The sequence below is a fragment of the Dendropsophus ebraccatus genome, chromosome 8 (assembly GCF_027789765.1).
Source record: "Dendropsophus ebraccatus isolate aDenEbr1 chromosome 8, aDenEbr1.pat, whole genome shotgun sequence".
NCBI classification, from domain to species: Eukaryota; Metazoa; Chordata; class Amphibia; order Anura; family Hylidae; genus Dendropsophus; species Dendropsophus ebraccatus.
In genome coordinates this window covers 22,544,604-22,616,349 of record NC_091461.1, presented here as the reverse complement: position 1 = coordinate 22,616,349, position 71,746 = coordinate 22,544,604, and the positions used below count along the sequence as shown (strand labels likewise).

Here is a 71,746-nt window from a genome sequence, read left to right as displayed (position 1 = left end):
AAAATATGACTGCCGCCATGTGTATGAACGTGAGTGAACACTATCCTCAAGTAAGGCTATCCTACATGTGCTGTGACAGCCAAGTGCCCCCCCATAAATACTGCCAACAAGGGTGCCAAGAATACATGAAGATGGCAATCACACTATTCTTGTAATATCACATAAATTTTGACTGAGAAGGCTGAATAATTTTGCCATGGCGAGCCAGATATGTAGTATCACATGGCAATCTGTAATACCTGGATCACACAAATCTACCAGAGAAGGAACCCCCCAGATCAGACAACTCAGACTCCATACCTGACCTCTAATTCAGATCCCAGACCAGATCTCAAATCAGGCCTCGAACCAGACAAGATGTCTAAATCAGACCTTAATCAGAAAGGGGCACTCCTTTTCTTTTAAACCAACTGGTTTCATAAAGTTATATAGATTTGTAATTTACTTCTATTTAAAAAAATCTCCAGTCTTCCAGTACTTATCAGCTGCTGTATGTCCTGCAGGAAGTGGTGTATTCTTTCCAGTCTAACACAGTGCTGTCTGCTGCCACCTCTGTCCATGTCAGGAACGGTCCAGAGCCGTAGTAAATCCCCATAGAAAACTTCTCGTGACATGGACAGAGGTGGCAGCAGAGAGCAACGTGTCAGACTGGAAAGAATACATCACTTCCTACATGGCATACAGCAGCTGATGGGTACTGGAAGACTTAACATTTTTAAATAGAAGTAAATTACACAACTATACAAATTCTGAAATAAGTTGATTTGAAGAAAAAAAAACAAAGATTTTTGCTGGAGTACCCCTTTAATACCTCTAAATACAGACCCCAGACAAGACCTCAAGACACCAATCAAGACCTCTAAATAAAACCGTAGACAAATCTTCCAAAGCAGATCCAGACAAAAACTCCAAATCAGACCCCAATCAAGAGCTCAAATAAGGTCCCAGACCTGACCTCTAAATCAGACCCCAGACCGGACAAAGAACAACTAACCTTTACTTGCTCATGGCCTCTATTGTCTTCAGGCTGCTGCACAAAGGTCTTGACATGAGCAAGCATCAACAGGTGCAAGTGCAACAGCTTATCATGCTGGACAGCGATCCTTGGGCCCCCTGGGCAATGGGTCTTGGCCTAACACTTATAATTACGCCACTGCCCTCATACAGACAAAGGGCTCTATTACACGGGACCATTATCATGCAAAAAATCGTTATGTCGTTTCAATTTAAATGATAATCATTCTGTGTAATTGCAGGCAACGATCGAAAAATCGTTTGTGTGCCGTTAATTTTATTTAGATCTGAACCTAAAATCATCGTTAATAGTTCGCTGTAATGCCACATCTTGTTTGCAATCGTTTATCGTTAGTCGTTAAAAATCACTTTGTGTAATAGGACGAAAACTTTTTACTTTTGCTTATAAAGGTAAGGCGGGGGGGGGGTCCTCAAGCAGAGCAGGCGTATATCTTGACAACACATAAGACAACCCCTCTTTGAATAGTTTCAATCAGATGTATCAGACGTACAGTATATAACTCAGAAGTATATAGAGATGATGCGGTCTTGGTGTGATATCATGAAGCTATGAAGTAAGAGGTATCACAGCACTACGGCAGGTTTTGTTGACGCCTTGCATCAAAGTGAAGACACTGGAAGATGAAATTGGGGGATTGTCAGGGTTCATGACAGTTTTCTTCATGTTTTACATTGCTTGTAAAATGACTGAAAACCTGATTACATAATGGTAGATGAGGCGTCCGTCCTGCAGATCAAGAAATTCATGTCTCTCTTGTCTGGGATTAGAGAAAGTGATGACTTAATCCTCCCGCTAATTCAGACCCGTCCATACCCGTGAGCGACGCCTCGCCTCCCACATAGCTACAGTATAGCGAAGGGGTAATTGGATGTTGGCAGGGAATGGTTTGCTGTGGGGAGGGGCATGTCGAGATGTAGTAATGGGGCAGGGTCTGCATAAATATGTAATGTTGGAGCGTGCAGAGGGGTGAGTACAATTCTTTCTATCTGTGTCCCTGGGTTATATTATGAAAATGATGGAGGGGAAAAACACAATTGTGTAACTTTGTGGTGCATTTGTTTTTCCTCCTTGCTGTAAAAATAATGTAGGGGGCTCGATTCACACGTTGTAACAGTGCGGCTGTATTTGCGGCTGTAATTGTGCAGCGGTATTTTTGGTGGTTCGTGTGTATGCTTGGAAGTATAGGATATACGGCTGCACAGTGCACACTATGTATGAATCTACGGCCCTATCGTAAACGGACCCGTAAAAAATGAACAAGACCATTGTTTGCGGCTGAATATGCGGCCGTGGATTGACAGGCGGTCCGTACGGAGTACTTCAAAAATAGCCGGCAATGATGCCGAATGCCGATGCCTCTAATAGTTAATATATTAAATTAATCAAACACATTTTCTTTGTAATCAAGACACTTTCGTTGATCAATAATTTATTTCTAACGAATCCATCATTTTGCAATTAAATATACTGTAAAAAAAAATAGATATATAAATAAATGTATATTTATCTATATATTTATTTTTTGACAGTATATTGAATTGCACAATGATGGATTCGTTAGAAATAAATTATTGACCAACGAAACTGATTTTATTTCAACGAAAATGTGTTTTTTTAATTAAATATTAATTAGTACAGGAAGCTCTATAAGCCGTTAATTCATATGCCGGCAAAAGAGCATTCTGTACTAATCATCACTTTACTTTAATGAAAACATCAAATGTTTCTTATTATTAGAAGAAACATTTAGAATTATATGTGCGCTCAGCTGATTGGCTGTTCGGCTCAGCGCACATATAATGAGCCGGTCCGCAGCACAGTCACTTCATTGTGCTGCGGACCAGCGAAGAGGACACATCGGGGTGAGTATAGAGCTCTCCCCACCCCCTCCCCGGCACTGCACCCCTCCCAGCAAGGAAGGGGGGGTCACTTAACCCCTTCCTTGCTGGGATGGGTGCAGTCTGACATCAGTCTGGCCCCCAGGGGGTTAAGGGGGATGCAATACATCCTCCCTTAACCCCTTGGGGGTCAGACTGTAAGCAGCGATCTGTAAAGATGCTGCATACTGTAAGGTGCACAACACCGCTCACAATGATGGGTGTTGTGCTCCTGTTTGTGTGTTTTTTGTGTGTTTCTCCCTTTTTGTTTTTCAGATATCGGTATCCTGGGGATTACGTCGGATTCCGTGGACTACGTCGATGACCAGCGTTTTTTTTAATAAAATGGTCAATGAGGGGTGTGGGGGTGTTTTTATTTGAATAAAAAAATTTGTAAACTTGTGTCTTGTCTTTATTTCTTTACTTTATAGACTTAGTAGTGGAAGCCGTCTAATAGACGGAATCCATTACTAAGTTGGGGCCTAGTGTTAGCCGGTATAAAATGGCTAACACTAACCCCCTATTATTACCCCAGTACCCAATGCCACCAGGGGTACTGGGAAGAGCCGGGTGCCAGTGGTCCCGGAGCGTCAAAATTGGCGCTCCTGGACCGGGCGGCAGCAGGCTGGTAAGATTTAGGCTGGGGAGGGCCTAAACCAATGGCTCTTCCCACCCTGGTGTTACCAGGCTGCTGTCGTTTGGTTTTTAACCCGGCTGGTTATAAAAATAGGGGGGACCCTATGCGTTTTTTTTTAATTATTTATTTATTTAAAAAAAAAAACGCATAGGGTCCCCCCTATTTTTATAACCAGCCGGGTTAAAAACCAAACGACAGCAGCCTGGTAACACCAGGGTGGGAAGAGCCATTGGTTTAGGCCCTCCCCAGCCTAAATCTTACCAGCCTGCTGCCGCCCGGTCCAGGAGCGCCAATTTTGACGCTCCGGGACCACTGGCACCCGGCTCTTCCCAGTACCCCTGGTGGCATTGGGTACTGGGGTAATAATAGGGGGTTAGTGTTAGCCATTTTATACCGGCTAACACTAGGCCCCGACTTAGTAATGGATTCCGTCTATTAGACGGCTTCCACTACTAAGTCTATAAAGTAAAGAAATAAAGACAAGACACAAGTTTACAAATTTTTTTATTCAAATAAAAACACCCCCACACCCCTCATTGACCATTTTATTAAAAAAAACATTAAAAAAACGCTGGTCATCGACGTAGTCCACGGAATCCGACGTAATCCCCAGGATACCGATATCTGAAAAACAAAAAGGGAGAAACACACAAAAAACACACAAACAGGAGCACAACACCCATCATTGTGAGCGGTGTTGTGCTCCTTACAGTATGCAGCATCTTTACAGATCGCTGCTTACAGTCTGACCCCCAAGGGGTTAAGGGAGGATGTATTGCATCCCCCTTAACCCCCTGGGGGCCAGACTGATGTCAGACTGCACCCATCCCAGCAAGGAAGGGGTTAAGTGACCCCCCCTTCCTTGCTGGGAGGGGTGCAGTGCCGGGGAGGGGGTGGGGAGAGCTCTATACTCACCCCGATGTGTCCTCTTCGCTGGTCCGCAGCACAATGAAGTCACTGTGCTGCGGACCAGCTAATTATATGTGCGCTCAGCCGAACAGCCAATCAGCTGAGCGCACATATAATTCTAAATGTTTCTTCTAATAATGCTATTGTGATAACATAATTAGAAGAAACATTTGATGTTTTCATTAAAGTAAAGTGATGATTAGTACAGAATGCTCTATTGCCGGCAATATGAATTACCGGCTTATGGAGTTTCCTGTACTAATTAATATTTAATTAAGAAAACAAATTTTCGTTTAAATAAATTCAGTTTCGTTGGTCAATAATTTAATTCTAACGAATCCATCATTGTGCAATTAAATATACTGTCAAAAAATAAATATATATATAAATATACATTTATTTATATATATATTTATTTTAACAGTATATTTAATTGCAAAATGATGGAATCGTTTACATTTAATTATTGAACAATAAAAGGGACTTTATTAGACAGAAAATGTGTTTTATTAATTCAATATATTAACCATGAGAGACATCGGCTATAGTGCAGAGGATCGCAAACCCCGGTAATAGCGATTCATGTAAACTGTGTTCCCTGCTTTCCCAGATGCATCCAGAGGTGTTTCCATCACTTTCTTAACATTTTATTTGTTATTTTTAGTTGAACCAGATTTCCAAGTAAATGACCGTATGTTTTGAGCCGCATGTCTATTTTTTCCCACGGCCGGAGTTTCACCCGCACATTTACAGCCGCATAAAAAATACAGCCGCACAGTTACAGCGTGTGAATCCAGCCTAAGGGTGCGTTCACACCTACAGGATCTGCAGCAGATTTGATGGTGCAGATTTGATGCTGTGTTCAGTTATTTAAATGAAATCTGCTGCAGATCTGCTGCGGATCCGCAGCAGAAAATCAGCTGCAGATCCTGTAGGTGTGAACGCACCATTAAAAGGGGTATTCCACTCAAACGTAACTTTTCATATGTTGCTGCCCATGGTGAGACTAACAATTCCTTCCATACTTATTATATATTATCTATTCAGTCTTCTTCCCCCAGTTCTGAGCTGCTGCTTTCTGCTAAAGATACAATACTGTGAGCGAGCTTCTCTCGGTCCCTCCCCCCTCCTCTTTTATAATACAGCTGATGTAAACAAGTCCCTGGCAGGCTGTAACTGCAACATTATAGCATCTTTGTAATGCTGGGAGGGTTTATCACAGTGAGTTCATCAGCAACTTGACCTCAGAAGAAACAATAATGCAAATAAAGCCTGCCAGGGACTTGTTTACATCAGCCGTCTCAGAAGGGGGGTAGGGACAGAGTGAAAAGCTCACACACAGTTTTTTGTGTCTTCAGCAGGAAACAGCAGCTCAGAACTGGGGGAAGGAGACTGAATAGATAATAACAAGTATATAATGAATTGTTAGTGTCACCATGGGCAGCAACATATCAAAAGTTATGTTTAAGTGGCATACTCCTTCAACATACTATTTTGTTTTGTTTTACTACTTAACTTCTTTTTATCTGCACTGTTTTGTGGTAAATGGGACTTTTTGACAGCTTATTATGCCATTCGTTTTTTCTGGGATGGCAGATGACCAAAAAATTTTATTTACATTTTTATTTTATTTCTGCACCTGGTTATAACAAACCTGTCTAAATTTGTTACGCCTCTTAGTAAAGCCAGAAGAGGAAAAGGGGGTGGGGCTTTATTTAAGATTGGTGCACGAGTGTGGCAGTCTTGATAAATCTCCTACGATAAGTATAGCAGTGGCTGGAAGCAAAGAGTTAAGACGGCCGTGGTTTTACAAAAATATACAGTACGTTGTGTGAACATAGCCTGATACTGTACTGTATTGCAACTTTATTTTACAGTTACGTTATCCTTATATCCTCATAAATCCTCATGCTCCAGCCGACATGATAACATTGCACATTGTTCTATGGAATTTAGGCTTCTGGTATTCCATTGATGACATACATTAATAAGGGTATACATATATACAATCACACACCTGGAGAAAATCCCAGTAAAATTGTGAAACGACAGGAAGAAGAAAAGAGTGGCTAGTGAGTGGGTGCCTAGACTCAGTCAGCAGCCGTACAATTTCCTCAATGTGGCGGTTCTTTGGTTTTGTGACAGTGATGGCATTACAGTACTGCACCCTGCGGGCAACTTATTCCAGCTGCCGACAGAAGGTGTCAGGGGAAATGATACCCCATTTATCTTAAGCTGCCTTTTTGGTTGGGTATGCCTCATTTCCCATGCATATCAGGACTTGTAAGAGTGCATTCATACTTATTCTACTGTGGCTCTCATCTTTATCTAGTTTGTCCTCATGAGCCCAGCATGACTGCTACCCACAATAAAGGGCAAGGGGTAAAGCATTTCAGGTATGTTACAGGTAGCTGTATGTATCTTGGACTTAAATGGGCAGCTCTAGGCAGTTCTTAAAGGGGTTGTCCAGAAAATCTTTTTCTTTCAAATCAACTGATATCATAAAGTTATATAGATTTGTAATTTACTTCTATTAAAAAATCTCAAGTCTTCCCATACTTATCAGCTGCTTTATGTCATGCAAGAAATGTTTTATTTTCATTCTGACACAGTGCTCTCTGCTGACATCTCTGGCCGAGACAGGAACTGTCCAGAGCAGAAGAGGTTTTCTATGGGGATTCATATAAAACCGAGACAGAGTTCCTGTCTCGGCCAGAGATGACAGCAGAGTGCACTGTGCCAGACTGAAAATAAAACATTTCCAGCATGACATACAGCAGCTGATAAATATGGGAAGACTGGAGATTTTTTAATAGAAGCAAATTACAGATCTATATAACTTTCTGATATCAGTTGATTTGAAAGAAAAAGATTTTCGCTGGACAACCCCTTTAAAGGGACATCCCAATCCACAGCAGATGCCATAAGTGTTTGATAGATGTAGACCAATATATTGAGATTATATTGAGGGCTTCCCGGCCTGCTTGAGGAACAGATGGGCGATCAGGCTGTTTTTTACAGTTTGAATAATTCTATTGACTTTAATGGGAGATGCAAAAACAATGTAGCACCACAAGCTATTTCTGTACCTCCCATTAAATCTGCAGCTGTCAATTGCCATCAGTGGCCAACAGTGGATATAGCTCTGGTAGTTTAGCCCCGCTATGCGGTTACATGCAAGGTGCGATGCCTGGCCCCCATATGGCTCTGCTAATGGAAAAACAAAAACATTATGGACCTTAGCAGACGGGGAGAAAAAAGGCAAAGTGAAACAATGAAAATTGCAGCTGCAGGAAGGATTAAAGAAAGAGTAAGGCCCTATGCACACGTTCAGTATTTTTTTCTGGTCCTGAAACAACCCGTGAGAAATTGCGGATTGGACATCCGTATTCCATCCGTATTTCATCCGTATTCCATCCGTATTTCCGTAAATCCGTTTTTGCTGCTGACTGCTTTATGCAAGTGATTAAAGTTGAGTAGTTAAAAAAAAAAAAAAAAAAAAAAAAGTTGCCAAACCCCGAAAATAAGTCACATGATCGCTTGTTAGCCATTTTACTTTGCCATTTCTGGTTTGCTTTGCTGTGAGACAGTTCTGTTATTTACCTCTGCTTGTCTAGCTTTGGTTTTTGACTTTACTTATCACCGTGAAGATGACCGATCAAGTAGCTGATGAAGCACTCCTGACCTGGCTTGTTTCCCGGCGCTTTGGAGAGCAGGACACGCTTAAAGAAGAGCCGAGGAGCAAGCGTCGGAGATACTGGGTACACCCCATTGTCTCTGCGCGCCCGGAAAGGGGACAGTTTCATCAGCTGTACACCGACCTGCGAAGGTATCCTGACAAGTTCCAGAACTATTGCCGGATGACCATTGCGACCTTTGATCGCCTCCTTGCTGACCTGCGTCCAGGACTGCTATACCGGGATACAGTAATGCGAGAGGCAATTTCCCCAGAAGAAAGACTCCTTGTGACCCTCAGGTGCTTTATTTTAATGTTGTGTATTAAAATGCTACTATTGTTTCTTGGAAATTTTTAAATACTAATAATCTTTACTGTCTTTTATTGCAGATTTCTTGCCACTGGTAACTCATTTGCATGCCTGCATTATGAGTTTGCGTTGGGGATTTCCACAATATCCTCTATTGTTGGATTGACCTGCTCAGCCATCTGGGAGCGTCTGAGGGCCCAAGTAATGCCACCCCCCCAGCCTGAAGATTGGATCCGCATCGCTGGGGGCTTTGAAGCAACAGCGCAGTTTCCAAACTGCATCGGTGCCCTGGATGGAAAGCATATTCGTGTGAAGAAGCCATCTAATTCTGGGTCCCTGTATTTCAATTACAAACATTATTTCTCGATGGTCCTGTTAGCATTAGCTGACAGTGACTATCGATTTGTGGTTGTGGATATAGGGGCCTATGGAAGCGCAGCGGATGCTGGTGTTTTTAGGGCTTCCAGAATTGGAGAGATGCTGAAGTCCAACCACCTGGGCATCCCTGAATCAAGGCCTCTACCTGGATCATCTGGACCTCCAGCTCCATTTGTGATTGTGGCTGATGAAGGGTTTGGCTTACAGACCCACCTCTTGCGTCCTTTTCCAAGGCGAGGCTTGGATGACCGGAGGCGCATTTTCAATTATCGTCTCACTCGTGCGAGGCGGTATGTGGAGTGCGCCTTTGGAATTCTGAGCTCCAAGTGGCGGGTAATGCAGTCTGCCCTTCAGTTAACTCCTGACAAGGTTAAGAAGGTGATACAGGCTTGTGTTATCCTTCACAACTACGTCAGGATTCATGATGCCACAGTCATCACGGAGGAACAGATGTCAGCCATGCAGTCTGCCCCCATCCCGTTGGAAGGGAACCTGCAAGGAAGGCCTGGATCGTCAGGATTGGCTGTCCGGGACTTCTACGCAGACTACTTTCTATCACCAGCAGGAGCAGTACCATGGCAGAGGGATATCTGTTAAGAGACTTTGATTCTGGACTGGTGCTTCAAGTTCTATTAGTTAGTTTAGTTTTGGTTCCTGTGTTAGTTAGTTAGGGACTCGCAGTAGATGAGGCCCCTTGACGTGGGCTGCGAGCTTCCGATATTTGTGCCCACATTCTCATTTTGGTTTTCAAAATGAGTAATGTAGGCACAATTATCAACTAAGACCTCATCATCTGAGGACATATCTCAAAGTCCACGGGCCACCCTGAACTGTTTTGGAAAAGGAAAGGCTGATGTAGCACTATTGAGCCATTCAAATAACAAATGTTGTATGTGGTGTGAAATAAACGGACAAACCATGATCGCAAACTGTTTTTTTTAAATACTCCAGTAGAAAATCACACATTTTCTTTACATCACAAATGCTTACATCAAATACAAACTCCAAACTTTGTGAAAGCTATGGTAAATAAAAACTTCAAAAAAATACTGAGAAAATGGAGGGGTAGATGCCTGCTCCACCTGTCGTGTTGACATTTTCACCAGCATGCCTAATCCAGGCTGGTTGGTGGGGTATACCACTCGTGGGTGCAATATGTAACGGTGTACTATGGCTTTTGTAGATTCACTACAAAATAAACTTTTCTAAAACTTTGTAATGTGTGTTATATTAGTGATATAATAGGGTTCCCCTCAACCCTATGGCAGACCCAAAAGTGTCATGCACTATACTCACGAGAATCGTGTCAAACCCCTGGGCAACATCTGGTGATAATGAAGATGGTGCCCAGGGGTTTGCACGAATCAGGTGAGTGAAGTGTATCACACTGTCTGGTCTGGCCTGGGGGGGGGGGGGAACATTCACTAAAATAAAACACATTTTAAACTTCAAATGTGTTGAGTGAAAAAATTATAAACAACACACTACCCCTTTAAGACAACAGTTGAACAAACTCACAGATTCAACACCAATTATTAACTGAAAATCCACTCTTTAAAAAACTAATGTGAACTAACATTTACACTTCAAACAGATCCTGAGAGTAGGGAGTGGAAGACGCGTGCTCTGCCGGTTGTGGTGTATTTTGAGGGCTTCGGCATGCCCAATCCTGGCTGTTAGGAGGGGTATACCACTCATGGGAGTGTTGGGAAGTTGGACGAGGCGGGTATCGCTGTATGGGAGGGTGGTGATTGGGGGAAGGAGTGTATAAGGTTTGGGTAGGAGTGGCGATGGTTGGGGTGTCCCCATACTTAAACATATCAGCAATTTTGGAGAGTTTGTCTGGGTCAAAATGTTTGCTAAAAGTCTCAACCACAGCCAACAGAGTCCCATAGCATCTCTGGCGTTTCTCTTCAGGTACACTGTCCAGTGCAACTGCCAGGCTGTTGCAGAACAGCTGGTTTGGCTTCTGCTCTCCACGTTTCTTCAGTATTGCGAGGACCTATAAAAAGAAAAAATATGAAGTCTCTATGTACATGTCTCTATGACCTGTTGACAGTGCTTAGAAGAGCCTTACCTCACCTCACTGTCAATTTGTGATTTGGTTGACACCACATTACGGTTTTCTCTCCTACGACGTTGGCAAATTTGCACTGATTCAGCCGGAGATGTGTCCAGGTTTTCAGCAGCCTCCATGGATTCCTCCTCCCTTGAATCCGGAACTTCTTTCTCCTGATTTCCTTGGGAGCTACCAGAAGCCTCATCTTCTGCTACCAGATTATCAGATGTTCTACAAAGATGTAATAAAAATTTTATAATAAAAAATGGACATTCTAGCCATGGTGGGGGTTGTAGTTTCACAGGAGGGGCACTTTAGGTATGGTGGGGGTTGTAGTTTCACAGGAGGGACACTTTAGGTATGGTGGGGGTTGTAGTTTCACAGGAGGGGCACTTTAGGTATGGTGGGGGTTGTAGTTTCACAGGAGGGACACTTTAGGTATGGTGGGGGTTGTAGTTTCACAGGAGGGGCACTTTAGGTATGGTGGGGGTTGTAGTTTCTCAGGAGGGACACTTTAGGTATGGTGGGGGTTGTAGTTTCACAGGAGGGACACTTTAGGTATGGTGGGGGTTGTAGTTTCACAGGAGGGGCACTTTAGGTATGGTGGGGGTTGTAGTTTCACAGGAGGGGCACTTTAGGTATGGTGGGGGTTGTAGTTTCACAGGAGGGACACTTTAGGCATTATTAATGGTAAAACAAACTTACGGGCCAACGTCCAGGACTTGTTTCAGGAACATTAATTGTTCTGTGTACACATATGTTCTCTTGGGCATACGTCCATCTCCACTGCGGCTTCTCATCTGCATCTCCCTCTTGAACTGATCCCTGCATGTCTGCCACCTTGATTTCAGTCTTTCCACTGATAAAACACAGTACACTTATGAAATACCAATAAATTGTGCACTACATGACTTAACAACAAAACATACATACATACATTTATACATACATTTATACATACATACATACATACCCAATTCCTGTTTCTCTTTCTTGGACCCTGATGCCCATTGCTGGCCATAAATTTCATGGGCAATCTCAGACCATCCCTTGTCCCTTCTTGTTCGGTTCACATAAAATGCATCTCTTTTGTTCCACAAGTAGGGGCGTTCTTCTATGAGGTGAATGAGCTTCTCCACATCCATTTTTAATCTTCTCTTTCACTTTCTCTGTCTGTTTCTGGGTCCCACCACATGTGCTGCTGCTTTCACTTTCAATTCCCACCGGCATGTGATTCTGCACTTCCTTCTGCACTTCCTTCTTCCTGTCAGCGGTTGCTTAGGAGACAGAACCATGTGACCCATGAGTCATCCGTATTTTTTCACGGGAATACGGAAATACGGATGCCAAACATGGTTCAATCCGTAAACAATCCGTACGCAATTGATTTCAATGAGAGGATCCGTAAAAAAATCAGGGTCCGCACATGGTCCGCACTAGGACATGTCCTTTTTTTTTTACGGATTGATTTTCATCCATTTCTGCTACTGATCGTGTGAATAGCCCAATAGACTTCAATGTGCACTAACTCGGATACGGAAATACGGATCCGTAAATTACGGAACGTGTGCATAGGGCCTAAAAACATACAACAGGTTATAGGAATAACAAAGGACCGTCTCAGATAAAACCATTCTGATATTCTGATCAAATATTATGGAGGTATAACTCATGGTGATGATAATGTGGTGCACGTGTTGTTCTGACCGAATTTGGAACTCCCAACATCAAGCTCTAAAACAGTTTAAATCTTTGCGCTACTGTACTGACATAACCGCGCACCTGTGTCAGTACAGTAGCGCACAGATTTAATCAGTTTCAGAGCTCCCGGCATCATTATGAATGATGATAATGTCGAGAGTTTTTAAGTCTGTTCTGTAGCACAACATCTGTCATTGTGGACCATGCATAGATGTGTGAATGACCCCTAATTGCTAATAGTGCCTCCTAAAATTCTTGTATTGTTCGGTGTCAAACGTATATACAGTGCTGCAATTATTCAGTCTGTGTCCAAATAACAATTATGTTTTTATTGTTGAAAGCAATGTGCAGTCATTTGTTTGCTGCCAAACACTTAGTTCAGAATCAAATGTTTAAACATCACAGTTATACTTTAGCCTGTGTCCAAGTGACAATTTCAATCCTTGTTGGATCAAATTTAAATTGTGGCAAAAATAGACAGCTTTTTAAACAGAAAAGGCCAATGCCTTGTTTTTAGCTATAAAAAAGAAAAGAAACAGCGCACGGCGCACATAGTGTGATACTGCAGAGCTGGACTTGTGCGTATCTATGAATAGGTGTTGCTCACCTTGGGGGGTCGCGCTACGAGCCCGATACCGCCTGATGCTTTGTAAAAGTTAGTTTTTTCGGCTCGCTGCCCGTCCGAGGACCTGAAGAAATCGGTCAGGAAATCAAAGAGAAGATTCACTCATCAGAGGCAGGATGTGTGGAATACTCGGACGCCAGGCGCAGAGCGGCTTATTCACGGGGTTCACGATGAAGGATAGGAGTCGTAGTACAAGATTCTCCCACTTCTTTATTGTAATGACGTAAAAAACACAGTAATACAATTGTCTGATGAAGAGGGTTGCACCTCGAAACGTATTACTGACACAGCTCATCATGAATCTGAAGGGGCAAAGATATTGGGCTATGTTGGCTCTGATGTAAAGGTGTAGCACTTCGGAACGAGGAAACTTAAAGGGAATATGTCGGCTGCAATCCAAGATTCACACTGCTGACACTGTTAGCTGTTAGGGCAAGGAGACACGTGGTACCTTTCATATATCCAGCTGTGCTTCCAGAACATAGAAAGATGCTTGTACTTTTTAGTGCAGAGTAATTGAGGCATTCCCAACCCCCTGAAGTGCAAATGCTGTAAGGGCGGTACCATCTCCTCACTCCCCCTCTCATCCTGAGCCCTGACTGATAATCAAGCATAGAAAGAGATGGGAAGTGGAGTGAGGAGGACAGATCAGGGGCTTGGGAACACCTCTTTGACTGCATTTTCGAAACACACACACACACACACACATATTCATTCACACACACACAGATATTCATTCACACACACACACACACACACACACACAGATATTCATTCACACACACACACAGATATTCATTCACACACACACACACACATTTATTCACACACACACACACATTCATTCACACACACAGACACACACACAGATATTCATTCACACACACACACACACATTCATTCACACACACATTCATTCACACACACACACACAGATATTCATTCACACACACACAGATATTCATTCACACACACACACACACACACACATTCATTCACACACACACACACACACACACACATTCATTCACACACACACACACACACACAGACACACACACACATATTCATTCACACACACACACACACACACATTCATTCATTCACACACACAGATCTCCTCAGCCTAGCAGGTATCTGATACCCGTAACTTTACCATACAATATATTACTGTGAGAGAGGCCGTACAGCGTCAGCTGTTTGGCGCAGTGTGGACTGCAGCTGACTAATTCATCTATATAACTTGTAAAGGGTTATTCTGCAAAAACTTTTCATATGTTGCTGCCCATAGTGAGACTACTTCCTTGGGGCCCTTGCACACTACAGAAATCACACTGATATTCCGTCTCTCGCCTGTCCAACCCCCCCCCCCCCTCCCTTTAGGTTCTGCCCCATGACCTGTCAATTCTTAGGGCAGACAGCGGAATCTGCCTGATCCTAGAATGAAGCCTATGGGACGGCCAGATTTTCAAGTGGGAACGCACACAATCCACAAGTTATCTGCGTGAATTTCGTAGTGTGCAAGGGCCCATACTTATTATCTATTTATTCTCCTTCCCCCAATTCTGAGATGCTGCTTTCTGCTGAAGACACAAATATCTGTGTGTGAGCCTTTCTCTCTGTCTACCCCTCCTTTACGAGACAGCTGATGTAAACAAGTCGCTCTCTACAACTCTGTAATGCTGAGAGTTCGTCAGCAACTTGACCTCGTATTAACTCTCACAGCATTACAAAAAAGCTTCAAGGTTGCAGATACAGCCTGCCAGAGACTTCTTTGCATCAGCTGTCTTACAAAGAAGGGGGGGGGGGGGGGAGACAGAGAGAAAAGCTCACACACAGATTTTTGTGTCTTTAGCAAAAAGCAGCAGCTTAGAACTGGGGGGAAGGAGACTGAATATATAATAACAAGTCTCCAAAGCTTCTTCAGGAGTAAGTAACTTTTGTCATCTTGAATTGCACCTCACCATGTTATAACCCACCACTTAGAATTGTAATACCATACACAACCTAAGGAGAGAGGTGGCGCTCTTTTTGCAATAAAGTATCTGTGTTTTTTCTAATTCTGGATAATCCTATCATCTCCAGAACAGGGACACAAGTCTCACCTCAGGGTGGAGTAAGAAGTCACACATGAGCAGCACTGCTCCATTTAGTGTCCAGCATCTCCATAGGATATGAATGGTAATTCTATTCCTTGGTGATACTGGGGGTCTCTGTGGTCTGACCCCTTATTTTCTACCCTGTGGATATTCTTAAAGGGGAATACCACTTTAAGGATATGTTTATATAGGGTGGAATGTATCACGTGACCAGGACTGCCGGCAAATACTATGGGCAGGGTTCTTAAAAATAGTGAGATCTTAATATAAAAGTCTATTAAATAAGATGTAAGATTTCACGAGCCAATAGAATGAGAGAACCAGTAAGAAGTGACCCCAGAAGCCTGCTCCACCGATCACTGCAGATCCTCACGAGGTCCCGTCTCTCTCAGTCAGTACGTAACCGTTGGATACCGGAGCTCTTACGCGCCGCGCCTATCCAGCCAATAGCAGTTCGTCCCCGTGTTATGACTGTATAACCCGTGCTCTGATTGGTTAGGTCTGACCCCTCACACGGACTCAGCGGTGTGACGTAGAGCTCTGTAGTTTGACAGGCGTTGTCAGCTTCTCGCCTCCTGATTGGCCGCCTGTGTCCCCGCCCCTCCTATTAAGCCGGTGAAGGTGAAGGTGAACGCTCCAGTGTGCGGCTCCCTGGTGACTGGACACGGCTGTCGCTATGGCTTCCTCCTCCATCTTCGCCTCCGTTCCCCAGGCTCCTCCGGTAGCCGTCTTTAAGCTTACAGCGGACTTCCGTGCAGACAGCGACTCTCGCAAGGTCAACCTGGGAGTGGGAGGTGAGGCCCGGGCGACTACTGTATGAATGGCAGGGCATGCTGGTACTTGTAGTGCTGAGGAGGGGGAGATGTCTATGACGAGTCTTGTGATAAAGGAATATTAGCTTATGTCCTGATGTTCTAGAACTGCAAATGTTACAGCACTTAACCTGCAGGCATGACCACTGCAGAGACTTGCAGGACTACAATTCCCATCATGCCTGGACAGCCAAAGCTAAAGCTTTGTCTGTCCAGGCATGATGGGAATTGTAGTTCTGCAACAGCTGGAGAGTCTGAGTTTGACACTCCTCACTCCTATCATACAGCATCTTATAGCTCCGCTTCCAGACTTTTTGGGAGCAGTGTGATAGCTTCAAGGGCAGGATAACCTCCGTGCTGCTGCATTGCACAATGTTAGGGTACTATTACACCAAGCAATTGTCCGACGACTAACGATAAACGATCTAAACGATGATCGTTATTTATGATCGTTCTTGCGGTCGTTTAGTCGTCGCTACTGTGTACGTTTCAGCTGTGAATTCTTATTCCACTGAACGATGTGCGAACGATCAAATGATAAAAATAGGTCCGGATCCTATTAAACTATCAACGATTTCTCGTTGGTCGTTTAATCGTTGCCTGCTATTACACGAAATGATTATCGTTCAAATCCGAACGATTTTTCGAACGATAATCGTTCCGTGTAATACCACCCTTACACGGCCCCAGCTCGTAATTGCAGCTTTTCTGGATACTTTTCTGTTACATTGTGCGACTCCCCATCAGCGCCTGTTACAGTGTGTATTATAATTATATAAGCTGCGGAGCTGAAATCCCTTAGGGAGAACCATCAGTATTCTGGGTGCTGTACAGTAATCTGATCCTGATAACCTTTCCCGTCCCTGGTCACACAGCGCTGATCCTGGATGGAGCTGCTGCTGCTTCCCCTGTATGTGGGTGTCAGGGCTCTGGCAGATAGCTGATTTGTGGGGTTCCCAATGTCAGACCTCACCAATATTGATGGTGTATGCCAGGGGTGGGGAACCTTCGGCCCTCCAGCTGTTGCAAAACTACAATTCCCATCATGCCTGGAAAGCCAAAGCTTTAGCTTTGGCTTCCCAGGCATGATGGGAATTGTAGTTTTGCAACAACTGGAGTGCCGAAGGTTCCCCATCCCTGGTCTATGCTGAGGATCGTTACTGTGGAAAAACCCTCTAAGCCTCTTGGTGCACACCTTATGATACCTTTGTGAGGGCCGTACTCGCTGTCCACTGTTTCTGCACCGTAATCGATGTGTTTGAAATGATAAAACTGCTGCAGATCCGCACATGTGACTGTACCCCTGGACATGATCACACAGCAGATCTGAAACTTATTGTATACGCATTGATCTGTTTTGGTACAGACACCTCACATGTGCGTGCTGTGTGTTACAACTGACACACTCGATAAGTTGTATATAACTCATAACAATCTGATTATTGGGGGGCTGCTGGGATCCCCTGCAATTGTTGCTTAATTTCGTCACTATGAGAGCTATCTCTGGCTTGTGTATCCCACAAAGGGAACGATCAGCAGGTGAGACAAATCTAACCTGCTAATAGCTGCCTATTGCATGTGGGACACTGAGGATTAAAGGGGTTATCCAGCGCTACAAAAACATGGCCACTTTTCCCCCTACTGTTGTCTCCAGTTCAGGTGCGATTTGCAATTAAGCTCCATTTACTTCAATAGAACTGAATTTCAAAACCACACCCAATCTGGAGACAACAGTAGGGGGAAAGTGGCCATGTTTTTGTAGCGCTGGATTACCCCTTTAAGGTATGTCTCTTAGGCCACATTCACACACCCGTAGTGCAGTCCGTGGCCGCGGACCCGAGGCCCGCACTACCGTATGTGCATCCGTAGTGCTCCGTGCTTTACAGAGCACTACGTTTACACATCATTACACCAGCGATCCATGGCGCAAAAAAACGGTCCGCATTACATGTCCGTTTTTTTGCGGCACGGATCGCGGCCCCGTGTACGAACATGTGAACGGGGCCATAGGATAACATTGGGTACATGTTCTGTCCGCAATTGCATGCCAGAAGTGATGCGTGAATTAGCCCATACGGTTCATACTGCGTTTTTGCAATCCGTTTTTTATTCTTTCCAAAAAACAGATGCATTTGTGTGCATCCGTTTTTCCATTGACTTCCATTGTAAAAAAAAAGTTTTAAAACAGATCCGTTTTTTTTGACGGACGCAAAAACGTAGCTGACACTACTTTTGTGTCCGTTAAAAAAAACTGACCAGTTTTGATCCATTGTTTTTTTTTCACAACGGAAGTCAATGGAAAAACGGATCAAAACGGATGCACACAAATGCATCGTTTTTTTCCATCCGTTTTCGCAAAAAACGGATGAAAAAAAAATGATTGCAAAAACGCAGTGTGAACCTAGCCTTACCGTCATCTTTGGCGCTGTTTCTGTGCAGTTTGTAGTGTAATCCTGTGTCTAGTAAGGCTATTTGGAGCAATGGGGGCAGGGATACCGTCTGGCTTGTCCTTTTTATTGATTATCAGTGTAGGCCGGCTGGATCAGTACTCTGCGGGGGGAAGGGGGGGTGCTCCTAACGGCCTTACCGGACACAGAATTACACTACATACAGATAAAGATGGACCTTCATCCTCAGTGCCCCGTGTGCAGTAGGGAGCCCATAAGCAGTTTAGATCTAACCTGCTGGGATTTTAACCCTCTAGTAACCTCAAACTGTAGACAATGATTTCTTAGGTCCTGCACATATTAGGGTGCTGGTTGGCAGCATCACACTATTACAGGATACTGATAAGTTACTGTGACAGTCAAAGCTCTTCTGAAAGCTTCCATGGCCGCCATTTAGTATTGCAGGAAACTATATAAGCAATATGAAAGTGCACCCAGCAGGGAAAAGATGTTTTTTAAAACTAAAAAAAATCCCCAGTAATAACTTTTCATCACCACCGCTCCCCCCCAGCTGCCTTTACTCATTTTTTAAATAAAAATTTGTAACCTCCAAAAAACAAAACAAAAACTGAACTTGAATGGAATGGATATTAAACAATAGCATTATTGATCCCACATGGTAAAATCCTGTGTTCTCCACATTGGTGTCCATGAGAACTACAGATCACAGTACAGCTCATGTGCCATAACCAGAATAATAAAGTTAGAGGGGCCAGAATTAGATGCTGCAAAGCAATTAATAAAAATGAATTTAGACATGCACATAAGATGTCAGATTTGTCTGACAGATTTTTGAAGCCAAAGCCATGAAAAGACTATAAGCAGAGAATGGTTCATAAAGGAAAGATTGAGATTTCTCATCATTTCAAATCCATTCTTGGCTTTGGCTTCAAAAATCTGTCAGGTAAACACACCCTAAGGGCCCTATTCCACCGGACGATTATCGCTTGCATAATCGTTAACGATTAACGATCTCAAACGACCGCTATTGCGAAAGACCTCAAAACGTTCAGTCATTTCCATGGAACGATAATCGTTACTTATGATGGTAATTGTGATCGTTTCTCTTCGCTATTTATTCGCTATTGCGTTTGTATCTATTGCGAACGACCGAAAGATGTCTTATTCCATGTGAACGACTTGCGAACGTTTTGCGAACGAGCAACGATAAAAATAGGTCCAGGTCTTATAAAGCGATCAACGATTTCTCGTTCAGTCGTTAATTAATAATTATTAATTAATAAACTGCATTTCAACCGAACGATTATCGTTCAGATTCGAACGATTTAACGATAATCTGAACGATAATCGTCCGGTGGAATAGGGCCCTAAGAGCCCTTGCACACTGAGGAAATCACATGGATAACTTGCTGTTGATTCCATTGCTTGCCCTCCCCCCACGCTCCCGCTTGACGTTCCGCTGGTCCAGTGGGCTCCAATCGGCGGATTCCGTTGTCTGCCCAAAGAAGTGACTTTTTTTTTTTTTTTTTCCGATCTGGCCGGGGAGGAGGTGGCTGAGGGCAGCGACTTCCACTCACCTCCCCGGTTCCAGTGGACATAACCTTTAAATATGTTAAAGCGGTAATCGCCCAAATTTTTTTCTTTCAAATAAACTGGTGCCAGAGATTTGTAATTTACTTCTATTAAAATCTCCAGTCTTACAGCACTTATCAGCTGTTGTATGTTCTGCAGAAAGTGGTGTATTCTATCTAGTCTGGAGAGCAGTAAATGTTTTTCTATGGGGATTTGCTACTGCTCTGGGCAGTTCCTGACATGGACAGAGGCGATGTGTCAGACTTGAGAGAATATACCACTTCCTGCAGGACATACAGCAGCTAATAAGTACTGAAAGACATGAGATTTTTTTTTTTATAAGTGAATTACAAATCTCTGGCACCAGTTGATTTGAAAGAATTTATTTTTTGGTGAACTACCCCTTTAAAGAACTTAAAAAAAGGGAAGTGATTTTTTTTTTAAGAAAAAAAACTGAACTTTGGAACAAGGAGACACAGTGAGAGGTTAGTTGGGTGAAAGATCAGAAACATGAGAAAATATTTACTTTAATGAAAGAGTAGTAGATGCATGGAACAAGCTTCCAGCAGAGGTGGTTGGTAACTGAATGTAACCTGCCTGGGATATGCATCTATCTATCCTAAGGTAATAAGAAAGTATATAACACGGCAGGCTAGGTGGACCAAGTGGGCTTTTTTTGCCACAATCTTCTATGTTTCTATGGTTACACCTTTGGCTGGAGATAGGGCTTAGAGTCATGGGGGCAGTCCACTGGCATGAGGTCCACCCCCTTGACTCTTGAGCTGTGTTCTTTTTTTTTTTATCTGTGTCATTGGTAGCCAATGATATATCATTGTGCCTGTGGTTTGGGACGCATGGAAGTGGTGTCTGGTTCCCTTTAAGTAAAATCTAAATGTAATCCGAAGTATACCCAGGCCTGGGCACTACTGGCTGTCACAGCTCCTCGCGGGGAGGACGTTGCTATTGGATACTGGCGCGGTTACATCCGACGCCCAATCAGCTGCTCTCATTAATGAACTCGCCTCCTGTCCAGCCAATAGCAGCTTATCATCGTGTTAGCGCTGTATATCCCGCTCTGTGATTGGTTAGTTTTGACCCATCGCGATCTCAGGGGGAGGGGAACGCGTAGATCGGGAGTTTGATAGGCGTTGTAAAGTTTCTTGCGTTCTGATTGGCTGCCTGTTTCTCCGCCCCTCGTGGTAAACCGGTGACTGCTCCTGGTGACCGGACACGGTTGTCGCTATGGCTTCCTCGTCCATCTTCTCGCCTGTCCCTCACGCTCCCCCGGCCGGCGTCTTTAAGGTTAGAGCGGACTTCGGTGCAGACGGCGACCCTCACAAGCTGATGCTGGGACCGGGAGGTGAGGCGCGGGGAGGACGGGCAGACATGCTGAGACTTGTAGTTCCACTACGACTGGCTGGGGCGGGGTTAAAGGGGAAGGCGGCCATACCTTGTGTAGGTCTCTGCAGGTGACGTCATATTAAGGGGCTGTCTAGTCTGTTTAGCCCTGTCCAGCAGCTGCTCCTCAAGTCTATAGAAAGTGGTCAATCCCTGTAAGATCCCTCTCCTCCCTCTCATTGGTTTTCATACTATGGGGTGTGAGGAGCTTGCCCTTCCTCCTCACCCCTGGATAATGGTCATATGGGAGGGGCTTAGGAGCTTATAGGAGTCCACAATGGCTTCAAGGACACCTGAGCTGCCACATAGCACATCGTCCTACTTCTATGTGTTTTATGTTACATTGTGTAAGGTTTCCATCAGGTCATCTGTATCTTGTCTGTCTCGTACAGATCACGTGCTGTGTATGTGCTGAGCCAGCAGCTGTTCCTGCTGCACACAATAGTCCGGCCTCATCCTGTTCACACTGTCAGGAGGACTTCAGATCAAAGGTCTAGAAGGCATCTTGTCCGTACAGAGTAGAGTCCTTGAGCACAAGCAATGCACTTATACAACTTCCAGCGTCAATCCCCAGAGCTGTCTCCTACATGCGGGCATTATAGCGGCACATGAGCCAGTTATATAGATATTACACTGTGAATGATTATTTACTGTTGTAAAACTACAACTTCAGGACATGATGGGATTTGTAGTTTTACACAGCTGAAGTGTCACAGGTTGGGGATCTCTATGTGCTCAGGGTCGCCCTCTCATGGCAGATTTGCTGTGAAAAATTTGCAGTGTTTACAGTGAAACAGATGAGATTTCTAAAAACTCCACTACTAACTGCTGGAGAAAGTGTGAAACAAAGAAATCTATAATGCACCCACCGATTTATTGTACGTTGTCCCCATTGAAGACTTTAGTGAAGTTAAAGTCCTAATGAATCTATTCCAGAGCAGACTGGTGATGTGCAGTGGTTTTTGCTTTTGCGCCTGTACAGGTTGTGTAATGAGTGAAGGTTGCCTTGTATTGCTCCATGTACTTTGGATCATAGCCTGTAATAAAGCTGATCTTTGATCATTAGACCTCCTAATAACAACTTGTTTTCTGGTACAGTCATGTTATTGCTATAATCTATTGTAACCTTGTGATGCTTTTACCTCTGCAGCCTACCGGACCGATGACTCCCAGCCCTGGGTCCTGCCAGTCGTGAAAAAGGTGGAACAGAAGATCGCCAACGACAACACGTTAAATCACGAGTACCTGCCCATCCTCGGACTGCCCGAGTTCAGAGCCAGCGCTTCCAGGATTGCTCTGGGGGATGACAGTCCCGCCATTAAAGAGGATCGGGTATCTAGAATTGGCTTACTACCTGTATAGGGGTTATGACCACATTGCATAGTGGCCGCAAAGCTGTTTTAACCTCTTAGGTACCACAGTTATTACTGACTGTGGCATCTAAGAGGTTTGAGGGAGTGGTTAGACTTTATAAGATGTAAAAAGCCATTTAATGTTCATGTTAAAAAAAAAAAACAAAAAAACAATTGTTTAGCCCTGATAAAAATGTTTTTGTGTGTTTTTATTTTTTATTTTATATAATATAGGTAGGTGGTGTCCAGTCTCTTGGTGGTACCGGGGCCCTACGCATTGGAGCAGAGTTCTTAAGACGCTGGTATAATGGAAACAATAACACTGCAACCCCCATCTATGTTTCTGCTCCTACCTGGGGTGAGCATATACACGCACTTTACATGGTCTGCACTGTCAACATGTGAGTTTTGAGTGCGGCCGCATGGAATTCTAGCCGGAGTGTATACTGTGTGTATACACTCCGGACAGGATTCCATGAAACATAATGTCATTAGACGTTTTCAATAAATTGTTGCAGACTGCAACAATGGCCGTTATTTATGGAAAAAATACATAGTGTGAACATGGCCTAAGTATTATGGCCATAATGGCCTGAACTTAGAAGGCAAAAAAATTACATTAAAAAAATAAATCTCTTTATTATAAACATTTTTAGTTTTTTTTATTTTGAAAAAGTTGAAAACCTAAAAAAAAATATATAAACTTGGCACTCCCATTGCCAAACTTACCCACATAAAAGTTTTTATCAATATTATAAAAGATTGCAGAGGACAAATACCCCCCCCCCCCCCCCCCCCAAAAAAAAAAATAAAATTATAAAATGTTGAAATTTGTTTGCTTCTTTCTAATTTTAATTTAATTTATTTTATTTTTTTTGCAAAATTAGAAAATCTAAAAGTTGCTGAATACATTCAGCAATGTTGCATTTTAAAATGCAATGTCAATGAAAGATAAAAAGAAAACTAAGGATGAGCTATATGGATATAAGGGAGTGGGATCCCTTCATGGGGTGAGTGTGTATCGGGACACCATAGCAGCTAGTCTTTACCACAAGGTCATAAACAACTGAAAATCAGATATACAGGGGGATAAACTGGTGGGAAATGCCATATACAAGTTATCTAATAGCCAGAAATGGTAGACTAGTTTTGTTTCAGTAAACTATGGAATAGATGTATAACAACTGTCTGTGAGAAAAACTATTTGTCCATAGTAACCATAGTGTTTTTTCTATTCTTTCTGGGTGCAGAGAACCACAATGCTGTATTTCTGGATGCTGGCTTTAAAGATATCAGAACTTACCGATACTGGGATGCCGCTAAACGTGGACTTGACTTTAAGGGATTTCTGGAAGACTTAGAGGTGAGTCTGGTCTTCAAGGTTTCTCCTTTCTGGATGAGGAGTTTAGATTTTAGGAGGCTTATTGCTGATATTTGAAAGTTTCTGCTTCTACAGTAGTCAGGGAGCTTTTGCAGGTTAGGTATATATGTGCAGGTATGCTTTTAAAGCAGACTTCTGTCCTAAATCTATTTACTTCACGTCATTAGGGACATTACAAATGGGTTTTCTAGGCCAGAGTTCTTATGTTAAGTTTTCTTTTTTAGTAATTTGTGCTAATATTTTAAATTGTACAGTATTAGGAAATGCCAGAAATTGTCATCATGCGACCATACAGCTGTTTTGTAGGTTTGAGGAATGTTAATTGTAATATAATTTTCCTTCCAGAATGCCCCAGAACACTCCATCTTTGTTCTGCATGCCTGTGCTCACAATCCCACTGGAACAGACCCCAGCCAGGAGGAGTGGAAGCAGATTGGGGAAGTCATGAAGGTATGGCAGGAGTGAGCGTTACATCTGATAGACTTGTCCTAGACAAGTGGTGAATAATCACATTGGTCACACCGGGTGAAGTTGATCTGGTACCATAAGGATGGTCTGAATGAAGATGTTACATATTTTGGAACCATCACCCCGAACTTTACAAGGAGATTGTTAACCAGTAATATTTAGGAGGAATGGGACAGAAAGTGTTGAAAGAAAAGATGCTTGAAAACTAGCATTATATAGGGTGTTCTCATGTGTCGGGAGATTGGTCACGTCCTCCTTTCAGGCTGATACTGATTGAACTCCTGTACTAACTGTGCTGTCCTCCATCTTTTTTTTTCAGAGGCGTTTCCTCTTCCCATTCTTCGACTCTGCCTATCAAGGATTTGCGTCTGGAAATCTGGACAAGGACGCGTGGTCCGTACGATACTTTGTGGCTCAGGGCTTTGAGCTGTTTTGCGCACAGTCTTTCTCCAAGAACTTTGGTTTATACAGTGAGTACTTGACTGGCCCATTACATAGATACAGTGATACCTCGGATTACGAGTAATGTGATGTGCGAGCGTTTTTCAAGACCAGCTCTAATTTAAAAAAAATTGTAACTCTGTAAATGACCAAAGTTTTGTAACCTTTCTACATCTTCTTAGATGAAAGAGTTGGCAACTTGACTGTGGTGGGCAAAGACAGTGACAATGTTGCACGTGTCCTCTCTCAGATGGAAAAGATTGTGCGTACGACCTGGTCAAATCCTCCTTCACAAGGCGCTCACATTGTTGCAGTCACCCTGACCACACCAGAACTTTTTGATGAATGGTAAGAAAAAATACCCCTTCAGTAGTGGTCTCCTTCCAACCCACCCTCCATCCACACATGTCACCAGCTCATCTACTATATCACTGCCCTCCTGATCTCTTTAGCTGGGGCAGAAATGATATCTTCAGTAACAGAATATACATAAAACATGCAGAGAAACAAGGAGGACAGAACATAGTGTATTGGGATGATGTCTGAGCTGCCAGGAGGGATTTGATAGGTCGTTTTCTGATAGTTTACAGAAAGTCAGATACTTAAGACTGACATCATGTTTACACGGTACAGCGTATGGTGAACCTCTTGTCACACTGGAGATCACATGACCCTGTAAAAGTTCTATATGTTTGGATGCAAGTGACCCGGAATGAAGCAAAGTAACATTGTGTGGACCATTTTAGGATGACTATATTGTACGCTAAAGGGGTATGCAGGCTTAGAAAAACAGATACAGCACCACTCTTGTGTGGATTTTGCAGCTCCGTTCCATTGAGGCGAATTGATCTGAATTGTAATACCACATACGACCTGGGAACAGGGGTGGAGCGGTTTATGTAAGACAGTACTTATGCTTTTTCTAATCCTGGATGATACCTCACATGTGTTCTATAGCCCTCTGAAATGTATGGTAGTTCTGGTGGCTTTCAGGTTAACTTTTATCCCTTTGTTATCTAATAGGAGAGACAATGTTAAGACTATGGCAGACAGAGTCCTCCTGATGAGAGCAGAACTGAAGTCCAGACTGGAGGCGCTTAAAACACCCGGAACCTGGAAACACATTGTGGAGCAGATAGGAATGTTCAGCTTTACTGGCCTCAATCGTAAGTAGAGACTTGTGTATGTGCATTGGTTTTATAGGTATACAAGTATACAATAGACTCAGTTTGTCAATGGAAGGCCTCATGGGCCTCTACTTCCTCCGCTCAAAGAATTGACATGCCAATTTCTTGAGCGATGGAAACGCAGGCGCACAAGCCCTCCCATAGGGACGCTGTGTGACACAGAGGCAGGCAGGTTTTCTTTGCTGCAGAATTTTGCCACTTTTGCTCAGTGTGAACTGGCCCTAATGTATCACTTACTGCCTGAGGTTTTTTTGTTTAAACTTAACTATTCCTAGGTAGGATTAGAGGCAACATTGTGAATAACTAGGTGAGGTCTTGGTGGTTTTATGTGTGAAAATGCTTTTCAAGGGGTTGTCCGGCATTATCAAATATTTCCTATATAGCTGCGGATATATAAATAGTAAAAAAACATCCTATGCTTAGCTGTCTGTGCTTCCCTGGTGTCCTGCTGGTGGTGTCTCTGGTGTCCCCCACTGACTGCAGACGCTTCACTTCGGAGACTGACCCATCTCTGGAGTGACTGCCTGCTCAGCCAATCACTGACTGGCAGAACGAGCTGTTACTCCTAAGACATTGTGTCTGTCTTTGGCTCCTGTAGAGAATGAATGGAGCAGGGTTGTGCTTAAATGACTGCTGCTCATTCTGGAGGTTGTGGGGGTCCCAGCAGTCAGAGCCGATGCTAGAACTGTATTTTTTTCTTTTTTTCCTGCAGCAAAGCAAGTTGAATACCTCATAAAAGAGAAGCATATATATCTGATGGCGAGTGGACGGATCAACATGTGTGGGCTGACAACGAAGAACCTGGACTATGTCGCTCAGTCTATTTATGAAGCCGTCACCAAGATCCAGTAAACACAAACCCAAACCTGTAGTTCTCAGTGTTCTTAGGATTATCCTGTGTCACGTCAGGGCCTAAACATGTATTTTTTTTTTTTTTTTTTTTTTTTTTCATGGCCTTAAAATGAACAAAATAATGCAGGGAGAAACATGTTACATATATATGCATTGTGATGTCTGACCAGAGGGAGCAACGATCCCGACATCAGGGAAAGATGAGAAAAACCTATACTTGAGGCATTTATACAAACCAAATAGAACGCACTTGGATAGATCTCCCCTTTGTCAGCTAAGGCTAAGGTTATACAGTGACTTTGACTGAACAACACGTGGTGCATCCAAAACCCCATCCTCTCTGCATCACAGCTAATGTAAGTGAATGTGTCATGTTGTATGAGCAAAGTCACCATGCAGTCCTAGCCTAAAGGTTTGGCAGATAACAGTACTCTGCTTTTGCATTGTGTGCCTTGGACAGCATGCTGGGAGGTGTAGTGATACACAAGAGGCTGTATACACAATCAGCCACACCTGCCACTATGTGAATTCTATTTAGGCTGGGTTCACACTACGTATATTTCAGTCAGTATTGTTGTCCTCATATTGCAACCAAAACCAGGAGTGGATTAAAAACACAAAGGATCTGTTCACACAATGTAGAAATTGAGTGGATGGCCGCCATTTAATGGCAAATATTTGCTGTTTTTTTTAAAACAATGGCTGTTATATTGAAATAATGGCCGTTATTTACTGTTATATGGCGGCCATCCACTCAATTTCAACATTGTGTGAACAGATCCTTTCTGTGTTTTTAATCCACTCCTGGTTTTGGTTGCAATACTGACTGAAATATACTGACTGAAATATACGTAGTGTGAACGCAGCCTCAGGCTGGGTTCACACTATGTATATTTGAGAGGCTGTATAGCAACCAAAACCAGGAGTGGATTGAAAACACAAAGGCTATGTTCACATAATGTTGAAATTGAGTGGATGGCCGCCATTTAATGGCAAATTTTTGCTGTTATTTTAAAACAACGGCTGTTATATTGAAATAATGGCAGTTATTTACCGTTATATGATGGCCATCCACTCAATTTCAACATTGTGTGAACAGATCCTTTCTGTGTTTTCAATCCACTCCTGGTTTTGGTTGCTATGAGGACCTGACTTAAGGACCAAATACTGCCTGAAGTATACAGTGTGTGAACCCAGCCTTAACCTGTATTTAAACTAGTCAATACTCTAAGACAGGGGTAAAGAACCTTGGCTCTCCAGCTGTTGCAAAACTACAACTCCTAGCATGCCTGGACAGCCAAAGCTTTAGCTGTGCAGCCATGATAGGAGTTTTGCAACAGCTGGAGAGCCAAGGTTCCTCCCCTGCTCTATGATCTTCACTTATTCTAGGACATAGAAATCAGACATGTTATGTGTGTTAGTCATGGACAAAACTTTTTAATTCTGTTATATTTAAACTGGCACGTAGCAAATGTCTGACTTTCTTTACTGGATCGTAGTTATAGGTGAATCATAGCACTAAGACACATGAACACTCATAAGAAAAGGTTATGGTATTGCCCTGCAACCAACCAGGACCATTAGTATTGGTTTTAGATATGTCAGCTATCCCATTAGTGTATATAGTTTCTATCACTGGCAGTAGGGATACAGTAAAGCCATGTTAAAAAATGAGCCACAAACCTGTCCAAAGAACCACAGTCTCCCATCTGCCCTCCTTACACACTGGTGCAATTTGTGATTGTAATGTTGTAGTGAGCAGATGTCTATGATGACCTGTTATCCTAATCCGTTCTGTAGCTCCTCTTACAGATGAGGAATATGTGATGTGCATTGCTTTACCACAGCCTGTAATATTGTGCAACTCAAAGAATACAAAATCTGGAAGCAGAAAACCTGAGAAGCTATATAGCAACCATGTCTGATGCAATAAATCAATACAAAATTGTATGGAGGTCTGTGACTGATCTATCTTATAACTGGGCACTTGAAGGATGATTCAAATATAAAGATTATATAATATAATTAAACTAAGCGTGACTGCAGTCCGGAGGTAAAGGTGTTAGATTAGGAAACTGGTACATTCGTATGACTGCATTCACATCAATGGAACTCTGCTGTAATACCACATGCATCCTGAGGACAGATGTGGTGCTGTTTTCTAATCCTGGATAACATTTTAGTGCGGTGTGAATAACAATGAGTAATGTGTGCGTAACAATGTCTGACAACATACCACAAGCAAGGCCCATTCAGAGCAAACAAATAAAAAGCCATGGTCAAAGTGTCGCATCAAGGTGAACAGGTTTTTTGTTTTTTTTTACTTTATTTAAAAAATATTTACTTCACAAATTAGGAAATTGTAATTTTATTTTTTGGAACAGTGTCTGATTACAGAAGAATACATATATTGTGAATTCTCTGTGCTCCATGTCAATACATCTCTTGTTTAGCCTCTGCTGTACATAGTGAGTATAGTTATTGTGGAATACAGAAGAGACACATTACGCTTGGTCTGAGGGATGAGCATTAAGGTGACCTAAGAGATAACACTGTCTTAAGTGGAAATAAAAAAAAAAAAAAAAAAAATCACGGTTAGATTTGCAATTGCAATTCCTTTTGCTGGAGTGTGGACTAAACATACATCAGTGTATATGTAGCCTGGTCGATAACATAAACGGCCAAACTACTGACAATTTGCTTTTTCCTTCTTTGGTTTTAGAACAATGATAGTTCAGGTAGACTGACTACATCACCCTTACCGACTGGCTTGTGAATCCTGACAGAGTTGGCTCACAGACATACTGGGTGCTGAGAAATCGGGCTGTATGCATAATAGGGAACCATTAATTGTTGCAAAACTACAATTCCTACCATGCCTGGACAGCCATGATGGAAATATGGCTTTACAACAACTGAAGGTTCCCTATTATGCCACATCCCTGGTATAACGCACGGATCATAGTGTAGGTGAGCAGGCCACATAGGCAGGACTCTGCAACACGGGTATAATCACACACAGTAGATTGGTTGCAGAAATCCATTCCTTTTTTTTTTCCCGAATGAGGTGGTTACGGAAAATTTCTTTAAGCCTCATTTAGGTTAGTAGGAGGATGGAAAATTACTGTGCCTGCCTGTGCATAGTGGTAAAACATCTACAGAGCAATAGCAGCAAGAACAATAAACTTTTGGTTTCAATGGCATTGTGCATGAGCTGGAGTTACTTGGATAAAGAGAGGAGGGAGGGAGACGCTGCTCTAAGGATAGGGCAACATAGATTTTACTCACACTTTCCCTATAGTTCTGCTTCACTCAGACCTCCAGCGGCTATGCTGAAGCAAACTGGGGGCACTATAAATAGTGAGGTCTATGCCTCACCACTCTCGGCTCCTATAGCTCACCATCCTCCATAAGTATAGTGTTTACAGAGGAAACTACCGATTTGTAAAAATAAATAAGGCAGATTTTTTTTTTTTTTTTAATGTATGCATAAATTGCACCATCTCCATTCTTGGCACTCTATACAGCTGCCTCCCACCCCTGCCTACAGGGCTATGGTGGCTCTTGTGGTTAGAGCTAGTGTTTGGATGGAATCTCATCTTTAGAGATCCAGAAGCCGTGGATGTAAATGGTTCCAGTAATATATTCCTGTAATATACTTCTGCAAAGGCACCATATTTTTTTTATTTTAATGCAGGATCCATTTAGTTAGTTTGCCAACAAAAGGGAACTGATTAGAGATGAGCGAACCGGGTTCGAGTCCATCCGAACCCGAACGATCGGCATTTGATTAGCTGGGGCTGCTGAACTTGGATAAAGCTCTAAGGTTGTCTGGAAAACATGGATACAGCCAATGACTATATCCATGATTTCCACATAGCCTTAGGGCTTTATTTAAGGTCAGCAGCCACCGCTAATCAAATGCCGGACGTTTGGGTTCGGATGGACTCGAACCTGAACCTGGTTCGCTCATCTCTAAGAACTGATAAATGTTGGGAAGGCTGTAGTTATTTCTGTAAATGTGTACCTGTGCGTGACTAGATCCAGGCCTGGTTCTAATATGGTCGTAATTGTGTTTTTCCCCTAAAAGCATTGCTCATAAGGGAGAATACAGCGGTGGCGCACACACATAAGTCCATCCACCGTGAGGGTGCGTGCATACTACGGAATTGCCACAAATAACCCGCGGCGTATTCCGTCGCTCGTCCCCGCACGTGCCATAGACACTGTTCTGTGCACGGACGGATTCCATCAAAAGAATTGACATGTCAATTCCTTAGTGTGCACGCACCCTAATACGACCTTAACCCCCGAAAACATACAATCCGATCCTGCTGCAGCATAACCCACCGAACAGGACGTTGTAGGGGCGTTTGATTTCTACCAGTGTCCACAATGCCTTGTCAATAGAGCTCAGCGAATATAAAGCAAGATTGACTGAACCCAAATCTAATAAAACTGCCGTAAATTTTTTTAACGGTGGTCTACTGTCTTGTTCCTGACTTCTCTGGGGAACCAAAACACTTGAAAAGCATCAGCTGTTATAAAACTAAATGAATCTATGGTTGATTCATTAGATTTGAGGTTGCTGAAAGTGCACCCCATCTTCTCCACCAATCTATTGTCTTCATGTATTAATAAACAACTGTCCTTCACTGCATACAAAGGCCATGGGAGATAAACAGCCAATACATACTGTAGGTCTACAGCAGAGACTGGGAACCTTCGGCCCTCCAGCAGTTGCAAATCTACAACTCCCATCCTTCGGCTGTCCAGGCATGATGGGAATTGTAACTTTGCAACAGCTGGTCTACATGATGCACTCACCTTAAGGGTCAGCATCACAAACTCTTTAGTGTTTAACCGCTTAGGGGGCATTCACACATAGGCAAATTTGGACGGATGAGGAAGGAATGTCATGTAGTGACTTCCCCCTTATTGTATTGGGCAAAACTCTATCCTAATTTCTGCTTATGAAACAAGGTCTGACAAATATGCTAAGATTAAGTATGCTATGTGCAGGCCTGTCAGGATAGAGCTGTGCAGATGTTGCACATGTTCAGAAAGGCAATTGTTCAGAATATTTGGCTTTTTTTTAATACTGCTGGGACAGATTTCTACTGTAAACAGGAAATACAGATGGGAATATAGTGTATAGCTATACTCTATTAGGGGGGATCTTCCTCACCTTATAGCAGCATGAAGTCCCTTTTCCCTGCAGACTCTCTAAAAGTTTAGAAACCTATTCAGCCACCTCAAAAAATCTGTCTGCACTGATCGTACCATAATGTAAGTAGTAGACGGGTAGGAGGGGGATGCAACTGCAGATTTTTTTTTTTTTCTTTACACACAAGATGTTTCCATCTTATGGTGAAGGCATATTGTTAGGATGTGCCATTACAATAAACAGTAAGCATCTGAGCCTTTGTCACTTAGGGCCCTATAACACGGGACGAGTATCATGCAAAAAATCGTTTTAAATCGTTCAAATTTAAACGATAATCGTTCTGTGTAATTGCAGGCAATGATCGAAAAATCGTTCCTATGCCGTTGATCGTTTATTTAGATCTGAACCTAAAATTATCGTTAATTGTTGGCTGTAATTCCACGTTCGTTTGCTCAAGTTCCGCGTTTTTTCACTAATCGTTCAGTGTAATTGCACATTGTTCATTGTTTTTCTGGGATCAGAAGGAATAAACCATCATAGTAACAATCGTAACTAACGATTATCGTTCTGTGTAATATGGCGAACAATTTCAGGTTAACGATAAACAATCTCGTTTGCGATCGTTTATCGTTAAAAATCGCTCAGTGTAATAGGACCCTTAGAGGACATGGTTCTGGTGTAGTGCAACCCCCCCCCCCCCCTCTCAGTTTCTCCCTACATAGTGTTTCTGTTCAAGCAGCAGGGCTGGTGTATGTGGACTGTAAGGTGACAGTGTTCATCCAGATCAGGACCCAAGCCCAGTGAGCCCTGCCATCTGCTCAGGTTTACTTGGTGTTGATACTGACCCTAAATAATACTAATGCTCTTACATTTTCCTCTGCCATTTACTGTATGGACTTCTCTAAGGTGTATACTGCAGCATACAGATAAGTGGGCACTCCCACATCCCCAAAATCTCCCCATCTGCACTGGTTTTGTATATCACAGTATGACGATGTACAGAAACCCCACGTGTAGTCCAAGAGCTAAAAGAAAGGCTTCACACTTTCAGGTAAACATTACATGTAATATGGCTGCTTTTGTCTTGAGGTCATTTTCTCATGTTGAATCTCAACACGACTTAAACTATTAGCTGTACTGGTCATTTTGATCATCGATAAAAAATAAACTTTAGCTAAATGTACCTCTTGTGTATAATAATATTCATGCATGGAGAGAACACACTACAAAAATTAGTATTTAAAGTACTTATATAATAGAGCAGAGTTCCTGCTTCTCTTGTATTTTTCCTATTGAAAATATATCTTTCTATTTTCTTGTCATAAATTAAGAACATCCAACCTACGTAGCTAAAAATAAAGGATACACTCTGGTAGAATTGTGCCATCAGATAGCGCTGTCACCAGCTTTTGCATGCAAGTGGTTCTGTGAGAGCTTTAACCATACAGACTTAGATTCAATGAAAAAAAAAGTTTAGGGTAGATCCAAAATTCAATGCTGAGTAACTTCTTAAAGGGAACTTGTCAGCCTTTCATAGCAGTGGTTAGGGCAGCATGAAAGTGATGGTAGGTTCCCTTCAATATGTCTGTATAGTGGTTAGTACTCCAAATCCTCTGCAAAAACAACTTGATGTGGATCAGTCAGCTGAAATTCTAGTGCAGTATTGACAGATATGACAGGTACCATATGTCCCCTCATTTTAACAGCTAACAGTGGTGGCAGCTTGGAACACAAATTACAGCTGACAAGAGTCCCTCACATTATTGAGCTGCCTGCAAAATCCACTAGATGGAGGGGACTTGGAGCGCCAACCAATATAAAGACAAATAAAGTAAAGGGAATTTTAGGATCTGTTTTAAAACAAGGTTGTTAAGGAGGATAAGTAATAGTGCAGCTAGTGATAAAAGACTATGCCACTCAGTATCCAAATTGACTATGGAAAATGCAGATGCGATGAAGAAACTCCACTGTAGATGAATGTTGCTTTCCATGCAGGGTAATGGAGTATGACAGAAGAAGAAGCTGTAAAAATAAGATAAAACTAAAGTCCACTACATAGAAAATGCATTATGCTATATGGCACTTCATTCTGAATGCAGTAACACCCAGGTGACGTTTCCATGAGGCCAGGGTTACACTGCAACAGTGCTACAAGACTAACTATTAAAGGGAAACTAACCTGCTGATAAGTCCCTATTGCACAGGGTGATTTTCTGCCCTTGATCCTCAGTGCTGTTTTCTGGATATTTGTAGGTTATTTCATGGGCTACTGAGGCATTTTGGTGCACTGGGGGCGGAGCTACTGCTTGCAGTTCACTGATCCGTCCTGGCTGGCCTGCCCCAAACGAATATTAGTAGAGCAAAGCACCACCTGGAGTTGGGGTGGATTGGTGCAGTGCATCAAAAACGCCCTATTAGCCTATAAAATAACTTATAGGCTATACAGATATCCAGAAAACGTCTTTGAGGATCAAGGTGAGAAACTTCCCTTCATCCTCAGTGGCCCATGCGCTATAGGGAGATATCAGCAGATTAGATGCTTCTAACCCGATAGTTTCCCTTTAAGTGACTGCTGTAGTCCACAAGGTTACATACAGCACAGTGTATTGGTTTGCCCTATAGCTGTAGCTCAATAGTTAAAATCAATCTTGCAGTGTAACCCTGGCCTAAACCTACACTACAATGCTTGAACTGTAATATATTATTGTATAATAAAGCTGAATCAGTGATGTCACCGCCATAAAATTATAAAAATATTATATACAATTTCAATAAGCATTCACTTTACCAATAAACCTTAGCATTTTTTTTTACTTACCCGTTGCTTTTCTCACTAGAACAGTATTTTTATGAAAATATATAAAATATTATTTAGGTTCTCTTAAGATTTTCAAAGGGGTTTATGGACTCGATTCCCACATTTTTAAAGAGAAAGTACCATTAGGTACATCATTTTTTAAATTTCTTTACATTACCCTGTCGGCGCTGGAGTGGGGATGGCGGTGGCGTGGTCCTTTATTTCAAAACGCCACCCATTCCCGCGCTTGGTGCCGTTCTTTTCTCGTGCATGGCCCAACTCTATGCACTGGAGGCGAGCCCGGCATCCCCCCAGTGTGACTATATCCCCTCTGTGAAGCGGCTCCATTAGAATCAACAGGGTCTCGTCACAGAGGGGAGGGGATAATCCCTGCGCCAGCGCCGACCCGGGTACTGTAAAAAAAAATTATATACCTGATGGTACATTCACTTAAATGCCTTTCTTAAAGGGAATATCAACACTTCTAGTAATCTAAATAGACTCAGAATGCTTAGCAAATAAATTCCACAATATATCTTTATAAAGATTGAAGCTCAGTTTTTCCTGATGCAAATTTCCAAATACCCTGCATAGTCATGCAATTGTGGCTGCCTTTATCTGCCAACACAGGAGATGCAGGACTTTAGCATCCATGTTCCTGGGCTCCCCTTGTGGTTATAGGCGGCCTGAATTGTACAAATTAACAATGTAAAGGGAAATAAGAGAGGTTTTGTGCTCTGTATCAGAAAAATTAAGCTTCAACCTCAATATATAATATATGATTAAATTGATCAATGCAGAATTTTAGACATAAAAACAACATGAAGGACACTTAAAATCTTAGTAGCGAAGACTGTCCATGTATCTTAGGCGTAGCTAGGAAATAAATACTTTATAACTATAACTCTTTATACCTATATAATCCTCTGTGTGTAGCACTCAAATGCATCTTAAAAAACACTGGTCATTATGTTCTCCCCTATGAAATAAACATGCAAGAGTGTGTGATTCCTTTAAGTAATAATAAAGGAGAGTATTTCTGTTTTCCTAGTTGGTCTATGTGGAGATCTAAGGTGAAAAATATTCCCAATGTATATAACAGCTTATTCACATGACCCTTAGTCACTGAATGTACAGCTCCTGCATGGACCACATGTATGTGCCATAAGACTAGCAGCTGCCCCAGAGCAGAGTCCTGGCACAACTTGGTATATGCAGCTTTTTAGTCAGTCACGTCATAATTGGCTTTTACTGTCCTGTGACTGGCTAAAAATCTGTCTGGGACATCAGCAACCCTTTTTTTTTTTTTTAGTTGAGAGGTTTTAGGGTAATGATCACATCCTCCTCCCATAAACCAATATAGAAAAAACGGAAACAGGTCACTATTAGTGCAGCATAAGAACTCTATACATTGTCATGTATTGGTGATAAATTCACCATTTCCCATATTCTGTATGGAAGGTACTGAGTTTCCATTTCATACTTGCTTCATTCCATACTTTGTCTATAGCTTCAGGTAAGTTACATGTGGAAAACGTGTGTTCAGAAAAATAAAAGTGCATAGGCATGGCAAACAAGTGGCTTGTCTAAAGGAGAAGAGAAGATGAACTTGTGAGACTCCCATCGATAATCACATCTGTCTTTTAGCATAGAGTTGCCTTCATGTGATTAGGTGCAAAACTGAACTTTCTTCAGGACTTTTATCCGCATCTCTGGATTTTTTCCTTGTTTTGCCACCTGCAAAAAAGAAAACATGTTCATTGTTATTCTCAACCAAACTATAACCAAGTACTTGTCAGATGCCATGACACATGTTACTCCCTGTAGCTTTCTGTTCCCTGGATAACCAGTGCTCTCTAGGTTCCTGCACTCTAATGGGGGTCTTACAGAGGATTTAATAGTAATCCTTTGTAAAATACACCATAAAATGTTTTCAGAGGCATTATTTTTTTTGTTACATATGCAGCCTGTTTTATTCTGCCATTTTACATATCCAATATAAGGCGCTTACAATATTGTAATAAATGACAGAAAAGGTACCGTACTTAAAGAACATATGTGTGATGGAGGCCTCAAGGATTAGGGCTATTGAAATATATACAAAGCTGAGCTAACTAAGGCTAGGGCTACATAATGGGTCTGGATGCAATGCAGGTCATGCAGCCAAAGATTGCAGTGTCACTATCTGCATCGCAGCCAATGAAAACAGACTCAGTTGCTGCTGGGATGTGGTTTGGCAATCTGTGCGACCCAAAGCGACCACATTTATCTTCATTATTTGCAGGGAAAGCAACTTTAAGATTTTTAGCCACATGTGAGCTAACCAAAACTTTAAAGTAATTTTGTTTTTTAGAATTTTTAGAGAATTACCAACAAGCTAAAACCAGCCAAAAATCTACAACCAAGACATTAGTTTATAGTTCAACTTCAACCTATTATCCTAAAGAAGGCAAAATAAGACAATGTTTCTCATTTCAAGGGAAATGCTTACTTTCCAACTCCAAATATAGCAATAAAATTAATCCCTGGATCAACAATATCTCTATTAACTATAATTAACTGATAACTCTAATATCTCTATTATCTAGAACACACAATGGAAGGGTACTATTACACAGAATGATAATTGGCCGAATCGGCCCTATCCGGCCGTTTATCGCTTTGTGTAATAAACACAACGATCAGCCGATGATCGTTGTCATTGGCTGATTGTTGATATAGCTTTGGACCTATAATTGTCGGCCACCGACCGCGCATCGCTACGTGTAATAGCAGTGCGTGGCCGGCGGCTGACAATTTGCAAGGTAAATACATTACCTATCCATGGTCCAGGGCTCCTCTTGCAGTCTGCTTCTTCCCGGGTACCGTGCTGCAGCTTCAGAGCGGCCTGTCTTAGCTGACAGGCCGCTCAGCCAATCACTGGCCAGGACCGCCACGGCCAGTGATTGGCTGAGCAGCCTGTCAGCCAAGACAGGCGGCTCTGAAGCTGCAACGTGCGGGACCCGGGGAGCAGCAGACTGCAAGAGGAGCCCTGGACCATGAATAGGTAATGTATGCCAGTTTAGCAAGGGCTGCAAGGGCATCGGTAACTATGTCCATGCAGCCCTTGTTAAACGATTATCGGGCTGTGTAACAGGCCCAGTAAACGATCTAGCAGATTGGCGCTCATTTACAGTTATCGGGCCTCCATGGGCCCATGTAAGAACACCCTAGGTCAGACAGATCTACAGACATCTTGTCACATATGTGTGTGTGTGTGTATGTGTATATATATATATATATATATATATATATATATATATATATATATATATATATATATACTGTACTTATGTGAAAGAAGATTCAGTATAATTTGTATTCTAGGCATGTAATGATCACAAAGTAACTAAAAGACATACTGAGTGTTCTCAATAACTTCTTGCCCAGTGTCTCCTCTCCGCTGTTCTGTGATGAACTGGTTATCATCTCACCACCGGAATGCTCTGTGTCCACAGTAATACTGCAGGAATCAGGTTCTGTCATAAAACACAAGCCAAATGTTTTACAACTGGTTCAGTTTGTTAAATAAGCTGACAAGCAAGGCCACAATAGGGCACCAAAAGGCACCAGTGTTGAGTAAAAAAAAACAAAAAACTTTTGATGTAGCTGCTGCCGCCATACTTAGGGCCCTATTCCACCGGACGATTATCGTTTGCATAATCGTTAACGATTAACGATCTCAAACGACAGCTATTGCGAAAGACCTGAAAACGTTCACTCATTTCCATGGAACGATAATTGTTACTTATGATCGTAATTGCGATCGTTTTTTTTTTCGCTATTTATTCGCTATTGCGTTCGTATCTATTGCGAACGACCGAACGATGTCTTATTCAATGCGAACGATTTGCGAACGTTTTGCGAACGAGCAACGATAAAAATAGGTCCAGGTCTTATAAAGCGATCAACGATTTCTCACTCGGTCGTTAATCGTTAACTGCATTTCAACCGAACGATTATCGTTTAGATTCGAACGATTTAACGATAATCTGAATGATAATCGTCCGGTGGAATAGGGCCCTTGGGCTCAGAGGGGAGAAAAAAAATCAGTTCTATCCCTTTGGTTGAATCCACTGAGTACTGCTGTGAAGTGTAATCAGCTTCACCTCCCCCCTTCAGGTAGGTGCCGTTTTTGTACAATTAGGTACTGTACCTGCTGGATGTTCTTAAAATACCTTTGAGAACTGTGTTCTTGTCCTCCTTTAGGTGAAAAAATGCTTTCAAGGAAACCAATCAGTAAAAGGTACAGCCTAATAAAGCCGCCTGCAATGTCTCTACACATATATCTAATTGCTTTTACATGCTTTGCTGTTGCCTAAAAATTTACATAATTCCTTGTGGCGTATGCAAATTTAAGTAATCTAGTCATTGGGTAGGAAAGAATCACCTGTAATTATGCGTATTTATCACAGTGATGGAGCCTGCAGTCATAGAGGGGCTATCCTGTATCTTTCTCTTAGCTCTGATGTCTTTGCAGGGCTAGACATGCGCAGTACACCAGTGTCCAATCCCCACTGCCTGTTTTCTGTTCTGCTTATGTTCTGCTCAGCTAAGGCGCTCTGTGACGCTGCAGGTGACTGTGCTATGATCACGCCCAGAGGAGCGTAATTACAGATGATTCTTCCCGCCAGCTGTGACTACTTCGAAGAATAGATAACTAAAATTTGCATATGGCGCAAGAATCCATCAAAATACATTTTGGGGCGATAGGATAGCAGGTCACGTGAAAGTGATTTCCCTTTAACCCTTTCATGACCAAAGGTCATTGATGTGTGGATGTCTAGGTCACGATGAAGCAGTGTTCTCCTCCTCACCTTCTAAGAGATATAAGGCTTTTATTTTTTCACTTACAGGGCTTCTTGAGGGCCAATTTTTTTTGTGCTATGATCTATGGATTTGATTGACATACTGGTGCAAATGGGAGTTTTACAGGAGACTTATCATTAGATTGCACATACTGATCAATGCTATGCCAGCACTGTAATATGCCCACCCTTGTTACATCCCGGAGGGAGGAGATACTGTCGTTGTATTACAAGGTGTAATGTGGCTGCATTCAAGTCCAAAATACACTCTAAGGCTGGGTTCACACTATGTATATTTGAGGCTGTATTTGGTCCTCATGTCAGGTCCTCATAGCAACCAAAACAAGGAGTGGATTGAACACACAGTAAGGCTCTGTTCACATAATGTTGTAATTGAGTGGATGGCCGCCATATAACGGTAAACAACTTCCATTATTTCAATACAACAGCCGTTGTTTTAAAATAACAGCACATATTTGCCATTAAATGACGGCCATCCACTCAATTACAACATTATGTGAACAGAGCCTTTCTGTGTTTTCAATCCACTCCTTGTTTTGGTTGCTATACAGCCTCAAATATACGTAGTGTGAACATAGTGAGGCTGCGTTCACACTACGTATATTTCACCATTGTGTGAACAGATCCTTTCTGTGTTTTTAATCTACTCCTGGTTTTGGTTGCAATATGAGGACCACAATACTGACTGAAATATACGTAGTGTGATCCCAGCCTATAAGGGTGCGTTCACACGTGCAGGATTTGCAGCAGATTTAATGGCACAGATTTGAAGTTGGATATTCAAAGCAAATCTGCAGCTTCAAATCTGCGCCATCAAATCTGCTGCAGATCCTGTAAGTGTGAAAGTACCCTTAAATCACATCCGAATCTTAGTTGGCCAAAATGCTGCAGCAAATCATCCACATGTGAACATTCTCCAAAAAGTGTAAGTATTTGATGTGATCTATAAACCTACTTGTTGTGCAGTTGTAAATGTCTGCCAGCTCCTCTCTTATTTGAGGGATATCGTCCATGTGTAAGAACACAGAGTCATTTGGACTTTTCAGAACATCTGATCTGCTGCTAGCTGTAGAGAGAAGACAGGTTACATTCCTCAAGTATAATATATGTGGTACACGGGCAAAGCCCAAATATTCTACAATTATTGTATTTACTCATCTGACAGGCTTGGAACAATTCAAAGCAAACACACATCTTCTGCTGCTTTGACATCTGCATTGTGAATTCTTTTTTTCTCTTCTGTCATAGTTGCAGAAATACCTTTTTTTATCATGTTTTGATTCCATGTGACACCCCCCCTCCTCCCCTTTCTGATGCTAATCTACATTGGTCAAAATCAGTCACCTTCCCCCTGCAGCGATATAGTTACTTTCCCTGCAGAAGTCTTATTAACTATACTGTACAGGGGTTCTGGTCCTTCCTTCCCTAGCAGAAAGCTCTTTCGGTTGTCTGTTCTGCACTGACAACAATCAGACTGGAGGGTTGAGTGGCTGGAGAGAGACAGAAGCAGAGATACTACAGGAGCTTGTGTATAAGATCGCATCCCAGTGCTGCAGTCACAGCTTACAGTCTTCAGTACCGCTCTATAATATTCTTCATGCTGCTGCTTCTCAGGATACACTGTAGAGATATAGGAGGACACCCTGGGATTCTCCTGCCCAAATTAGATATTGCAATACCTCCGTGACCCCCCCCCCCCACCCAACCAGCATGGATCCGCTGCAGAGAGGGGAATCCCCTGTCTCTCTTATAGTTACTCCCTGAGTTTCTCACCCTGTACCCGCTTCCTGCAATTGCATGATAATCTCAGAGAGTGTATACAGAGGGGCGGGCAGTACAGGGCAGGGAGAGTGAATATGCTAAATAGAGGGGAGGAATAAAGCTTAGGTGGGCGGGTAGAGGGAGCCACGATATGATGAAAGGACACGCGCTGCAGCCTGGGAATTATAGGCATTCTGCAGCACGCATCCAGCCTGCCGAAACACGAAAATGCAGGAGTTTTGAAAATCGTGCTGGGAGCGGACCGGAGGAACAGTGCTTCAGGGCTTCTGTTAATGCTGCACAATGGCGGTAGGCAATATAAGCTGGTCTAGGAATGTTTTTATTATTTATTTGAGCACCACACTACTCCTTTAAGCCAGTTGCCTCTAAGTAGCAGTGTTCCTCAATTGAGCAAGTCAATGTTTACTGTAAGTGCTTCTTTGTTGCACCATTTTCTCCTTACCAGGTGGTCACTGTCCCACTTTTTTACCTTTTGTCTTTTAGACTTGCATGAACACGATTGCACACAGTGTCTGTTCTCTAACTTGCCCCCAATCCTTACAGCTATTCCCTTTTGGGTGCATTTTATGGTACGAGAACTTTTGTTTAACACTTCTTTTAAATAATGAAATAAAATCCATGTGCAATATAAAAGACATTACCTAGGTTGCAATTTCTGTCACTCACTAACGTGGTCACCGTGTCATCTTTTGGAGATTCGGATACTCTGTGATATTTCGTAACTTTTGAAGAATCACCATCACAGAACACTTCTATTTCTGGAGACTGTGGAGAGCTGTCCATACGACTGGCTGCCAAAGCATTTTGATATTGTTGCCTTGTAATCTATTGGGAGGATGGTACAGTAAAGCGGATTTACAACAGCTTTAAATGTTTTTACTCGATTAGATTACAGCTGATCGATCTAAAATAATCAGCTTATCTTCAATGAATATTCTATGGTATTACACAGGCCGATGGGGGCCCGATAATACTTGTAAACGAGCGCCGATCTGCCAGATCGGCGCTCGTTTACTGGGCCTATTACACGGCCCGATAATCGTTTAACAAGGGCTGCAAGGACATCGTTAACGATGTCCTTGCAGCCCTTGCTTAAACTATATACTTTACCTATCCACGCTCCAGGGCTGCTCTTGCGGTCTTCTTCTCCACGGGTCCCGTGCGCTCTAGCTTCTGAGCGACCTGTCAGCCGACAGGCCGCTCAGCCAATCACAGGCCGGGACCACCGCGGGCTGTGATTGGCTAAGCGGCCTATCAGCTGACAGGCCGCTCTGAAACTAGAGCACGCGGGACCCAGGGAGAAGCTGACGGCAGGAGCAGCCCTGGAACGTGGATAGGTAATGTATATCGTTAGTCGCCGCCCATGCACCGCTATTACACGTAGCGGTGCGCGGTCGGCGCCCGACAAAAATAGGTTCTAACCTATATCAATGATCAGCCGATAATCGTTGTCATCGGCTGAAAGTTGTATTTACTACACGGAGCGATAATCGGCTGAATCGGGCCGATTCGGCCGATTATCGTTCCGTGTAATAGTACCCTAATAGAAAGGTATTGCTCACAGAAGACAACTTTTAAGGTAAGGGGCATAATACTACTATTTGGGAAAGAGGTGTTAGGATAGGAATACTGAAATGAATACTTGGGTTTAAACTGCAATATTATACACTTGAAATGTATGTTTGCTGGGTTACCTTGATGAACTGAACATCACATAGGATATGGACAGAGTAATCCGGTATGTACAGGTTGTTGTTGCTGTTGCTTAGCTGGTTGTTGCTGCCCCCATAATCATTACGTTCTCTGTTAGGAGACTCAGAACGGTTCAAACCACTGCAGCGAGAAGGGGATCTGTTTACTATGGAGAGCAGGGGAGGGAGGAAAAGAAAGCAGAAAAATTGGACAGAAAATAGGATAAGGAAAACAGCAAGAAAGGAGGTTTAGTTTAAAAGAAGGAAGCAATCTATCTCTCTCTTTCTTGGAAATGCAATACATCAATGAGTTTGATAAAAAATAAACTATTTTTTTAACGCTCCTTACTGTGCAGCATTTCTTCCACCCCTGCCTAAAACTTTTGCACAGTACTGTATATTCTACAATGTTCAGAGGTGCTGGACTGAGATTGTCACCATTCACATTCCCAAATGAGGTTCCCAATCTAAATTCCCTATGCCTAACACACTATATGTAAGACAGAACGGCTCGATCCAGACCTATAGTGCCACTTGATCCTCTATGAAATCCCAAGCGCAGGTGAGCGTTTGCCACAGTCCGTGATAGACGCAGTAGAGATGGACCATCAATTTAAGAGGTTGTACTTTGTTATGACATGCTTAAGAAAGGCTCCGTTATATGTGGGTGCCGAAACGCATTGCGCTTATTAATAAATTATTTGTGCTCCTGAATTGATGGTCCATCTCTAGTGCATCTATCACTGACTGTGGTAACCGCTCACCTGCGCTTGGGATTTCATAGAGAATCAAGTGGCACAATAGGTCTGGATCGTGCCGTTCTGTCTTGCATATTCCTGACACCAGTGGACACGGGTGGTGATCCCTCTTCCTTTGAGTTGCGGAGACTTATGTATACCACAAAACGCTTCTATAGAGTTGTGCCTATTTCTGCATAATTTGACTAGGTCAGTTCATTTTAATACAATTTTGTGTGAGCTCACCTTTGCTGATTGTATTGCACTAGGAAGCGCCCTCTTGTTTGTTTCTATAACACACTGTATGTAATCAGTGATTATTTCTGCATCTGTATAATGGCGGAATATCCTTGTCTAACCTCAAGTCTACCAAACCGAGCTGACAGCATCATGGGCTGTAGTAAGATTATTAGATTCCCGGTTGGGCCAAGACTTGTGGATAAATACAGATGCAGAAATGAGTCTGTGTGCTGATTTCATATCAAACCAAATGATGTATTAGTATGTCTTCAGAGAGAGGGAGAAAACTGGAGAACCTGGAGGAAATCCACAAAAACACAGCGCTAAACTACAGGATCCTAGTTCTGCGAAGAAACCCTGCTAACCCCTAGTCAACCACAGTGCTGCTCTTGTCCACAGTGGCACATTCACAGTGTTTCAGCATCTGTAAAGCCATCAGCTGAATGGGTGCTGACCCACATAGAAGCCCTGAACAGCTGTAACCTCCCCCCATAGAATAGAAATCACCATAACACATTAGATACTTTTTGAATCAAGAGCTTAGATGAGAAGTAGATTAGTGCAGCACAAAAAGGATTTTTATCATACCAGTATGACAAATCATTACAATTTCAGTAACATGCTTGTTAGGCCAAAAATGCACAAAAACTGAACAAAAATAGCTGTTGTATTTTTGTTATTAAAATGGTTAGTAATTCTCATTTCCCAAAATATTACAACCAGTTAAGTGCTTCTAAAAAAGAAAATAATGAATCAACAAATTGATGGTTCCAAACCAGCATGGCTTTACTGGAGGCCGATCATGTCAGACTAATCTCAATGAATTCTTTGATTATGTCACAAATATTCTGGATGAAGGAGGTGCCGTGAATATCGCCTATCTGGACTGTAGCAAAGCCTTTGATACAGTTCCCCATGAAGAGCTGATAGATAAGTTAGTGACAATTAGACTTAGTCCCAGGCACAATCCTGGGTTCCCGCATCTACTTGAATTAGATGGAGCTTTGTTCTGGGAACAGAGGGGCTTGAATGTTCTCTCGCAGCTGTTCCATGAGGGGGCCTTCAAGTCCTTTCCCCCAACTACAGGAGGACTTCAATCTACCACACTCGTCTTTCTTTAGATATTTACAGGTGCGCCATGCCACTGAGACGCAGTTTGGTAGATCCCCTCCAAACATAACTTCTCATTTTCTTTTAGACACGGTGTTAACTGCTTCAGATTCTAAAGGTATGATATACCTTATCTATAGAGAGTTCCTGGACTCTTTCATGTCCAGCAGACCTCTAGTGATCAAGAAGCAGTGGGAGACGGATGTGGGTCCCATAACGGATGAACAATGATCCACTGTTCTAGCTATGACGCCTAAATTGGCGATTTCCGAGGTTTCTCTTTAAAATAGGTTTTCGCGCTGACTCAAATTGCCCCCGGTGTGGTATGGGAGATGCCCATATACTCCATCTTATGTAGAGTTGTGTGGAGTTGGAGGGTTACTGGTGGGAGGTGGTGGCTTTAATTAGACGTGTGTTCGGAATTGCAATACCCTTGGAACCGCTGAAGTGTGTCTTGGGTTTGATAGGTGAGGAGCCCACAGGAATGGAATTGGCGATTTGTAGAGTCCTTTACCAAGCTCGTAAATTAATAGCTAAACATTGGATACAGCCTACCGCACCTATGATTGCGGAACTCATTGCCAAACTTAATAGTATTTATCCGTTTGGAAAAGGGGGTCTACAAAAAAAGGAAAGCTATGAAAAAGTTTGACCTGCATTGACGCCCCTGGTATTCCTTCTAGACTCCTTTGAAGGAATCCGTTTGAGGCCTTTCTCCTACTTGCTGACCAACATGCTAGGATTGCTGGGAGACCTGATGACCCTGATTAAGGTTGATCACCCCTTTTCTACAGGTCTTTAGGAGAGTGTTGGAGTGTGAATGTACTTGTGCCATCTATCTTTGATCTCTTTTCTTTTCTTAATTTTATTTTATTTTGTCTGCTACTGAATGAACACGGCTGGGGGACATTTCTTTCTTAACATTATCTACCCTGGACTGCATTATGTCTTATTTCCCTGTTATGGCTACCTTCATGTTTTATTACTGTATACATATCCCCTTTTTTCTTCTTGGGGGGGCGGGGAGGGTGAAAACTGAACACTTTTTGTGTTTGTAAAAAAAACAACCTTTTTTTCAATAAAAAAAAAGATCTGATTTAAAAAAAAAAAAAAACTTAATCCCAGGACAGTTCAGTGTATTTGATTTGTCGTTGGTTTAGATTACATATCAGAGGGTTGTTGTTAATGGTGTATAATCTGAGCCTGAGACTGGTTACAAGTGGTGGCCACAAGGGTCTGTTCTGGGTCCTGTTCTTTTTATTTTATTTGTATGTGACATAGAAGAAGGTTTGGTAGGTAAGATGACAAGTGTGCAATAGGGTTGATATTCCTGGAAAATTATTTTACTTTGCTAGATAAGTGGTCAAAACAATGAAAACTGAAATTTAAGGCAAATGTAAAATTCTGCACTATGGGAAAGGAATCCTCTATCCGAGTATCACAACAGCAGTGCTGTGTTGGCAAAAACTTCAGGAGGAGAAGGATTTAGGCCTCATTCACACGATCCATGGCGCGACCCCCGCTGCGATGTGCGCCGCGATGACCGAAGGAGGATTGCTGCACGGATCCCCCAATAGAAGTGCAGCCCCAATGCCGCCCGGCAGCATGGCAGGAAAGCAGAAGACAACTAATCGCCTACTCCCCCTATGCCGGCTGGCTCACATGTTCACCGGCACAGGGAGAGTGGGCAGGTAGTTGTCTTCTTCGTTCCTGTCAACCGGGCATCGGGGAAAGCAAAATGCTGGGCTGTATAGCCAGAGGAATAACCAATAGGAAGAGGGAGATTGTGATCCCGCTGTATAGAGCTCTGGTGAGAACACATCTGGTATACTGTGTCCTGTTCTGGGGACCTCACCTACATAAAGATATTGATCAAATAGAGCGGAACCAAAGACGGGCTACAAAACCGGTGGAGGGTGTCAGACATAAAACATATCAGGAAAGATTTAAGGATTTAAATGTTCAGAATGTTGAAGGAAAGAAAGTAGATCTTTCAATATGTTAAAGGACTAAATAAGGTAAAACAGAATTTAAAGGGGTACTCCACCGTGGGGGCTATTTTAAGATCTGGCGGGGAGGAGGTGGCTGGGAGATAAGACGTCCATTCACCTCCCCGGATCCAGCTGTGGGTCCCGTATTGCGGCGCTCCGGTCCCTGGCCGCTTCCTGGTGTCTGACGCAGGCTCGAGACGCGTCGTGTCAAGTCCGCTCAGCCAGTCAGTGACAGAGGCGGGATCCATTTTAAGTCCGCTCAGATCCCGCCTCTGTCACTGACTTGCTGAGCGGACTTGAGACGTCACGTCTCGAGCCCGCATCAGACACCAGGAAGCGGGCGGGAACTGGGGACCGGAGCGCCGTGATATGGGACCCGCCGCTGGATCCGGGGAGGTGAGTGGACGTCTTTTCTCTCAGCCACCTCCTCCCCGGCCACATCCCAAAATAGCCCCCACGATGGAGTACCCCTTTAAACCTGCCTGGTATATAGATGTATCTATCCTAACATAATAAGAAAGGAAATACTAATAGGGCAGACTAGATAGACCAAGTCGTCTTTTTCTGCCTGCAGTCTTCTATGTTTCTAATTTCCCATTTTGAGGTCATTTACAAATGCTACAATGGCAAAAAAAATGGCAGAAAACTTTTGAATTAAAAAAAAAAGAAAAGAAAAAAAAAGCTGGACCAAGTGAAAGACTTTTCTTTTGGATGAAAATATGGACCAAAAATTTGAGTGTGCACATACCTAAGGGTGGGCTTACATTGCTTTTATGCAGTACATTATCAGCTTTCTGCTAAGAAAGGGATGCAGATGTATACTGTGGAGTACTGCAGCGGGTCCCATTCAATTCAGTGGCCCAAACTTTGTCACTTAGTGACTGAACTCTGGATACTCTCACTGGTATATGCTGATTTACCAAAACACGAGAGTGAGGTCTGCTGCGCTATTGCGTCCCAGTAAATAGGCGTATACCAGTAAAATCAAAGTCCCAAGGAGATTACGTTCAGGCCACTGTGACGTGCTGAACCAACCTTAGAGTTCACTACCAGCTGCCAGTGCATAGAAACATACTGCCCATACTAATCATGTCTATATAGTGTGGCAGAACAATGTGTACCAAACAGTTCCCCTAACCATAACATGCCAAAAGAAATTTACATCTTATTTTATCTATACATAATTTTGGTATATACACATACACATATACATATATAACCAGTGTTAGATCCATATAGCACGAACTATATGCAAGATCCATTAACACTGAATTCAACCCATTTTCATATGATCTCAAACAGCCATGCATGTTTACCTGGGGAGCCAGCCAATGATTCCCCTCTGCTGAAAGCGAAGGTACGAGATACGGACACAGGTACTAAGAGGGTAAAGCAAAATTGGGAAAGAGAAGAGGTTGAGGGATGACAGGGATGACTAGTAACAGCGTACATCTAAATACAATACATACAGCGGAAATAATGTAAGAGGGTGAAATGTTTGGCAAATCACCAATATATTGTAAAAACAACTTCAGTGCTATCTGCACCAATGACAATATATTAACAGGTACAACAAAAAAAATTTAAATAAAAACTTCAAGAAGTTACAGAAATTTGAAAATGGGTTGTGCATTTATACATCCAACGTCAGGAGGGTTCTGCAAAGAAAAAACCTATGTAGAAAGCAAATCAAAGGGGTACTTCAGCAGTTTTTTTAATCAACTGGTACCAGAAAGTTATATAGATTTGTAAATTACTTCTGTTAAAAATCTCAAATCTTCCAGTACTTATCAGCTGCTGTATGTCATGCAGGAAGTGGTGTTTTCTTTCCAGTCTGACACAGCGCTCTCTGCTGCCACCTCTGTCCAGAAAGAGCAGAGCAGGAGAGGTTGTCTATAGGGATTTGCTGCTGCTCTGGACAGTTCTTGTCACAGTTCTTGTCATGAACAGAGGTGGCAGCAGAGAGCACTGTGTCAGACTGGAAAGAATACACCATTTCCTGCAGGACATACAGCAGCTAATAAGCACTGGAAGACTTGAGAGTTTCAACTAGAAGTAATTTACAAATCTACATTTTGTTACCAGTTCATTTTAAAAAACATATATATTATTTGCCAAAGTTTTACTTTGGATGCAATCTGACTTGTTACTGCAGCATTTGCTAGTTTTGGAAAATCTCAGACAATGTATTAGTTGTAGGTGTAGTAATAAGTACAAGAAGTTTCAGCAAAAAATAGCAATAGTGGCAAAGTAACCAATTAGCAGTAACCTGACTGCCGTTCTATTGTTCCCGATCAATGACCTGTGAGACTCCATGTACCAGAAATGCAGGATGAAATTTGGCTTCATAACGGGCAAATTCAGGGACTTTGGAGCTCTACAGCCTCTTCAGCTTTTTTCTGAAATAGTGCTACCCTTGACCCACTACTGTGTAGGAACTGCAATAGAATGTTTGGGACAGCAATAGCTCCGGAACAGCATTGTTTAGGGAAAATTCAAATTATAGGAGTTGAAAACCAAACTCTTGCTATGTATTGCTGCCACATTCCCTCCTATATATACCGACTGAGATATCAACATACCTGCTAATAGATATACTTACAGAGAAAGGATGATCCAGCTAAACTTCCTACCTTTCTTACATCATTGTCTGCAAAGGGAAAAACACCAGGAAAGTTTGTATTGTATCTACAGGCAAATTAAAACATGATCTTTCACTTTGTAATCTAATAATATTGAAAGTCTGTCAATGGTATAAGAAAAGTATGTGAGCAGAATTTGACACTTTATATATCATCATATGGTTTCCTATCTTACAAATTATTCAATAAATTATAAATGAATAGGTAGGATATGTTTTCAACTGATTTTGGACATTTTTCGTGAAGTTTTAACCCTTTCCCGACATCTGCAATATATCCATGGCAATGTAAGGAACTACTTTGTGCACGCTGCCATATATGTAGGGACTGGGCCTGCACAATTGGCAGCAGGTGTTAACTGTATGCGACAGCTGACCTTCTGCTTCATTTGCAGAGATTGGAGATAACCCCATTCCATTCCTAGTGGTTTAACTCCTCAAATGTCAAGGTCCAAAGCAACCGTAGAATCTTAGTGGTTTACAGAGTGAGGGGACCCCTGCTGTACCCTCCTTGACACAATTATGGAAAGTTATGGGTGTCATGGCAGCCAGGGACATAATGAAGGCCTCCAGGTCTGCCATCTGAGGGGATGTTTGTCAGTATTAGGCATAGTACACTGAACATAGAGGTATTACACTGTATTATACCAGTGATCAGGTGAATGCTTTGCAAAGTCCCCTAGTGGAACTTAAAAAAAGCTTGGAAAAAATGTATTAAAATGTAAACAAATAATAAAAACATAAAGATACATTATACAAATATACATTTCCCTATATATGTACCCCAAAATGGTATCAACCCCAAACAACTCTTGAAATATAGTGGAAAATTATATATTTGTTTGTATAAAAAAATGTTTTTTTATTGTGCAAAAAGCAGAGTACAAAAAAATATAGAAATTTGGGAACATGGATTTCATAGACAGAAGTCCCCTGCTTAGGACTCCCATCTATGGACCATAACAAAAAGCCTCTCTATAAGATTGGCTCCCATGCTGGTGGACTTGAGCCATCCATATATTCTATAGACACCAATTCACTGGACTATCCACCACGTAAGACTACATTTTCCCTGCAACGACTAGTGCAGGGGAAATGTCTGGTCACACAAGGCTTTACCAGGCATAATCAGCTGTTTGCTGGGTGTGCCAGGAGCCAGACCCATGGTGATCAGCTGATCGCCTCAGCGAGTGCTTTCAGAAAGCGGATTTCTCTGATGGGACAAGTCCTTTAATGAAAAGATAAGACATCTTAGAGATGAATGATATATTACTTCTAGTTATATAGCTCTACTTCTAATTAATAGTTCTTCCATATATACTGCAAGAAATTGGTAAAAGGATGTCATACACTGTATATGTATTACATGTATAACAAAAATCATTACCAGAGGACACAGTGGTCACGATAGCAGGAACACCATAGTAGGTGAAAGCTCCATTCTCAAATCGCAATCCCTCCTTGCCAACCTCGACTTCAACTTTACCCTTAGAAGAACAAGAAAAAAAAAGTAATATGTTTTAAATGGTAACCTCTTAAAGATGCTATATAACAAGGTAACAGTAAGAGTAAATTCAGCAGAAATATTTAGAAAGCAAACATTTAACCTGCTGATATGTCCCTAAAGAGGACAGGACGCTGAGGATAAGGTTAAGTTTCTTACCTTCATCCTCTGCACCGTGCTATTCAGTGCTATTAAGTTTAAAAGCGTTATCCAGCGCTACAAAAACATGGCGACTTTTCCCCTATCTTGTCTCCAGATTGGGTGGGGTTTCAAACTCAGTTCCATTGACGTAAATGGAGCTTAAATGCAAACCGCACCTGACCTGGAGACAAGAGAAGGGGAAAAGTAGCCATGTTTTTGTAGCGCTGGATAACCCCTTTAATTTTCATGCTAACTAGGAGCTGTGGTGCAATGAGGGTGGGACTGTCGCACGTCGTTGCACTGAAGGGACATATCCGCAGGTTAGATAGTTAGTTTAAAGGGAAACTGTTAGGATCTGGACAGCAGGACAAGACAAGACAGGGAGCCCTAAGCTCAGCCCCGCCCACTGTCCTCTACCTACTTGCCACAATCCGCCCTAAGATGGCGGCGAGCAACTTGGCGGCGGTCCCTGCACTGGCTAGGTGGGACACAAAGAAAAGACAAACAGACAAACACAATGAAGAATAGTCAACAGTCCGGGTCACAACAATCGGGCAGCAAAAGTACAAAATCACAATCCAATAAACGTAGTCAAAGTCCAGGCAATATGGTCAAGGGCAGGCGGCAAGCAAGGGAAGTCAAGGAATAAGGCAAAGATCAGGAATAGCAAATACACAGAAGATACAAGCAGGCAGAGACTAAGTCAATAACCAGCAATGATATCCCAGACTGAGGAGGTTATACAGGAGGTCAGGGTTCTGATCCAGAACATCATTGGACCATCCCCCTGATCTCCAAGCACAGACACCTGAGAACAAAACAGATCCACTGGCAGGAAGACCTGTCAGTCACAGCAGAACCAAAACACAGATTAACCCAGACATGGCCAGACAGAACTCAGCAGGTGAAGTCGGGTGTGTCTCTCAAGGTGAGCAAATAACCAGAGTTCACACACTACAAAACAAAACACAGAAACAGAATGCAAGAAAATCAGCGCCTTCTCGGCCGCACAGCACGCGCCGAGGGGCGCATAATGCTCTGCAAAGATACAGTCCTGACAGTACCCCCCCTTTTATGAGGGGCCTCAGGACCCTCACAGGACTCAACCTCACTTAGAAAATTGCCATCTGACTCCCATTCATCAGAAGACGAGTCCATGGCATGGAGAACAGGCTTACTGACAGGACGAGCAGAAGAACATGATAAATTCACATCAGATACAGGCAAATAAGGTACAACAGAACTAGAAACATTTATTTCGCCGGAGGGTACCTGTGCGCCCAAGTGACTTTCCTGGGAGTCACCTGAACGCTGATAATCTGGGTGCAGGTTTTCTTGCCGCTTGGGACACTTGTGGCAGAAACTGATGTAATGGTCACTGTCACCACAGTAATAGCACAGACCGTTGTGTCTCCGGTGTTCTCGCCTGGTCCTGGCGTCCAATTGTCCCAGCTGCATGGGCTCGTCCTCATGAATATCAGGGATAGCAACAGAGTTTTTGACAGAGCAGGGAACAGAGGTCTTAGAAGGGTCAAAGCCTACTCTCTCCCTATGTCTGTCACGGAGCCTACGGTCGATGCGAATAGCTAAATTCATGGCCTGCTTAAGGGTGGAAGGATCTGGGTGTCCTGTCCAGGCATCCTTAATGCCATCAGATAACCCCTGCTTAAACTTGCACCTAAGCGCAGGATCATTAAATCCGGATGGAACGCACCACTGGCGGAACTCGGCACAATACTCCTCCACCGGTCGCTTCCCCTGTCTCAAAACTGTCAACTGCCTCTCAGCTGCTGCTGCCCTGTCAGGGTCATCATAGAGTAATTCCAATGCAGAGAAAAACTGATCTACAGAAGACAATTCCATGGCATCTGGAGGCAAAGAAAAGGCCCACTCCTGCGGAGGTCCTTGTAAGAGTGACATAACTATGCCCACTCTCTGGCTCTCATCCCCAGAGGACCGGGGACAAAGTCTGAAAAACAACTTACATCCCTCTCTGAAGATTCGAAAGGCCTTTCCCTCGCCTTTGAACCTATCAGGAAGCTGCACTGGAGGTTCTGGGGGAACAGCAGCAGATAGCATGGCATTTTGGCCCAGGAAAGACTCTACCTGCTGCACCCGTTGCGTAAGGTCCAGAACAAGCTGGTTGAGACCTTGCATTTGCTCAACCAGAGCTTTCATGGGGTCCATAGCAAGGTGGAGAGAGAGAGAAAAAAAAAAGTAGGGCTGGTTATTCTGTTAGGATCCGGACAGCAGGACAAGACAAGACAGTGAGCCCTAAGCTCAGCCCCGCCCACTGTCCTCTACCTACTTGCCACAATCCGCCCTAAGATGGCAGCGAGCAACTTGGCGGCGGTCCCTGCACTGGCTAGGTGGGACACAAAGACAAGACAAACAGACAGACAGACAAACACAATGAAGAATAGTCAACAGTCCGGGTCACAACAATCGGGCAGCAAAAGTACAAAATCACAATCCAATAAACGTAGTCAAAGTCCAGCCAATATGGTCAAGGGCAGACGGCAAGCAAGGGAAGTCAAGGAATAAGGCAAAGATCAGGAATAGCAAATGCACAGAAGATACAAGCAGGCAGAGACTAAGTCAATAACCAGCAATGATATCCCAGACTGAGGAGGTTATATAGGAGGTCAGGGTTCTGATACAGAACATCATTGGACCATCCCCCTGATCTCCAAGCACAGACACAAGAGAACAAAACAGATCCACTGGCAGGAAGACCTGTCAGTCACAGCAGAACCAAAACACAGATTAACCCAGACATGGCCAGACAGAACTCAGCAGGTGAAGTCGGGTGTGTCTCTCAAGGTGAGCAAATAACCAGAGTTCACACACTACAAAACAAAACACAGAAACAGAATGCAAGAAAATCAGCGCCTTCTCGGCCGCACAGCACGAGCCGAGGGGCGCATAATGCTCCGCAAAGATACAGTCCTGACAGAAACTAACTCAGTCGTCTGAATGGAACCTACAAAAATCTATTCCTGCAGAAACAACTCTATTCAGATGAATGAAACTGATTTTAAGTCCCACAAATTTTTGCAACAACAACAACATTTTTTTACAACAAAACTACACATTATAGACATGTACCTGAAGGATTAAAATAAAATAGTCCACTGGTTTGTTGCGCTGATAAAGGTAATGTTCTGAGGACCTTTTATTTTTGTCATCAAACTTCAGTTCTTGGATCACATGTGGATGTTTCAGCAGCCGTAGCAAAATTTTCTCTGACAGGTATGGAGATTTAAAAGGTTCGATCTCTGAAAATGACATTTATAAATAATCATATTATTTTACATTGAGTAAAAATAGTCTGGAAATAATATGCAAAATGTGTTCTATCAAAAACAAAGCAAAGGTATGCAACTTTGGGCATTACTGTGGCATATGTCATATTCAATTGGCTAACATTTTGAAAAACAATTAAATGGCCACTGTCACTTTAAACAACTTTCCTCCAGGTGATGGCCAATGTAATTCCTAACATTTGTAAAACCCTTCAGATACCAAAAATTACCCATTACTACCAGAAAAACAGCTCTAGTCTTGGCCACTGCCTATTGTCAAGGGAAATTTGTCTCTGGCAACAGCTGAAACAGGACAAATTACTGAGCCAGTCTGCCTGTTAAAGATGATCCACACTGTTCCTGAAAGGTAAATCAAGGCTTCTCTCTGAAAACCCATAAAGCTCAAGCAGCTATCCCTTGTGCATATACAACAGCGCCTACTGCTGTATGCCCAAATTGCTGCCATGTAATCTCCCCTTAACTTCTGCTTGTCAGAAGCAACATCAGTAGCTTAGTGTAATCACTTTCTTGTTGTGATCCTGCTGCAGTCTTTCTTTCTTTCCTGCTTGTATAGCAATTGCAAATCAATGTTAGGTTCTATCTACAGTGATGTACTGTGTAAATCACCAGCCCAGTGCTAATCTATTCAGTCCAGTACGCTTTCTCCAGCACTACGTTATGGAATAGCAGAAAGGTATATGCGCTTTGACTGGCCAGGAAAGTAAGAGAAATATAGTCCCTTTTTTGTGTACTACTGGCAAACAACCCAGCTCTGGTCCAACCCCCTCACATCTATAAAATGACAAATAGCTGTTAATCATAGAGTGGACTCTTAGGAGCTAACAGCAGTGAGACTGAAGGGTTAATTGGACAATACCACGCAAATTTAAAAAAAAAAAAAATTAAACAGTTCGTCATCCAGTCATCAGCTGTTATTGCAGAGAGCAGAAAATGATGGGGAAGACATGGCTGAATCCAGTATATCCATATTTTCAGATGTATAGATTAGATATTCACATCAAGCTATCTTGCTTATTCAGTCTTGAAAACAAAGCTACTATGTGATCTGTGAATATTAGAGACACAGTCAACTGTACAAACCTGTTGCCATGAATCGATGTGTAGCCAGCAGAAGCTGAGGAGAAATCTTCACCTTCATCTCATTATCTGACAGTTTGAACAAGGAGAAGTCATGCTGTTTCCTCTCCCGATGGGGAATTCGTTCCTTCTTTCTATTATCAGCTATATAATATTAGAGACAGGAATTCATTCATCCACTCTCATCCACTCACTGGACTGGCCAAATAAGAGTATAAGATGATTCACAAGTAACCCATTAGATCTTACCAAGGTTTAAAGAGCATGTATTACCAAGATGTCTTTATCTCATTGAATCCATATATTAACTTTTTTTCTAACTTGTTTCTCTTTCTATTTTTGGACATCATGTGCATTTGTAGTGCCCCAATGTTACCAGTACAGCCCCCCCACACACACACACATCCACAAATGGAAATGTAATTATTAGAATTAGACATTTACATTCCGATAAAATTCACTTTGAATTTCTGATTTTCACAAGAAACAGAGGTGTAAGTACTTACAAATGTGTTAAGCAGCTTTCCCATAAGTACCGTATATGTGATCATAAACTGCTAGAGTGGAAATGACTTCATTTCTGAAGCTCTGGTCTGAGAAGTAGCAGCAGGGAGCACGACTGCTACTGACACATGGGGTGGTGATAACGGGTCTTTTTATAGTGTGTCTTAAACAGTACAAACTGATAGGGGTGGAGATAGGAGGGTTCTTATAGTATGTCTTAATCATTAAAAATTCCATTTGGCCTATCAGTGTGCAGGATGGAGAAAGTCCCATTATTTTGCTGGTGATAGGATGTAAGGAAACACATTTTCCTTACTTTTGTTTCTACGGCCTCTTCAGTTTGCCTACACAGCCTATTTGATTATCCCCTGCAAAATGACTTCTATCTACTCAGATAATGGTAGGAACTTTTTAATGAAGACTGTTTAGAAAGTTTCATTCAAGAAACAATAAAAATATCAATGCATGTGTCCATAGCCTTTATTATATTGCTGTTCACAATGATAAGCTTTCTTAGGCTCTTGTAAATGTTTGGCTGCTGGACTGTGTGCTTTAGGTACCATGCAGAAGTTAGTAGGTGTCAGCAGCAGAAAGTTGGCATGGACTGTGCTGGGGTGTGATTTATGCTCAACTTGCAACCAGGGTGGAAGGTGAGTACACAATTAACTATAGATTAATCCTCTTAAAAGTCACACTCACATCAAGTAATACTTACTGTACAGATCGGTCTCGTCTAGGATCTCGGACTTTATGATCTCTTCTATGATATCCTCCAGTGTAACAATTCCCATCACTTCATAAAATGGATCCCCTTCTCCTTCATTATTGACCCTCTGTACTATGGCCAGGTGAGATTTACCTGTGATAATCCAAAAATTAAAGTGCAGTGAACCAACTTTATGTTATAACATCGGAGACATCAAATAATTATTTTAAGCTCCCCCAACATTAGGCTTTGTTCAGGACCTAATGCACCATAACAAACTATGATTTATTATAATTTTTGCAGGCATAGCCTAACCTACCACTTAAAAGAGTATTCTGCTCAAACTTAACTTTGTTACACTTGGGGAGCACATAACAGGCATTACCCTGTCCTCCTGCATCATCTTTGGGACCCGGTTGAACAATCCCATCTCCACTTCTGAGATGGACTTGTTTCAGCAGGGACAGCCCGCTCAGGTAATCACTGGCTGTGGCGCTGTCTTGTCTCAATCAGTGATTGGCTGAGCGGGCTGTCACTGCCAAACGAGTCCGTCTTTTGTTTTGGAAGGGGAAGGACACCGGAGAGGTAAGCATTGCTTATTGTTTAATACATACTTGTAAAGATATAGATGTTTTTCCCTATATGTATAACCTCTTTAAGCCAGGCAAGAAAAGATCTAGTATGGTAAAGTTTTAATAAAGGCTTCTATTTTATTGCTTAATTTCAATAACATATTTATCTAACAGCAACAAAAGAGAAGATCTGATGCGTACGGGCTACATAGCATTAATTACAGTGCAATGGCTAAAGCCATGTGGGCAATACAGTCAGTCTTTTTTTATTTCTGATGGATGTTTTAATGAATTGATGCAATAAAGCTTTTATTATAACGTCTTCATGCTGTCCAATATCTTTGCTCCTTCTATTAGTAATGTGCACCAAAAAGTGGCACATTTAAACCCCACCCCTTTTCAGTGATGTCACATTCACTTTTTCAACACTCAGCACACCCACCAATCAGCTGTTTGCCAGAATCACAGCGCCTGCAATACACAGCGACTCTCCTGGGTTACTGCAGCTCAGCCCTCTTTTCACTTCTATCTGGGCTGAGCTGCAGTAATCCAGCATAGCCATTACCCAATGCATGGCACTGTCTACTACTGACAACTATACAACTGTGGCAAACAGATGACTGGCAGGAGTGCTGGGTGTTGAAGGTCCACTGATGGGATCTACTGGTGGCCTAAAGATAGGCTATTAATGAAAAAAGGACAGTCCAAGGTGATCTGTTGTAATCTGCAGAGGAAGGCTGGGTTCTCACTGCATGTGTTTAACATGTATGTGTTATACTGCTGGAAAGGATAAAAATGTATGTTAAACGGGTGTTGTTTCATGTCATACTGCAGGATCCATTTCCCACTGAGGGTACGTGCACACTATGGAATCCTGGCGGAAAACCCGTTGAGGATTCTGCAGCTCGCAGACTCTGGTGGCCGTGCACATTTAGACTCCATTCTATGCATGGGCGGATTCCGCTATCCGTCCAGAGAATGAACAGGTTCGAGCTGCAGAATCTGCAACGGGTTTTCCATCGGGATTCCATAGTGTGCACGTAACCTAACATAAAGAAAACAGGCTGCAACCTGGTTTTAAGCCACGTAGTTGACCATGGAAAGTGTCAGCTTTGTATCATTAGCTGCACATATGCACAGACAGCAGTTAATTTCAAAAAAAGGACTGCAGCAATGGCATCCCTGTGGTGGCACTGATCCGTTAAGGTAAAAACCCCAAAGCGATGTACCTCATGGTACATTTGCTTTAAGTTTTACAGAGCCCCTGCAGAGCTGCAGCATGCACGCCTCATCCCTCCCCTGCCTGCCCCTGATGATTTCCTGCACTGAGCCTTGTACAACAATCATGTGGGAAAGGGAGCAGGCATGCATGTTCTCTGCCATGCATGCATCATGTATATGCAGCTTTGAGCATTTTAGAGCTTCAAGGGAACCTGTCCAGTGCGTAATGTTGTCTATGGCTTTAGAGGGATAGGCATTCCAATTACATTTAGCTTTAATTTACTCTAAAATGCATAAGCACCTCAGAGAAATCAGTTTTAGGGTGTGTTCACATTTGCATCAGAGTTCCCGCTAAAAGCTTCTGTACCATTACATCTTTAAATTGATATTATCACCCCCCCCCCCCTTACTCTATAGCTCCCCGTCCCATCTGCTCTGGAATCTGTTAGAGCTATATAAAGATTATTTTTATCCGCTAGATTAGATGCTGCACATTTGATATATACCTGTATGAAACTTGTCTGCATCTTCTTTCCGCTCTAAATTTGCTTCTTTTCATTAGCGGACAGTGTCATCTAGGCGGAGCTTCATGACAGTTGGTCCCGCCTAGGTGACACTGTCCACCAGGGAAATGAAGTGAAAGTAGGGGGGGTGACAATATCACTTTAAAGGGATACTGTCACCCCCTTTCTGTATAAGGATTTCTCTACACAGCTGTAAAGCCTAAATTCTGCAGTTTTAATACCTTACTTTATTATAGATTTCTTGGTGCTTGGTCCAGAGAAAAATGCTTTTTATTGTTGGTGGATTGTGCCACATGGGCTTCACGACCGCTGTGCCACTTTGCCCCACCCCTATTGGTGCTGTAGGCCTAGACCATGGGTCTCCAAACTGCGGCCCTCCAGCTGTTGTGAAACTACAATTCCCATCATGCCTGCACAGCTAAAGCTTTGGATTTGGCTGTCCGGGCATGATGGGTAATGTAGTTTTGCAACAGCTGGAGGGCCGCAGTTTGGAGACCCATGGCCTAGACATTGCCAAAGAATTGGGGCCTATTGTGCCAATGTGGGTAGGGCAAAATGCAACAGCAGTTGGTGCATTTTTCACTGGACCAAGCACCAAGAAATCTATTATAAAGTAAGGTATGAAAGTAGCAAACGTTAGGCTTTAAAGTAACTCTGTAACCACAATCTGACCCCCCCCCCCACACCAAACCGCTCGTGCAGTTATTGTCCTAAAAAACAACTTTTAAACTTGCAGTCCTGTGTCAAATTGGCGTGGCCTAGAGCACCCATGTTCTAGGATGTCGAAACCCCTCCTTCCCGCCCTCTTTACTATTAGGAATGCCCCTAGAACAACTTCTCCTATTCATCACCTGTGTGAACACTACACATGAGGTGGATCATTAAGGCACCTGTGCAGTGATCAGACAGGTGAGGAATAGGAGAAATCCTGCCCAGGGGCATTCCTAGTGTGAAGGTGGTACAGAAGGGTGTTGCAACCCTTGGGCATGGGTACTCTAGACCTCGCCAATTTGACATGGGGCTGCAAGTTTTAAAGTTGTTTTTTTAGAACAATAACTGCATCACCTGCCCGAACAGAGCCCAGGACAGATCTTGATTAAAAGCAGCTATCCGAAGGTACAAGTGGTTTGGGGGGGGGGGGGGGGCCAGATTGTGGGTACAGTCGCTTTAAAGCTGTGTAGATAAGCCCTCATACAGAAAGGGGGTGACAGTATCACTTTAAGGCTACAAACCCACTTGGCAGGTCTGCAGCGAGTCCCCTCGCTGTGTATTTGCAGCGAGACTCGCTGCAGATCCCGGCCCTATACTTTTAATGGCAGTTTGTCTGCAGCCCAACCCATTAACCCCGCCGGAGCTGATACTTCACCTGATCCCGGCTCCGGCGGTTCCCGATGTCTTCAGCAAGCCGGAGCAGGGACCAGGTGAAGTATATGCTCCAGCCAGCCGCCCGCAGACCCGATCGCTCGCACGCCCCCCCCCCCCCCCCGATGGGGGCGATCGGTGCTGCGGGGGGGTGCGATTGGGGGGGGCGTGCGAGCGATCGGTGCTGCGGGGGGGGGGGCGATTGGGGCGGCCGGCTGGAGCATATACTTCACCTGGTCCCCGCTCCGGCTTGCTGAAGACATCGGGAACCGCCGGAGCCGGGATCAGGTGAAGTATCAGCTCCGGCGGGGTTAATGGGGTGGGCTGCAGACAAACTCGCAGCAGGGATGTACATCCCTGCTGCGTGTTTGTCTGCCATTAAAAGTATAGGGCCGGGATTGGCAGCGAGTCTCGCTGCAAATACGCAGCAAGGGGACTCGCTGCAGACCCGCCAAGTGGGTTTGTAGCCTAAAGGAAATTTGGTTGTTGATTTGGTTCCCTGCAGCACTCTATAAAGCTCCTGTGCAGCTCGTGGCCGCAGCTTTATACCAGAGAAAATTAAGTTCAATCCCCTGCCTGCTGTGGCAGGGAGAGGGGCGAAAGATAGTTATCTAGGCGGCTCCCTGCCTGTGTATAGTCAGCGCGTCGATTCACAGGGAAAGGTGCCAGTAACAGTCCTCTCTGCCTGGATTAAATGGAATTTTCTCTGATATAAAGCTGCGTCAGCCGGTATGTGCCACGAGCTGCACAGGAGTTTTATACAGTGCTCCAGAGAACAAAATCAGCCCAATTGCTTTAGTGTTTTAAACTAAGGGTCCATTTACACAGAAAGATTATCTATCAACGATGTGAAGCCAAAGCCAGGAACAGACTATAAACAGAGATCAGGTCATAAAGGAAATACTGAGATTTCTCTTTTCAAATCCATTCCTGGTTGTGGCTTCAAATCTTTGGCAGATAATCTTTGTGTAAATGGACCCTAAATCATCGTAATAATGGTCTTTCCCCATTTCATGCTGGTCAAGCATACAATAGGTTTCTTTTACACATATGGGCTGTCTGTATAATTCAGGACACGTCAGGACCTTCCATGTTCCGCTAAATATTGTTGCATTTCTGTTCTCCAGCTTATTGAGGTGGGTGGTGCATGAGGAAACCCCTTTCCTTACTTAAGATGCACTACTAGAGTGTTACATGGGTATCCTAAACCAGGACGCTCTTTATTAACAGTAGGGCCAAGTCTGTGACAGCAGATGATGATGGTAGCATGATGGCTGCTTGACTACAACTTCAGCATGTGTGACAATCATACTGAACTGGGAAACTGATATAAAATAGAGGCGAACAAGACTGAACGCATGTTCTTTTAGGATACTGGAATTATAGGAAATGAAGGAATGAAACCTGGAAACGGAATGGTGTGAATTATTACATACAGTATCTGCAGAGCACCTTAGTGATGCCTGTGACTATTAAGAACTGGTGAAAAGACACATCTGTTTATATTTCTCTGTCATCATGGGAACATGAAACCAGAAATGAAAGCAGATCTGGGCGTCACAAGCACCCAATGGACCTAATGGCATCTGTTGGGGCATTATGGCGTTTATTGTTTTACTGGAAACTTATGGAAAACAGAGACGCCTCCAAGGCAGATGTAAACCTGACCATGATCCATCACACTGATAGGGGATACTAGTAATGCTGTAACAAGCTCCAGCTACATGATAACATGTAAAAGGGGCTCATACTGCCTCTGATCAAAAGCTGGTGAAGAACTGAGATTTATTGCATTTGCTCTTCAAACACTTCCACATGGACTGTATCTGTTCTGAGCTCAGTGAAGGCCAGATTATACAGAGTGGATTATATACAGCTGGGACCATTAGATATCGCTGCACAGTTGAGTAATCACTGTTTGCATGCTAGCTATGTAATATACGGGAATATGTGGAATGATGGTACAGAATTGTGATGTAAGGTTATAAAACATAGGAATGGAAATAACTGCAAACAGGAGAGGACTATACTAATACTAACAATACATAGTGAACGAGGGATAGTAATGCTGAATTTAATGTCATGGGACGCAGGACTTGTATCAAGACATTTTTTTCAGAATTGGGAAAAACACATAGTATAAATGTATTCTAAAATAAATATATATATATATATATATATATATACACACACATATACATACACACACACACTGGAAAAAGGGTGACAGAGGAGCACTGGCACTGAGATTGTTAAAACTGACATGGGAAGGACTAAGGAAAATAATGTAGCAGGGTCCCTATAAGGTGCTGATGGTGGGGGATGTAGGGACTGGTGAGGCCTGCAATGAGCAGGATACAGGCCTGGTGATGACTGCAGGGAGGATATGGGCTTGGGATACTGGAAATATAATGTACTAGGATGCAGAACCTGGATGATGCCAATTCTGGTGAGGATACAGGCTGGGATACTAGTTATGTACAGGCTGGGATGGTAAATAATATATAAGTATACAGAAGCTACCCATACTGACTCAATGTAACAAGATGCAGAAGCCCATACTTATTCTAGTTAGGATGATGGATAGTGAGGATGCAGGCTGGGATACTAGTTATGTAAAAGAGCCAGATCAAAGACATATTGATGCAAGCTATACAATGTAACTAGATATTGATGCTAGCTATACAATGTAACAAGATGCAGAAGCCCATACTGATTCTAGTTAGGATGGTGGATAGTGAGGATACAGGCTGGGATGGTAGATAATAGATAAGTTACACTAACTGGAGAAAGCAGCAGGCAGGAGATGATCCATGCTGTGTGCACATAACACATAGGAACACACTGGGATCATGGATTATACTGCAGACTGGTGATGGAGGAGGCAGGGACCGGGGATGTCTGCACTGAGGAGCACACAGGCTGGGGGTAGGAGATGCAGGAGGTTATGGATGAGGCAGGGACCGGGGATGTCTGCAGTGAGGACACGGCTGGGTTAGGAGATGCAGGAGGCAGGGACCGGGGATGTCTGCAGTGAGGACACGGCTGGGTTAGGAGATGCATGGTCCAGGGATGTCTGCAATGAGGAGGGTACGGGCCGGGATAGGAGATGATGGAGGAGGCAGAGACCGGGGCTGTCTGCAGTGAGGAGGGTACGGGTTGGGGTAGGAGATGCAGCATGACCGGGGATGAGACACCATGTGCGGCCCCCCCGCCGCCCTCACCCTTCTTGAACTCCTCCAGCACGGTGTCCAGCCGGGTGTCATTGAAGACGCAGTGCAGCGGGCGGTGGTAGAAGCGGGTGACCGTCTGCAGGGGGGTGCAGTCATCCGGGTCCACGAAAGCCAGGTCCTTGACGAACAGTATGTCCACGATGTTGGCCCGGTCGTCGCCCTCGTAGACCGGGATGCGGGTGTAGCCGCTGCGCAGGATCTCGGACACGGTGCTGAAGTCGAGCACGGCGTCGGCGCGCAGCATGAAGCAGTCCCCCAGGGGGGTGAGCACGTCCTCCACCACCTTGGTGCGGAGCTCCAGGGCGCCCTGGATGATGTTCAGCTCCTCCTTCACCAGGTCGTTGTAGGGATCGGCCGCCCGCAGCATCTCCAGCAGCTTCTCCCGGGTGTAGAAGGTGCTGATCTCCTGGCGCAGGGCCCAGTCCAGCAGGCGGCTGAGCGGGTAGGACACCGGGAAGGTGACGGCCATCAGCAGGCGGGTGAGCCACAGGGTGCGGGAGGCGATGGCCAGGCCGTGCCGGGAGCACACCGAGTAGGGCGCCACCTCTCCGCCCAGAAAGACGCAGGCGGTGCAGAGCAGCACGGCCAGCCAGGGCTCCGCGGGGAGGGACGAGCACAGCCAGCCGGCCAGGGAGGCGTTGGCCAGGGCATTGCCCAGCAGCAGCGTGCACAGCAGGTAGGAGCCCCGGGCCCGCACCGACTGCACCCGCCACGCGTGCTCCTTCTCCGCGGGGGAGCCGCTGTTCTGCAGCACCCGCAGCTCCACCGGGTCCAGGGAGAGCAGGCTGAGGCGGAGGCCGCTGAGGAGCGCGGACAGGACGAGCAGGAGCAGCGCCACCAGCGCCCGCAGCCAGCCCGGGGTGGCCTCCGCAGCCTCCCGCACCTCCAGCACGAAGTGATCGCCTCCGTGGTGCTCCCAGTGCCGCCCGTCAAAAGCGCAGAGTGTGAACTGCTTGACGCGCTCCCCCTTCCGCAGCTCCCGGACCCTGACCTCCACCAGGGCCGAGCCTCCGTGTGGGGAGGGCTGCAGGGGCCCGAGCACCTCCACGTCCGAAGCCCAGGCCCCCTCATCCTGGCACGGGTCACCCTCCGCCCTGGGCTCCTCAATGAACACCAGACGGGGGGGCGCACCGGAGCCGTTACCCGCGGAGCCCGGCTGCTGGGGCTGCAGCTGCTGCTGGGCCGAGAGCGGGGGCTGGAAATAGAGGCGCAGGGTGAAGCGGGTCCCCTCGGCCGCCCGTAGGGTGCCTCCCTCTAGGGACACACGGCCGCCCACCGTGTCCTCCGGGCGGAGACCGAGCAGCCAGGGAGACGCTGGACGGGGAGACAGGGAGATGAGGAGGAGGAGGACGGCACCGGGAGCGGCCGCCTCAGCCATCCTAAACCCTCCTCACCGCTCTGACAGGAGGACGGGGGCGCTGACTGCGCGGGGAAGCGGTTGCTAATCACATGACTTGTCAGCAATGCAGGTATTGGTCGGAGTGGTGACACGTGATTTTTGACGTGCCCAGCGCGCGTCACCTGTGTGTGAAGAAAATCTGGGCTGGAGTAAATGGCGGGAAGATAACACCGATGACGTCACACTGGGCTACGCGGGGGAGAGCGTGTACGGGTCATGTGATTTCGGACACATCATATGATTGGATGAAAGAGTTGCCCCCCCCCTTGCTTAGTCATGCGCGAATTCCGGTGGGCCGCTGAGGTGAAAGGTGTTTCTAGAGTTATGTGTGAAAAAATGGCGGAAAATGAAGTGCTCTGAGGTAAATTTACAGTGTGGCAATAATAAAATTCATTTGTTGTCCAGTGGCGTTATCTTTTTAGATTATTTAAGTCGTTTTTTCAATGAACCATACACTGCGGTATGACAGTCCTGGGCTCCACATGGTGCCATTTTTTTTTGTGCCTGTAACACGGAATTCACTTTTCTCTGTAGTTATTCTGGGTAGTAATGGTTTCTTTGTAAATCCCTGAGGAACACTTCATTGGCTTTAATGATGTTTGGCACACCTCTGGCACTAATAACATGGACTCACTCATGGCACTTATTATAGGGGCATACTGCTGGCATTATAAATAACAGTGGGCACAATGCTGGTCCTGGTAACAATGGGGAACACACTGAGGGCACTAATGATAATGTGGGGCACACTCAGGGCACTAATGATAATGTGAGGCACAATGAGGGCACTAATGATAATGTGAGGCACAGTGAGGGCACTAATGATAATGTGGGGCACACTCAGGGCACTAATGATAATGTGAGGCACAATGAGGGCACTAATGATAATGTGGGGCACACATAGGGCACTAATGATAATGTGAGGCACAATGAGGGCACTAATGATAATGTGAGGCACACTGAGGGCACTAATGATAATATGGGGCACAGTGAGGGCACTAATGATAATGTAGTGCACAGTGAGGGCACTAATGATAATATGGGGCACAGTGAGGGCACTAATGATAATGTAGTGCACAGTGAGGGCACTAATGATAATGTGGGGCACACTGAGGGCACTAATGATAATGTGGGGTACACTGGTGGCAATAATGATAATGTGGGGCACACTGAGGGCACTAATGATAATATGGGGCACACTGATGGCACTAATGCTAATGTTGGGCACACTGAGGGCACTAATAATGTGGGGCACACTGAGGGCGCTAATAATAATGTGGGGCACACTGATGGCACTAATGATAATGTGGGGCACACTGAGGGCGCTAATAATGTGGGGCACATTGATGGCACTAATGATAATGTGGGGCACACTGAGGGCGCTAATAATGTGGGGCACACTGAGGGCACTAATGATAATGTGGGGCACACTGAGGGCACAAATAATGTGGGACACATTGATGGCACTAATGATAATGTGGGATACACTGGTGGCAATAATGATAATCTGGGGCACACTGTTGGCACTAATGATAATGTGGGGCACACTGTTGGCACTAATGATAATGTGGGGCACACTGATGGCACTAATGATAATGTGGGGCACACTGAGGGTACTAATGATAATGTGGGGCACACTGAGGGCACTAATGATAAAGTGGGGCACACTGAGGGCACTAATGATAAAGTGGGGCACACTAAGGGCCCCACAGTGCCATCCGCACTACTCACATTATCATTAGTGCCCTCACTGTGCTCCACATTATCATTAGTGCCATCAGTGTGCCCCACTTTATCATTAGTGCCATCAGTGTACCCCACGTTACCGTTAGTGCCCTACGTGTGCCCCACATTATCATTAGTGCCATCAGTGTGCCCCACATTATCATTAGTGCCATCAGTGTGCCCCATGTTACCATTAGTGCCCTATGTGTGCCCCACATTATCATTAGTGCCCTCAGTGTGCCCCACATTATCATTAGTGCCCTGTGTGCCCCAGCAGTATGCCCCTAATATTAGCGTCAGCAGTGTGCCACATATTACTAGTGCCACCAGTGTACCTTAATATTAGTGCCAGCATTGTGCTCCCATTATTTTAGTGAAAGAAGCTTTCCCATTATTAGTGTCAGCAGTGTACCCTACATTATTATTAGTGCCAACAGTGTTACCCTCATTATTTTCATTGACTGCAGTGTACCCCCATTAATATTTGAAGAAGTGTGTCCCACATTTTTACCAATTCAAGCAGTGTACCCTCTGATCAATACAAGCAGTGTGCCCCTAATAACAGAGCCACCAATATGCCCACACTTTTACCACCAGCAATGTGACTCCATTGTTATTAGTGCCCTCAGTGTGCCCAGTGAGCTATTTGCCAGTAGTAGATAGGATATTTTTTCCTTGCTATGCCATGGCATAGTGCTGGTTAATGTGCACGAAACAGACTGCTCTTACAAGGGAACACCACAAGATGGCATGTGAGGGGGTGAAGGAGCTACAAATGCACTGCCTATCCAAGGGACAAGAGAGCAGAAATTAAAGAAACAACAGGAGAAGCCAAAGGGAGGAGATGTCTATGGTCATACTGCAGTAGGACCACAGGAATTTTACATAGGGGGCAGCTGCTCAGAACTAGATGGTGAAATGAAAAGGAAGCCTTGGTTTACCTTTCTGGACCAGTGTGGATCATCTCCAGCAGGCTGTCCTGTTCCTCCTATTGCATATCAACAGAGCAGGCCAGCCGGGGGTGAATTGGTGCACTGTGGGCAGTAGTCTTGCCCCAGTGCACCCAAACACCTAATTAGCATAAGGTTTAAACTAATAGCACAGAAACTGTGCCAAGGATGAAGGTAAGAAACATACCTTCATCCTTAGTGCCCAGTGCTTAATAGGGACATATCAGCAGGTCAGATTTTTTTAAAATCAATGAACAAAGATCTAGTTCACAGGTAAACGCTACACACAGCATTTAACTGGCAGGCATAATAAAATTCTTGCCACAAAAATTGACATTTTTGCTTTGTTATTTCAAAAAGTTTGATTTATTTAGACGTCATCCATATTCACCTTCCACAGCATGTGAAGATTGGCTTTTGAATATTCAAAAGAGACACCTTCCCTATCTTATGTTTATTTGCTTCGGTTTTGTGCTTAGCTGTATGTAAACATTATAGTTAGATGTAAGGTTATCAGTGAAACTACATGGCCATATTGTCCATGGGCTCTCACCTAGACTCATGCATTTGCTCTAATGGTAGAAGAAATTCTGAACAATATGGTGAAATGATCCTGTCGTGTGACCAAGCATTGATAACAGAGCAACAACCTTTCGGCTTTGTTCGTACAGTGTATTTTTTATTGATTTAAACAGCTGTTCTTGTAAAAAAGAAAAATTCATAACACAGTGTGAACATAGCCTAAGGCCTTATTTTCACGTTCAGTGATTTTTCAGGTCCGCATATAGGTCTGCTATTTTTCCTTGGGTCCTTGATAGAGATGAGCGAACCTGGAGCATGCTCGAGTCGATCTGAACCCGAACCTTCGGCATTTGATTAGCGGTGGCTGCTGAAGTTGGATAAAGCCCTAAGGCTATGTGGAAAACATGGATATAGTCATTGGCTGTATCCATGTTTTCCAGACAACCTTAGAGCTTTATCCAAGTTCAGCAGTCACCGCTAATCAAATGCCGAACGTTCGGGTTCGGATGGACTCGAACCCGAACCTGGTTCTCTCATCTCTAGTCCTTAATTGCATCCGTAGTGCATCGACATCTGTTAAAATTGTACAGTTTTAGTTAATAAAGTTGAACTGGTAAAAAAAATACAATTTTAACTAGCTTGCCCATGTTTGATCCGTGTTTTTCACGTAGGTCACGGATATGACATCTGTAGTGTCCTCAAAAAACACAGATCCCATAGGATTCTATTGGCTAATCCGTACTGCAGTCTTGATCCGCACTTAGACTTGTCCTCTCTTAATGGAACAGTTTGCGGATCCGTGAAAGAGAGTAATGTGTGACCAGCACTATAGAAATTAATGGGTACCAAGCTGATCTGTGATTGCGGATCTCTAATCACAGACAACTTTGCAGGATGTGTGAATAAGGCCTTACTTGCAGATGGTTTGTTAAATATTGCTATGAAAATTTGTAGAGAATTGAAGTTAGAATTCCTGGATTTTATCCACATATGAACCTCTCAGGAAAAGGTGAAATCCAAAAAGAGAGAACTCATTCTTGCTCTCCTCAACATTCACAAGAGCCGCTGAGGACACTGACACTAGCCAGAGGAGTATAGGGTTAGGTATGATAATGAAGAGAGGTGAATATCTGTACATATGGTCAGGAGGTATGATAGGCATGGTTCATGGTTACACCGGTAACCTGAAATCCATTTTAATCTTGGATATCAGATATTTTATGTTCTATTTCTGTACTATTAGCTTCTACAAACATTATGGTGATTGATACAAGGACATTCTTCTCCTCTTTTTACTTGCAGCACTACTTCTCACCACTAGATGGTAGACTTCTCCTGCATATTTAAATGTACTTTAAAAGGGCTTTCTTTTTAGATTTACTAGTTGTGCACATTATTGATCCTATTCTCATACAATGCATATTCTTTAGTAGACTTTCCCAAATTCTGACAATGTTAACTGAGAATATGGAGTTCCCTGATTAAAATGGCAACAAATCACCTTAGCACCCCTATTAGGTATGCATGCGTATTACCACTAAATGCTGTTCACACTAGTGTCATAGCTTCAGACAGAGATAGAAGCACAGACACAGAGCTTCTGCTGCTAGTCAGTCTTCTAGTTCTACAATATCACCCATTGCTGGATTCAAAGCTTCACAGCTAAACTGGTTATTTACCCTGTATATTGGTCACCATTCTGCTTTCTCTTCAAAATATTGTCTACCAGATAAGGGCGAAAAGGTCTAGACAAGCATTTCTAACACATATATACATACATTTGATTGAACTCTTATCTAGTGATGAGCGAACAGTTTGGAAGGTTTGGTTTGGCAACATTTTTCTGAACCTAAATGCTCGGCATTTGACTACTGGCATCTGGAGAAGTTGCTGCCCTAGGGAGTCCTGGAAAACATGGGTATAGCCATAGGCCATAGGCTGTTTCCTACCAGCCGCTGGTAATCAAACGCTGAGTGTTTTGGTTCGGAAAAATGCTGCCAAACCCAACCTTCTAAACTGTTTGAGCATCACTACTCGTACCTGCAGTCAGTGGGGGAACCTGTGCTTCTTGCTACGCCAACACATGGAAAAATAGAACATTACACAGTTCCCATTAATGTCAATAGTCTGACGAATGTGTCGGTTCTTACAAAGAGAGAGACGTCCTTTGTAGTTACTCTGCACTACTCTGGCTAAAAGATCAGCTCCTGAATAGGGGAGCCCCTTTATTAAGTCAGAAGCCAATAATGGAATATTGTTAACGTTTTAAAGGAAATGTGTCATCAGTAAATGATCTATTGTTTAAAGAAGTGATTCTCAAACTGTGAGGCGACCTCTGGTTGCTGGTGAGGCACAGCTGAGGAGGCATTGTTAATTGTAACGCCTGGAGTCGTGGATCCACTGAACCGTCACTAGCGATGACACAAACCTCACCAGGGAGCGGAATCTAAGGGGCCGCTGGTTTTCACCAGAGCCCGCCGCAAGGCGGGATGGGCTTGCTGCGGCAGGCGACCCCCAGGTCGCTACCCCTGGCTTGGTTGCTAGTGACAGCAGGCGAGGCGTGGCAGGAGCAGTAGGCAGGAGATAATCGCAGGTGGCAGACAGTACTCAGGAGCAATAGGAAGGCAGCGGACAGGGACTAGGGACCGGGTAGCGAACAGGAACAAGGAACACGGACTGAGGTCAGGAACAACAGGGAGCTGGGCCAAACGCTATGGGAAGCATGTAGAGGCTCCAACACGAGGGACAGGGCATGCTGGGATTTATAGGGAGTGATTC

The 71,746-nt window shown here is 43.6% G+C and overlaps 4 protein-coding genes across 5 annotated transcripts; 2 read left to right on the top strand and 2 right to left on the bottom strand.

Moving 5' to 3' along the window:
• Positions 1-8,109: 8,109 nt before the first annotated feature.
• On the top strand, positions 8,110-9,420 carry LOC138799992 (uncharacterized). The gene is made up of 2 exons (XM_069981799.1): positions 8,110-8,435; positions 8,526-9,420. The coding sequence occupies exons 1-2, from the start codon at positions 8,110-8,112 to the stop codon at positions 9,418-9,420; spliced, it is 1,221 nt and encodes a 406-aa protein (XP_069837900.1).
• A 793-nt stretch (positions 9,421-10,213) lies between these two features.
• Positions 10,214-12,105, bottom strand: LOC138798460 (uncharacterized). The gene is made up of 4 exons (XM_069978927.1): positions 11,856-12,105; positions 11,588-11,741; positions 10,906-11,113; positions 10,214-10,825 (listed from the first exon to the last, which is right to left on the bottom strand). Exons 1-4 carry the CDS (start codon positions 12,025-12,027, stop codon positions 10,403-10,405), a joined length of 957 nt encoding a protein of 318 aa, XP_069835028.1. The 5' UTR covers positions 12,028-12,105; the 3' UTR covers positions 10,214-10,402.
• A 3,802-nt stretch (positions 12,106-15,907) lies between these two features.
• Positions 15,908-27,275, top strand: GOT1 (glutamic-oxaloacetic transaminase 1). 2 transcript variants are annotated; one of them, XM_069979992.1, is made up of 9 exons: positions 15,908-16,101; positions 22,648-22,829; positions 23,084-23,207; positions 24,100-24,212; positions 24,576-24,680; positions 25,018-25,168; positions 25,322-25,487; positions 26,163-26,305; positions 27,039-27,275. In XM_069979992.1, exons 1-9 carry the CDS (start codon positions 15,984-15,986, stop codon positions 27,176-27,178), a joined length of 1,242 nt encoding a protein of 413 aa, XP_069836093.1. In that variant the 5' UTR covers positions 15,908-15,983; the 3' UTR covers positions 27,179-27,275. The 2 variants fall into 2 exon arrangements, with proteins under 2 accessions (XP_069836093.1, XP_069836094.1); XM_069979993.1 differs by lacking the exon at positions 15,908-16,101 and adding an exon at positions 21,304-21,459.
• Positions 27,276-33,123: 5,848 nt separating this feature from the next.
• CNNM1 (cyclin and CBS domain divalent metal cation transport mediator 1) lies at positions 33,124-65,827 on the bottom strand. Its single transcript, XM_069979990.1, has 12 exons — positions 64,364-65,827; positions 57,470-57,613; positions 56,254-56,394; positions 54,956-55,125; positions 51,590-51,689; positions 50,164-50,211; positions 48,878-48,940; positions 43,487-43,650; positions 42,434-42,617; positions 40,966-41,076; positions 38,544-38,660; positions 33,124-36,879 (listed from the first exon to the last, which is right to left on the bottom strand). Exons 1-12 carry the CDS (start codon positions 65,748-65,750, stop codon positions 36,803-36,805), a joined length of 2,706 nt encoding a protein of 901 aa, XP_069836091.1. The 5' UTR covers positions 65,751-65,827; the 3' UTR covers positions 33,124-36,802.
• Between the last annotated feature and the right edge of the window lie 5,919 nt (positions 65,828-71,746).

Excerpts from the sequence above, each read along its gene's own strand:
- LOC138798460 (XM_069978927.1), bottom strand. The coding sequence starts at position 12,027 with ATGGATGTGGAGAAGCTCATTCACCTCATAGAAGAACGCCCCTACTTG. Across the intron at positions 11,114-11,587 it reads CAAGTCCTGGACGTTGGCCC|AACATCTGATAATCTGGTAG; the intron begins GTAAGTTTGTTT and ends ACATCTTTGTAG. Across the intron at positions 10,826-10,905 it reads AATCACAAATTGACAGTGAG|GTCCTCGCAATACTGAAGAA; the intron begins GTGAGGTAAGGC and ends TTCTTTTTATAG.
- CNNM1 (XM_069979990.1), bottom strand. The coding sequence starts at position 65,750 with ATGGCTGAGGCGGCCGCTCCCGGTGCCGTCCTCCTCCTCCTCATCTCC. Across the intron at positions 48,941-50,163 it reads AGCTGGATCATCCTTTCTCT|TACCTGTGTCCGTATCTCGT; the intron begins GTAAGTATATCT and ends TTACCCTCTTAG. Across the intron at positions 41,077-42,433 it reads TGACAGAAATTGCAACCTAG|CTAGCAGCAGATCAGATGTT; the intron begins GTAATGTCTTTT and ends TTCTCTCTACAG.
- GOT1 (XM_069979992.1), top strand. The coding sequence starts at position 15,984 with ATGGCTTCCTCCTCCATCTTCGCCTCCGTTCCCCAGGCTCCTCCGGTA. Across the intron at positions 25,169-25,321 it reads CAAGAACTTTGGTTTATACA|ATGAAAGAGTTGGCAACTTG; the intron begins GTGAGTACTTGA and ends ACATCTTCTTAG. Across the intron at positions 26,306-27,038 it reads CAGCTTTACTGGCCTCAATC|CAAAGCAAGTTGAATACCTC; the intron begins GTAAGTAGAGAC and ends TTTTTCCTGCAG.
- LOC138799992 (XM_069981799.1), top strand. The coding sequence starts at position 8,110 with ATGACCGATCAAGTAGCTGATGAAGCACTCCTGACCTGGCTTGTTTCC. Across the intron at positions 8,436-8,525 it reads AGACTCCTTGTGACCCTCAG|ATTTCTTGCCACTGGTAACT; the intron begins GTGCTTTATTTT and ends CTTTTATTGCAG.